The sequence below is a fragment of the Taudactylus pleione genome, unplaced genomic scaffold, assembly GCF_031769625.1.
Source record: "Taudactylus pleione unplaced genomic scaffold, aTauple2 ptg000041l, whole genome shotgun sequence".
Taxonomy (NCBI): Eukaryota; Metazoa; Chordata; class Amphibia; order Anura; family Myobatrachidae; genus Taudactylus; species Taudactylus pleione.
In genome coordinates, this window is record NW_028284443.1 from 62,454,617 (window position 1) to 62,526,705 (window position 72,089).

At 40.3% G+C, this 72,089-nt stretch overlaps 1 protein-coding gene across 1 annotated transcript; it reads right to left on the reverse strand.

The window, feature by feature from the left end:
* Positions 1-6,546: 6,546 nt before the first annotated feature.
* Positions 6,547-45,543, reverse strand: SLITRK6 (SLIT and NTRK like family member 6). The gene is made up of 2 exons (XM_088457169.1): positions 45,100-45,543; positions 6,547-10,568 (listed from the first exon to the last, which is right to left on the reverse strand). Exon 2 carries the CDS (start codon positions 10,544-10,546, stop codon positions 8,060-8,062), a length of 2,487 nt encoding a protein of 828 aa, XP_088313295.1. The 5' UTR covers positions 10,547-10,568; positions 45,100-45,543; the 3' UTR covers positions 6,547-8,059.
* Positions 45,544-72,089: the final 26,546 nt, after the last annotated feature.

A 72,089-nucleotide genomic window follows, 5' to 3' on the forward strand; every position in this document is an offset into this window, starting at 1 on the left:
GCTTCCATGCGGCTGTGCAATACTGTCTATCTCTGAATCAGGCTACATGTGCCTTACTTCAGTAGTAATTGTCTGGTTATAACCAGACCATGATTAAAACAGTATAAAAAATTATACTTGTTTTGCTACCATGTTTTTTCTATACATTGTAATTATTGAAAACCTACAAATAGAATCCTGTTTTTTATTATTTTGGAATGGTGGATTAATTCCAATGCAAGAACCACAGAGTATTTGTGATGTTTATAGAAAAACAAATGACATTTGCTTTTAATTCACTTTCTTGTAATTTCAGTAAAAGGCTCTTTGGTTAAGTTTTATTTGACATATTTGACATATTGTTGTTCTGATAATTCCAAGTTTTCTGATAAAAGCAAGGAACTGTATAATTGATGTGGGTACTGTATAGAACATGAATAATATTGGAATGTGATGAGTAGAAAAGGTAGAAAAATGGGATTAGCACAGTGGTGGGAAAACCCTCAGCAGTGAAGAGATTAAATGAACAGTGGTCCTCACTTTTGGTTTATATGTATGTACCAATGTGGGCAAATTTTTACCAATGTCTACCATGCTGTGTGTATAAATGCAGTTTTTCCTATACTTCTGTGTATACATACATTTTAATAATGTACAGTAGCAGATCACAAAACAAATGGAACCAAACACAACTGTCTCTAGTCTAAACAGTATTTTCTATAATGCTGTATAAACTGGCAATGAACTATCATCCATAAGTACTGTTTCTAAGATTCAATTTTCTGCATGAAACATGCTTATGACAACATACTCATTATGTCAGACTTTTCCATTTGATGCTGTCATAGTCTCCTACATATGGTAATAAAGAATTAAGGAAGCCACCTCAAGAAGCTCCATATTTACAAAATAGAGGTAAAAATATTCCCACTGGCCAACAGATATTACCTTCTTGACATCTCTTTTTCTGTTGATAATACAATAAACTATACCAGTGGTTCTCAAACTCAGTCCTCAGGACCCCACACAGTTCACATTTTCCAGGTCATCTTGCAGGTGCACTCATTACTCACTGACACATTTTAAAAGATCCACAGATGGAGCTAATTATTTCACTTGTGTTTCTGTGAGGAGACCTGGAAAACATGCACTGTTTGGTGTCCTGAGGACCGAGTTTGAGAACCTGTGATCTATACCAATCAAGCTCTGTGTTTAGGTGTTATTCTGGACTTTGAACTCTCCTATGCTCCTAATATCCAATCTGTTTCCAGATCCCAATACATACATACATACATACATACATACATAGATGCATACAGTACATACATACATACATACATACATACATACAGTACATACATACATACATACAAACATACATACATATTTACATATGAAACACTTCAAAAATATAAACATATTTAACATAAGACACTATAAAAACTTTAATTCATGCACCAATTTCATTTACTATTGCAATTGCCTCTATATTGATCTTCCCCTAAATAGACTTTCAACTTTTCAGTCTAAAAGAAGATTCTAAATTTAGTTTCATTGCACAATTATGCTGTACCCTACATTGGTTGCATGTATTTCACCAAACTCATTGCAAAATATTTCTGATAACATACAAGACTAGAAACAGAATTACACCAACATTCATTTCTTCACTTCTCTAAAAATATCTCCCAACTGGATTTGTGCCATTCACACTCACTACCTGCTTTCATTGCCATTTACAGGACTTTATTCAGGCTGCATCCAGTGCACAAAACTTTTTTCCAGCCTGAAATCTAAAAGCTTATTTCTTCAGGCAAGGTTATCAAATTTGAATTGATGTATGGTGGCACTCAATAGGTACTAAATGTGTATGTAGTACTCTAGCTGCTTAAACAATCAGAGTAGTCTAGCCACACAGAAATATTATAGTACAGATGTTAGAATGCTCCACGTACTATTAAATTTCATCCTGACAATGATCTATCTGTGTGTTTGGGGTACAATAGCTAGGTGTATAACATAGGATGTCAGAGCTATGGGTGATAACCAGCCTGTCAATAGGTGAAGGTGGTTTCCCACAAACTCTGCATGTATGGATTGGGTGTACCAATAGTCCAAATGGTAATCAATAATGCCATTACCAGCAATACCAAAAAATTTTCACTATATCCCTATTGATTGATTACCATAACCCGTCCTTCTAATAAACTCCAGATGCATGCACAAAAATGAAACAAAAATTAGGCAAAGAGTTTTATTGAAAATCATTTTGTAAAGTATTTTATGAGTAGTCTTTAGATAATTTCCTTTGACAATACGGTAGGTGTAAAAAAAACCTCTGTTTAGGTAGCTCATGTGTCTTCCTGCTCTCCCTTTAATTTTAGTCACCATCATCACTGGCTGATTATCATAGCTCAATGCTTCCTATGTATAGTTATAGACTTGGCACACAGACAGTTCATTGCCAGGTTGAAATGTTATAGTACAGTACCTGGAGAGCCTTATAATCTATACGTTATTATTAAATTCTTAAAACTATTAATTTCCCAATACTATTCTTCCCAAATACAACCTTTCTACAGGTTACAGAAAACTTACAAGTGTTCACTTGCTATATTCATATAACATTTTGACCCCAAACCATGTGTGACTAGGAGAGATGTACTAAGCTCTGAAAAGTGATAAAGTGGAGAGTGATAAACCACCAGCCAATCAGCTCCCAACTGTCATTTTTTAAACACAGCCTGTTGGGAGATGATTGGCTGGTGGTTCATCCCTCTCCAGTTTATCACTTTTCAGAGTTTTGTACATCTGGCCCTAGGTCATATTAGCCACCAAGCACTTTTATGCTAGCAATCTGTGTGGACAATATGCAGTACAGTATGTGACACTTACTCCCATATTTTTGTAAGTGTGAGAGCAGGACCATCATATGAGTGGGATATGAAATGTCAACATTCATTATAGCAACACCATAATATTGATAAGTTTCAGTGCTGAAATTCAAGATGATGACATATTTATAATATTGATATTTAACATGTTGACATTCACAATATTGACATTCACATAATGTCAACAATCAGGATGCCGACACCGTTATTTTAGCCCAACCCTAAACATAACTTAACTTAACCCCAAGCCTAACTATTATTTATCATGTTGTGAATATCAACAGTCAGAATGTCGACAGTTATTTTAGCCTAATCCCAATTACAGTTCCACCTTCACTCTACCATAAGCCTACCTCTAATTGCAGCCTAACTCTAACCCTAACTGTAGCCTAACCTTAACTGTGTAACCCTAACTGCAGCATAAGCCTAATTTTAATTTCATGTGTCAACATTAGAAATGTCAACATCAACATCAATAATGTTGACATTTTGACATTATGTCTGTGTTGATATTATGAATGCTGACATTCACAATGTTCACATGTTAAATATGGGTTAATAAATGGTCAGTTCAATGCACAAGGTGTTGCGGGCATGTTAATGTGGGCGCTATCATTACCAGACACAGCAGGTGTAGGAGGCCATGGTCAGACGGAGAAACTGCACCTGCCATAGGGCCGGGGCAAGTTTCAGTTATCCAGCTAATGGTGGCATGCAAGGATGCACCAATTGGTATTACAGTATGCACAGATGTTAAAAGTGGGCTTCTCAGTTCTCACACATTTGGCCAAACAGATGTACACAGGGAAGGATTTTGTAGCATTTGCATAAACTCTCAAATGGCCGATGGGCAATAGATGTTGCTGTGTGTGACTCAGAATCATCCCCAAAAAGTCTAAAAACATACACTCTGATGTAACTCTACTATACAAATGCTTATATAAATTCTGAATAATAGCATCAATCAGAAATTACTAAATCAAGTTCAGTACATCAAAATAAAAATAAATCAATAATGTGTAAATACTGTAGTATATTTGCCAGTAATGAGCAGGCATGGAGTAGCTCTAATCCATTATTTATTAGTAAGAACTGCAAGAATATACACAAAATTGTTATCAGCTGAGCTGTGCAATACTTATCTCAAATGAAATATTTTTATGACTCCCTTGAATACTGTACGTTCTTGAATTTATGAAGTCATGACTATACTGTAAAATTGGCCAAATGAAGCATAGTAGCCTCACGTGTTAACATGTAGATTATAGCCTTAGCTAGGTAATCTAGCTGGTCTCTCCATTCCCATATAGATAGTAATTTACACCCCACAACACAGTGGAGAGAGTATGTCCACAGCCAATTATTTATGTCTATCGTTACCTTAAAGGGAAGGGCATACCAGTCAACAAAGTGACAAAAAAGGTCACAGGTAAACCTTGCCCCTTATAAAATCAAGGGTCACATCGGCAATGTCCAACCAAACGGGAAGTAGTTAGCAGACCAGCGGCCAGGATGCCACCGGTCTGAATCCCAACCCTGGAAGTCTGACACAGGACTTCAGGTAGGCATTGAAATACCAACACCTCCCTTAATACCAATGCCAGAACACAGATGCCAGCCCAAACCAGGTAAGTCCGGGGTATCTTATCTCTTAGCCGCAGGGGCGAGGGTTAGGTTTACGTAGCACAGCAGGGTTAGCATTAGGTTTTAGGATGGAGGTTAGGGTTAGGCATAACTGGAGGGGTTAGGTTTGGGAATTAAGGGGGAGACTTAGGTTTAGGCACTAACAAGGAGGATTAGGGTGCAGGGTGGGGAGGGTTAGGGTTAGGCTACAAGAAGGGAGGGTTAGGGTGAGAAAGGGAAGGGTAAGTATACTTACCCGACCTCTGTAGGGATACCAACCATCAGGATGCTGCTGTCTGTATTTTGACAGGAACCATCCCAAATGCCGGCATTACTGTACATACTGATTCCCAACCATACATATACCTGACCTTGAGTTCAAGTGATAATTACAACTGGGGTGATAACATTACCATTTTATACCACAGCCTAGCCAGGTTCAGGAGTTCCCCCTTTAAATACACATACAATCCTACCTTTAAAGGGACAACCGTATAATCCCTTTTCCATTGACACACAGCAAAGATGCCCTTAAAATCTTAATGGACCACTGATCCTAACCATATCAAGTGTCTTCTCCATTACTTCATGAAATTGCATTATAAAAATATCCATTCCAACACCTAAGACATGTATCTAGTCACGCATGTATAGCCTGGTTGTGTGACATTCCAACTGCAAAAGTGTCTAACTAAAAACAAGTCCATCATGCCCATATGCTCCAACACATTTATTAACTTTTTTGAGGCTTCCATTTATTGCATTTAGTGTTCTTTTCTGACCTCCACTGTAGCAATTGCATAGTTTCAGGCCATGCCCATGCACTATCCATCCCATACATACAAATGTTAAGTGCTGATAAAACACATTTTATCAGTCCTATAACTTTCCACTAACTTGTATTACAATCATATCTGGGCATTTCACCACCTTCCAGACTCTTGACAATGACCACTTGTGTTCATTGCATGCCATTTAATGTACAGTAAGCCATTGTAGCTCTATTTGCTTGTAATCAATTCCAAATGTAATTCCAAACATCATTTCAAAGGCAGCTTTACCACTTTTATACTTGTCTAATGTATGTATGTAGGATCCATCTATTTCCATACTGTGATGGGGCCTGCAAATAAAATTCCACAATGAACATGTTATTTTATCTGTGCAGACACCTACCATTTATTTCTTTCAAAAAATCATACAGTAGAAAAATATGACCGATGATATGTGTAAATGGCTTTATGGCCTTTCTCTATTTTAGTCTTTAAAATCAATGTCAATATTTACACCACCATCTGCTTACACTGGGTTCACATTTCAGTACTACACTTGCCCCATAGAGGCTGCTGTTACCGCTGTGTGTTCTTCTGGAAAGAGGAGGGAGTGAGCATGCCATTCAGCTTTATACACAGCAATTTCACTGGGCATGACTCTGCTCACCTCCCTATATATTCATGTCATCATTAACTAGTCTAGAAGAGTATGTTGGAATTCTGTAGCCCAGTTGCCCTTGCTTTACCCTACAGGGGCAATGTTTTGTCTTTGATAACCCATTTATGTCCACAGAGCAACAGGGACCCATGCTATGCTTCCTACTGCAGTCATAACCCACCTGCTGGCTCCTTTCAGGTGCTTGGAAAACATGAACAGATTAAAGAGAGTACAAATTGTAACGTTTTGAAGTGCTACTGTACATTAAAACACCAAAGTATGGAAATATATTTTTAGACAAATATAGTAACATGGCAATGAGGTCACTCTTGAGGAACAACGACTTTGCAAAGATTCACTCTTGGTTTTATCAGAGTACTTTGATACAGTATAATTGTATATAATATAATATAAAGCCCCATGTAAGGAGTGAAAATACATTGGTGATCATACCTGCTCATCAGTAATGTTGCAATATCATCTCTATTGCACAGAAGTCCTGAAATAAAACTTTTACATTTAAATCCATCTTACATTTAACAAAAAAAAAATATATATATATATATATATATATATATATACTTATAAACAAATACAACATTGCCTTTATTATGTTGAGCTGATTTATTTGAATTTTCGTAAAGGCACTCAAAGCACAGAATGTATGTGAGAAAAAATAATATATGAAACAGACAATAAATAGTTTACACAAACCTAGCTAAGTTTAAATTCTGTTGTGAAATAAAGCTTTAGTGCATTACATTGCAAATCATTATGACAATGCTGCTGTTTTGTGACATCTTTCAGTAGTGGGTGAATCTACAACCAAAACTTTATTTTAAGGTGAAAATATAATATTCTGAAAACTGAATATTTATGTTGAGAGACTAATGTTACCACATATCTGTTACATTTAAATTGGACATTTATTATTTACAAATGTTAATATTTACCTGCACTAACTCACTAACAAAACAAAGGGATATTTTAATATAGATAACATATAACTGTAACCAGTATTAATTAGAAAGATTTAAAGTCTGTGAAGTGTGATCTTTAGAAATTATAGGTAAATAAAAATACATCTATCATTCTATTCATTAGTTTCACATCCACTTACTGTATTTACTGTATGTACAATTTTGAGAAATTCTAGTTCATAATAACAGTTATTCATGTACTTGACTGATGGTTTTCAGTGTGAATGTCATCACATCACAGGCTTTTCTTTTTATTAATTCTAAATATTATTTTGTCAGTGATTTTGCAGTTACCACTAGGGGTTAATAGACATTATTTATAAAACATCTGAAACTTACAGATTTCTAGATCTTTTATATAACTGTACACTTCCAAAGCTTAAATATGAATAATTTAGAAATTTTACAATGATTCAGGAACTCATAAACATATACATATATACAAAATACACTGACACACATTTGCAACTTGTGAAGTGAAATAGTACATGCATACTAGGTTGGACAGTTGGTGTTTAAATGATAAAATTACTCCTAAGACTACAAAAGGTATTTCAGTGTAAGTCACAAACATGATATAATCCAATATTTAAAAAATTGGTAATTTCCACCATAGTCAATTACAACTACAGGTGGAGCATGTTTATTGCAAACAAATGGCTTGACCAGACATTTGTCACAAGGACAGCACAATACTCCAAGCCTACTTATGAACACCCATACATAATATATAGAGGGTGTAAAGTTATTGTATGACAAACACATTTTCTCTAGGCCAACAGATGTCATGTTGCACAGTTCATATGAAATGACCTTATTGTATCTGTATATTATGCAAATGTATTCTGTTAATTAATTCAATGTCCAGTGTACTTTAATATTTTTCAATTGATTTGTCTTGTTACAAAATATAAATATTTTTTTTATTGCATTTTTATCAACATCTTATTTACAACATCCTTAAACCATCCAATATTTTTGTACACATATCTTCATAAATTTATATATCCCTGAGATTGTAAAAGATTATGAGTGTGCTTTGCTTGGTTTTTTATTAAGACAGTTTAGTGAGGCACTTTATATTACCACAGTAGATTATATATTTGATTTCTCAATTTAGTACTTTGTATTGTTTTTCTTAATAATGGCAGCTCATGTCTGTTGCTCTAGAACTTCCAAGTAGTCAGGTTCTGAATGAAGATTGGCTTTGAGCTCAAAATATTCATTTTTGGTTTGTTCAACCAGAACCTTCCTTGACCTACTATACATAAGGGTTTCCATCAATTTTACCTCTTCACGATTCCCAGGATAATGTACCTCGATACCTGGCTGTAAGTGAGCTATGTTTTTTCTCAAGTACTCAGCAATTCCAAGCTGTTGAATTTCTTGTTCCTTTTCAATGAGATTTCTATAAAGGTAACTTGCATCCTGAAAAGAAATAAATTCTGTAGATGGATCTTTAAATTTTGTGTTTGAAGTAGCTTGCAATGAATTATTATCCTTTTCTATGAATCCTCTACACATTTTCTTTGAATCATTGAGCTCTTTTTCTTCCTCCAGGTCGTGTTCTGAATGTTTTGGTGTAAATGGAGGGGTTTGGTAAACCTGAACAACTGGATTTGATAGCTGTTGTTCACACATAGCTGACCCTGGTCTCTCGGTTGTATGGTGTGTTGTTTTGTGACCATATATACTGTATTGAATATGAACAGGACTGTTTTCTCTTATTTGTCCATTTTCTTGTTTCTTTTTATATCTACGTCTCCTATGCAAAATAAGAACTATAATTCCAGCAGAACAGAGCACAGCTGTAATTAACACAATCAGAAGACCAAGAATTAAAACAGAAAGTGGTATGTAATCAGAAAGTGATTTTAATATAGTATCAACTTTATTTGTGGTTGTGAATGTAGGAGTAAGATTGTTGATATTTGACTGTGTCGCAAGCTCTTTATAATTTATTAGTTCAGGGCACAAATCTTCACTATCAAGGGACCTTAGTTCCATCTTTACCAGCTCTCTGGGAGAGTAGCAAAGAATATCCCCAACAACAACAGTTTTATGCTGTTGGATCCAGTGTTTAAGTCCAATAATACTGCATGTACAGTCCCAAGGATTATCCTGGATTTCAATTTGGGTCACCAAGTTCAATTCTTCTAAAACTGTTTTAATTGGAATATTTACAAACTGGTTAGTTTTAAGATTTATCTTTGTTAATGGAACTCCAGAAAATATATGTTCTGGTAATGTTTTTAAAAGGTTATTATTTAAATATAGAACTTTCAGGTTTGGCATTACAGAAAATGTTCCAGATGAAATGTCAATAATTGCATTGTATTCCAAGTACAAGTACTCAATATTTGCCATTCCAATAAATATGCCAGGGTTTAAACTTCTTAAATGATTTCCATTCAAATACAATTTCTGTAGTTTAGTCAAATTCCGGAAGGAATGTGCTTCAATTATCTCAATCTGATTGTTACCTAAATGAAGCATTTCTAGGCTTCCATATTCTGGAAAATCTGACTTATATATCTTATGAATAATATTTCCTGCCAAAATTAGTTTTCTTGGATTTAGAGGTGGAGGTTCCAGGTCAGACACGCTTTCAATGTTCCGCTCTTGACAGTGAATCAAGGTTCCAGAGAAACTGTAACTAGAACAATGGCATGGAACAGGACAATAAAATCCTGGAAGTAGAGTTGTTGCTTTTGTGAGAACATTTGTTTCCTTGGTTGGTATTTTTTGAAGTGATGTTATCTTTGTTGGTACTCTACCATCACTTATGGATGCAGTACCCAACAGTGATAGTGGTACTGAAGGTTCTTCAAGATCACTACTAGGAGTTGCAATACAGAACATTTCTTTTTTTAATTTTCGTAGAACAACACCTTTCAAGTCTGGTGGGTTAAAGCAAACAACATCACTTATTGTGGATTGCTGAGGCATATTTTCCAGCCAGATTTTCAGCTGTAACAAATCACAGTTGCAAACCCATTTATTATCTTCTAATTGAAGTTCTATTATTCTTCCAATGTGTTCTAAAAATCCAACATAAGAAAGAGTTTGCAATTGGTTTCCTCTTAAATCCAAGTGAGTAAGGGGTACAAAGCGAAAAATATTTGCAGGTATGAAATCAATTGCATTATCATTGAGTATAAGAACTTTCAATCTGTTAAGTTTACTAAATGTATTTGCTTCAATTGTAGTAATAAAATTATTGTCTGCTTGAAGAAACTCCAGCTTCTCCAATCCCAAAAAAGTGTTTTCTCTGAGTATTTCCAATGAGTTGTGATTAATATGAAGTTTCTTAAGCATACGTAGATCATTGAATGCTCCTGGTTCAATTTCCACAATGTTATTAAAACCAAGGTGTAAAGATATTACATTATTGAAGTCTAAAAAGTCATTCACATGTAGTTTATATAAGTCATTGCTCAAGAAATTAAGCTCTAAGTACTGAGATGGGGGTATTTCTATCTCTGATAATTTTGTGATACCCCTTTCCTCACAATTCACAAACAATGAACCATCCTTTTCCTCACACAAACACATATTTGTACATGATCCCAGCAATTCAGATGTTGCTTTACTTGATGATGTAAGAAATAGGTATAGTAGGACAATTAAGGCATTCATGTTGTCCAAAAATAGCTTCTTCCTGAAAAAGATAAGAAACAATTAAATCAAAATTCAGATAGTATATACAGTTTAAATTAAACAAAAAAATGTACTGTTACTGTATGTTACATCATACTTGCCTACTTTAGAAAAAAACATTTCAGGGAGATTGTGAAAGCAGCACCTATGAGCGCGGCAGTAAAGTGGACGTGTACTGCTACAGAGGCATGTCATAAAATTGATTTACATCCAAATGTAAACAATCCCCAAAAGCAGTTAGTAAGATATACTTGTTGATGAAAACACACTGATACTTATCAGAAAATGCATATAGCCATATGAATGATTGTGCCTTATAACCAATGCAGGGAAATTATACTAATCATAGCATTTGAATGTATATATATATATATATATATATATATATCTGTTTTTTTAATATAACAGCTTCATAATGGGAGTAAGGTGCAATCAGGGAGATTCCTAGGGGTAAATTTACTAAGATGGGAGTTCTGTTAATAAGTGATGTTGCCAGGGCCGGCGCTACCACTAGGCAAGCTTAGGCAGGTACCTTGGGGCGCTGACCACTAGAGGGCACTTCTGAATCCGCCTAACTATGGAAGGTGGAGGGGGTGCGGTTGCTATGAGGCCTGGCGGCTTAAGGGTCCCGCCGGCCCAGAGATCGCATGCCCTGCTCCCTCCATTTGCCAGTCGCCCGCTGAGATTGTGTTACAAGTGGGCACAAGGCCCCTTCTCCACCCCCTCCAGTGCCAGCGGCAGCTAGAGGTCGGAGCTCACTCCTGAGCTCCGGCTTCCGGGTCCCACAGTGCACTATGGGAGTGACATAATGACATCACTCCCATAGTTCCGAGTAGCGGGCGCCAAGGACGGACGGGTTTAAGGTAAGTATTTTTTTGTGTGTGTATGTGTGTGCATGGGGGGGTTACTACAGGGGGAATTACAGGGGCCTTACTACTGTGGGCATCATATGGAGGCACTATTGGTAGCACTACAACTGGGGGCACTACAGGGGCCCCTACTACTGGGGGCACTGCAGGGAGCATTACTACTGGGGGCACTTCAAGGGCATTACTACTGGGGGCACGGCAGGGAGCATTACTACTGGGGCACTGCAGGGAGCATTACTATTGGGGGAACTGCAGGGAGCATTAATACTGGGGGCACAACAATGGCATTACAACTTGGGGCTCTACAGGGGCCCTTCCTACTGGGGGCACTGTAGGGGAATCATCCCTTTAATTGGGTCATGTGAATATTATTAGGGTGCTGTGTATGTCTCTGTGAGCTGGGCGGAGGGTTTGGGGGAAAACAGGTTGGCATTGTGAACCTTTGCTTAGGGTGCCCTGAAACCTTGCACCAGCCCTGGATGTTACCCATAGCAACCAATAAGATTCTACTTCTCATTCATCTAGCACCTTCTAGAAGATAATACCTGGATTCTGATTGGTTGCTATGGGCAACATCACTTCTTAATATTACTCCCATCTTAGTAAATTTACTCCCTAGACTCTGCATGGAGTCAGGGAGATTGCTACTATTTCAGGGAGTCTCCCTGACAATCAGGGAGAGTTGATTTGCATGTATTATGAATGCATAATAAAATTAATTTATAGCTGTCAAACTATTCAAGCCATTGTGCACATAAATAATAGCTTAAAACATTCTGTCATTGTATTAGTACAATGTATAACTAAAGTCTAGGATTTGTGTTTGTGATTTCTTGATAATTATCAGTATTCTATAGCTAAATTGCTTCAGTGTACTGTCTACAGTACCTGTGATTTATTAAATCTGCAGACTGTAATAAGTGGATGCAAATTTTAAATCACTTTTTTTTCTAGAAACTGAATGGTTTTATTTATTGCACTGTCTTCACTGTAAATCAATATTGGAGCTGGCATTGCTGCTTGGATCTGTGGGATAAATAAAGCAACTTCACAAGAAACTGACCATAACTCATTTGATAAAATCCTGATGATTTAATTGGATAAAATTATAGTGGCTTCCTGGTAGTGTGAGTTTTATGGTAGCTGAGCAGGTATTGTCATAACTAGAGGAGTGTTCTTTTTTCCAGCAAGTGTAATAAGACCACTTCTTATAAGAGAAAATAACTTGAAAATACTGGAACTTCCTGGCTGCTATATGTAATTGTGTTGGCTACTATGTTATTATTTGGGTACTCTGCTCTAATGAGTATACATAATTAATTATGTTGCCATCTGTTGCTTGGCTGTTAATGTTAACTAATCATTCATGAACTTATACATAGTGGAAAATTTTAGAGATGAGTGTCGACTCTCTTGTTTTTGGTTTTCTCAAAACCACCCTCAAGTGTTTTGGTTCTTTTAAGTTTTCTTTAAATATTGCTAAAAACAGGTAAAATTATGTAACTTAGAACCTATTTTTGTTCCTATAGTATTAACATTTATAACATACATTTCCAGTAATTTCCAGTCAATTTTGACCACCTCACAACACCTGAAATCACAAGAGAGAGACATAAATGCAATCAAAACATGCAAGATCCATTTTTTAAATCCCAGTTCTGAATTGCGAGAAGACCCAAGTCGGGACTTGGTTTTACTTGGAACCCCAAAGTGATTCCGAACTGGGACTCGGTTCTCGGGACTCCAAAATTTGTGTGTGTTTGGTATTCTCATAAACCAAATGGCTCATCTCTAATAAATGTGTGGGTACCTATAATACATTTGCAATCATATAACACCTTTGGCTGATGTGGGCATCTCCGGTAGGTTAATGTTTTATGAAGGCTGACACAAAATAATGTTTTAGTGAGGTTAGAGATCAGAATATTTAGGCCAACAGCTTCTAATTTATCTAATACCCCAAATGTTTCTAATCTGATAACACAAGCCATTCATTTTTGCTGCAAAAAGCCATTTGTATGGTTCTGAATATCTTTTTCTGTTCGCATGGATAATTAGGCATTTCCAATTCTGAATGCTGAAGTTAATTATGTGTATTGTTAGTCTGTCTCTACAACTGTACACAATTTGTTTCTAATTGTATATTTATGACAGTGTTTAAATTATTTTAAAATGTTCATTAAATAGGGAATGTTCTTATATATGATATATGAGTTGAACCACAAGTGTGATTCCTTGTGTATTTATTTTAAGCAATTGTGGATAAACAAATACCATATGATTTTAATATTATAAAAAATACTTAACCCTCAATGTGTGGATCTGAAAAAATGCCTTGCCATACTAGTGATGTTGGACAGCACTGCCTTAAACTTTGATAAAATTAAATTTAGTGTGCAATAAATGCAGAATATATATACACCCATCAACCATTACATTAAAACCACCTGTCTAATATTTTGTGTGTCCCCATCATGTAGCCAAAACAGCTTTGACCCATCTAGGCATGGACTTTACAAGACCTTTGTGAAGTCCATGCCTAGTGGTATCTGGCACCAAGACGTTAACAGCAGATCCTTTAAGTCCTGTAGGTAGTGAGGTGGGACCTCCATGGCTCTGACTTTTTTTTCCAGGACATCTTACAGATGCTGCAGAATTTGGAGCCTAAGTCAACACCTTGAACTCTTTGTCATGTTCCTCAAACCATTCTCTTGCTGTTTAATATCCTAATATATCCCCTTGGCAGGTGTCATTGTAAAGAGATAATCAATGTTATTCACTTTACATGTCAGTGGTTTAAATGTTATGGCTGATTTTGTTAAGCAAAGGACTCGTGGAATCCTATTAGCCCTCCTAGAGTATTCAAAGCCTTTAATGTCCCACCAGATTTTGGTGTCTTTGATTAGAAGTTTTTTATTACCCCAAAGTAATGAATCTATATTGTCATCATGTTCAATTTGGTTCAAACTAGTTCTCTCATTAAAGATTTTTTGGCACAGGTCACACCTTATATTCCCCAGACCATGTGCCCGAAACATAATTAAAAGTGGTATACTGTAGGGGAAAAATGGTGGCTAATCCTGAAACGCCAGATTGTTAAATATATGTACATATATATATATATATATATATATATATATATATACTGATCCATATATACTGCTACAAAAGGATATTCAGGTACTCTGAAGACAAAAATTGTCTTCCTTATTGGACTGCTGTAACACATTGCATAATACAATTTTATTATTGTGCAAATTAATTTTTAGATTAATGTAATAGCAAAGAATGGAAAATAAAATAAACCATTCAATTCTCACATTTCTGGATCAATCTTCATTTTTAGCGATCAGTTAGTCTGCATAGATATAGGCTGCTATAGTCAGTTTTAGATTGAAAGTGATAGATAATAAGTGTAATTACAATTTGATAACTAAAACGAATTACGCCGGAGATCTTATTAGCCATATGCACACCATGCAAACACTGATGTGACCTCTCTTCCTCTGAATTGCAGGTAAATTGTCACTATTGTTCCAATCAGATGCTGTTATATTGATTGCAAAAGCACAGCTTTGAAAAAATATTTTAGGTAAATTGTCACTACTTTTATATTACAAGCAATTTCTATAACTTAAGTTAAGAATTTATTGTGAATCGCTGATAGTCTACTCCCCACAGTTTGTTTATATTAGAATTTATTGCATTTCAATCTAGTGTGTGTTAAGCACTGGGGAAGGGTCCCAATCAATAAGCACACAGATACATGTTTGTAGCTTTAATTATTAGTGATCAGTTAGGCTGCATAGACATAGGCTGCTATAGTCAGTCTTAGATTCAAAGTGTTAGATTATAAGTGTAATTAAAATTTTATAACTAAGACGGAGTTACGCCAGAGTTAAGCTGGAGGAAAACATCCTCAAAGCCAGAACACTTTCTGAACAACATCAAGCAACATACTTATGTGAATTACCTAATTCACCATCAGCTGCTATATACAGGAAACGCCTTACTGCACTCACTGCTTGGACATTGCAAGTACTTCCCTATCTGCGTGCTGCTCTTGTTGATTGATCTTGTTTAAAACACTTCTGGCTGGATCGACTCTGTACATTGTAATTTTGCCTTCATACTACTGAAAATCCTTTTTGTATTGCCTTTTTCCATTGCATCACATCTATTCACTTTAATCATTCTTTATTTTAACAACTAATTCCTGTACCCACTACTCACATATCTCTCTTTATATTTCCTCTTTGGAGCTGCGCTCATACATCAGCAGCACTGTTCTCTTACCTCTATTTTTGAACATTTAACAACTTTTATCCACACTGTACCTACATCACACAGCCTCCACTCCAGTTTTCATCTCGCTTATTACCTCATCCACAGCATGAACTCCCTTACTTCAAATCCCCCCTTATTCAGTGCCCACATAATCCTCTACTTTATCCATCCCAATCCTCTTCCTCTTGTCTCCTCCACTTTCTGTTCCCCCTTTTTTTCTCTCATCAGTCTCCCTTCCAACCCCCTGCTTCTTTACCCCACTTTTCCTGTTCCTCCACTCTCAACCACTTCCCTCCCACCACCGCCTTGCTACCCCACCACTAAGCCCCATTCCCTCCTGGATCTGCCTGTCACCTCCAGGGCTGCCAAGAGAAATTCTGGGCCTGGGCTGCCAAGAGAAATTCTGGGCCCAGGTACAGCAACATTCTGTGGGACCACAGCATGTTGGGCATGGCTGCACCCATTTGTGGGTGGCTTTAGCATGTGAGAAGCACCCACTCGCAGGATCATGGAATAGCACCCGGCAGCTGGGACTACAGTAATCACTATTAGGATGGCAGGACAATCCCACAATAGCTGCATTTTTAGAAGGATGTATTTAGATGCTAAAATGTAACAGACAAAAATTAAGTGCAACAACTTTATTTTGTACATTTCTCATGTAAATAACACAAACAAAATCTATTTTTTGTCATAGAGATAGATGAACAAAGGACTTAATTTTGACATAACATCAGGTCATCTTGTAACACACACATTCCGCTGCTTGTATCCTAACCCACTGCTCCATGCTCCTTCCTCACTATCTGCCCCATCTGTGTCACCCCTGTCTGTGTGCCCCTCCCTTTTAGAATGTAAGCTCTTGTGAGCAGGGACATCGTCCCTAATGTGTTTCTCATTCCCCTACTTATACTATCATGTACTCCTAACTCCCAAATTGGCACCTAACACTTGGTTGCTGACACCATGCTGCTTATGTTATGCAGCTATGTTTAGGAACCATGTTCTTGTCCTGCATTGTTTTGTACTGCTAATAACTGTTTCTCTTGTGTGCTCATGTATGTACTGTGGAACGTTTGTGGCACCATATAAATAAATGATAATAATAATAATAAACGCATATTCCTTATGAACATTATAAAATGTATAGAAGTAGAACATACTCAAAGGTTGACACAAAAATAAAATAGTTTCTGTCTGTGACACGCGGACAAGGGAGATTTCTAAGGATGAATGAGTCTGAGGATTCCATTTATCTTTAAATCCACATATGCAGAAGAGACAGTTTAATTATGCATTGCATAATTTGCTGATGTACTTTACTTCCAAGTTGATGGAAAATACGCCATAGTCATAAAATTTTGCCACTTGTTTTTACTATAAATTATATGATGAATATAACATTAAATCTCTCTCTCTCTCTCTCTCTCTCTCTCTCTCTCTCTCTCTCTCTCTCTCTATATATATATATAATACTGTGTAAACCATAGTTGCCATCTGCACCTAATTGTCATGGACAGTGTCAGTTTTAAGTGATTGATAGATTTATCCTAGAAAAGTTTTCTTTCTAGAAATTTCCTTTTTAAAATAGGCCAACTGTACTTTAAAATTCTTATTGCCCTTTCTTCTGAACATACTGTATATTCTTCTTTTATTGGATTTGCAAGTAGATATTTAGTGCAGAAGAGTAATTAAAAATCAAAAATATATATCATTTGTACAGTTGACTAATTATATATTGTTTAGTCCATATCTACATGTGAATGGCACGTTATGTTGGCTGCAAGACCAACTGGGCAGGCATACTGAAATGGGTTCTTCTGGCCAGACATATTGTGCTGTCGATTGGAAGGTGTGTATGCTTACTGTAATCGGTTGGTGGATCCGTCATCAAGGTGTGTACCTTAAAATACTCTCGTCTAGAGGACATGCCAAAATATATTAAGGTAAATAGCAAAGTATGTCTTGAAATAAAGGTTTATAGATTTCTAAAACTACTTATTTTAACAACACCAAGGGGTAAATTGTGAAAAAGTGTTAGTTTTGCAATTTCAGGGTGATTGTAGCATTATCAATACCCATACCCATCAATTTAATAACCTCAAAACCACAAAAAAGTTAATGCCATCCCGATTTCTCACCATAAAAAAGTGGCTGATTTTGAGACTACCGCAAAGCTGTCACCAAAAATGCCAAAAAATAAATGGTCTCTGAGATCTGGTTTGGGTAAAGCGCTACACAGACAAAGGACAAGAGGAATCTGTGTATAGCTATTGCTGCACCTGTCCTGTACCATCGCTCAAGTTGGAAATAATAATACTCAAAACATTATTCTGTAAATTTTTTACTAACGTGATAGAGCAGGGTATACAATGCTAGTTTATATGAAAGGATTATGGTGTAGTGCAGTCCATTCTGTTTCAAAAGTGCCTTTATGGGCAATGGGGCTGATTCAGACCCGCTCGCAAGCGCTATGCAGTGATTGATAGTCTGCTGCCATTTGAGCGTGGGGAGGGGGCGGCGATGGCCTCCATTTCCTGAAACAGAGGTGTGTCTCCGCCATTGGGGTGGAGGGAAGAAGCCAGGACTTCCGTCGCTGACGGAGATTTCCTGGGTTCTTCCTCTCATCTGCGGAGGCGACTGCGTGACCCGATGGCTCACCTTACCCGGTTGATGGTCCACAGAGTATACGATGCTGCGTTGGACAATGCAGCTCGGATACCTAATAGAGCAGGAGGTATCATGCTGCATTACCACATCAGCACAGACAGAATAGCTAAGATGCTTGCGAGCAGCTTTCAATTCCGTCTGAAGCTGAATCAGGCCCTAATTAAATGCTGTTGCTGGTAAACTGTCTTAGGCCCCTTACCCATTTAGGTAAAATAAAAAATTTAATACTACTACTACAAGTATTTAAACAGGTATGGTTATTAAATATATTGGTTAATAACTTAATATTAACCCTATTCCCACCTGCACGTGTCTGTGATTTGCAGTGGTAGCAGCACAGAGCCATTGTTTTGGACATGGCCTGTTTTATTTGTTTGCATTCACTGACACAATGCCACCACAAGACCAGACACATGTCACCAACATATATGAAACATGATTATGTTTGACATGATTTGCCAGCATCACAAGCATTTTGCTAGCACCAGTGGTCAACCGACCTTTAGTTGCTATTTGTTTCTTAAATGAATAGACAGTAATCAGATTTATTTTTATTAGTGGTACTTTACAAAAAAAATAGAATTACATTGTGGAAAAACTGTTATTAACCACAGAATACTTTTAATGAGATCAGACTTTTATATTTGGCCGCATTAGCGTTCCAGGAGCTGTACAGCTGTATTATACTTTTATATAATAACATACTGTAGCTCATCCTTTCTAACATTTTACGAATGGCTAGCTTTAGTGTGACATCTGAAATGGAGATCAAACATTTCAATATAGTCTATATAATGCCCTCCTGCTGTTTCCAAAGTAGCAACAGGGATGCTCACTTTTAAAAGTGACAGCAAAAGAGGACAGAATTTATCATTAGAAAGTATTATACATTTCATACAAGAGGTGAATAGGTCTTACCAGATCGTATTAACAAAATACTGCAACATAATTGAATTTTAGTAAATCTTAAACATTTTTTATCAAATAAAATTAAGTGTTAGATCTCGCTAGATTTGGTATGCATAATTTAACACCCCCATGGTATAAGTTCTAAAATAATTAACCATCTGATACTCCATTGTAGATTACTACAAAGAACTATATGAATTTTCAATATTACTGGCAGGAGAACGAAAAGTACATGACATTATTGAAAACAGTAAAAGATATCCTTTCAGGCACAATATGCATAAGTGCTGAAGTAAAAATAACTCTCAAATGATTTAGCTTTGTTTTGAAGAGCTGTGACTATAAATTCCATAACTAACTATTTGCACTTCTCAGCATACTTGTCTTCTATCCCAGGAGGTCCGTCCAGTCTCCTCAAGTAGGCAATTCAGCTGCTTCATACCTATTTCCCTAATGAACTGGGTGAAGCACGGCTTGATCATGTGAGTTGTAGCGAGGCATGTTCAGTGCTGTGAATGCTAGTGCAGCAGGGGTGCTGAGCCAGAATAATGTGAATCATGTCAACACTCTCCCCATATTTGCCAGTGCCACCTGGATGTCATCACCGGGACCTCCCAGATAGAAGTCTGTACAATAGGTAAGTTTGTCTCTTAGCCTATATAAGACACTCATTTCAGATGAAATTTGAGGCATACTGTTATTCTATAAGAATGAACTCCTGCCAAACATAACATTTTATACTGGTATTCAGTCATACACTGTTCATTCACTGCACTGATAGATTCACTTGCTTGGATGTTCAGTAACTGGTACCTTTCCTGAGACTCACAAATTTGCAGGACTTCTCTTGACTTCCAGGAAAAAAGTAAATTCTTCCACATCTTGCCCACTTCATCAAATAAATGGGCATGGTGTGGGGATGTTGATGATGCATTAGCTATGGATTGTGTCATAGCTAACATGTCATTAATGTCCCAAACCCATGCCCCCAATGATTCGGACCATTGCTTTGGCCTTGGAAGGACCATGATTGTATGCTTTGTAGCACTACATCCACACCCCTTTCACACCTTCTACTTTAACCTGACCCTCATTCACTGTCTCTGAGGACTGATGGGAAAAGTCGATAAGTATGACTCAACATTGTATGAAATGTTAGCTTCTATTTAACACTCTGACTGACTAATAAATATTTAAATAGACATCTCAGACATTGTATGAAATATTTTTGTACATATAGCTTGTATATATGTACAAGTGAGTAATGTTTAGTAAAATGTGTATTTGTGGCTGGTGTGCATAACATTGGGTAGTTTGATTTTAAATATGTAGGCTCCTTTGGCTGGTACTGTATTTAATCTTGTGGGTCTCTATGACAATTTATTATTCAGTGGGCACCTATACTGGTTTATAGTATATAAATAATTATATACTGTAGCCCCATTGTTAGTGCATGTAGTGGGTTCGGAACATGGAAACCTTCTGTGAAGAATTTTTTTTCCCAAAATCACCTGGCCATACTCTGATTTATCAGTACACAGCTCACAGACATCCAATTGCTAAAAATATTTCAACACCACCACAACCACATACCTTCAATAGTCTGAAAATGTACTTTTATGGTAATAGAGCTCCTGGGTATAAATCATCAGCATACGCATGGGGTGTGATGGGTATGTCATACACCCCTTAGGCAGCCCCATATTCTACCTAAAGCATGTCCTCTCTGTATCTCAGCTGGCTCCCACCACAGCCTCTTTATTAATATGGATAGAGAAGTTTTACATCAACCACCTTGGATTCAAAACAAGGCTGCCATTTCCCTGGGAGCTGGCTAAGAAGCAGAAAGGAGACAAAAGTAATGCCCATCAATGGGCCACCCCAGTAAGTTGTCTATGTCCTAGTGGAGTATGGGTAGTCTTTTACCTGGGGGATTTACTGTGGGTTGGTAATCTATGATCTGGGGGAATTGGTGTATAGACTAGACATAGACCAGCCTTCCAAGTAGGCAGAAGGCTGTATGTCTTGGTGGGAGTGACCAAAACTGTACTGTATATTCAAGATGTGGTCTAACTAATCCTTATTTATGGATCTTAGTATGCTATTTATGTACATCTTACTTAATAATCCTAGCTAGCTAAGCATCATCACCCACATTTGTAGGCTGTACAATCTGGAAGATTATTAGCAGACATACTATATGTAAAAGTCATAGTTTTTATGCAAAACATTTTATTGAAGCTAAAGTCAAATGTTACCATTTTTGATCAGCATTCTGCAAATGCCCCTCATACTGTACATTAGATATCATCCTCTACAGTATACTGTATGTACTACATAGTATCAAGTCTAACAGTGTTCCTCCTCTTCTTATTTCTTCTTATTCCTTCTACAACTTATGATTTCTGTCTAATGGGGGAATTCCATTGCCAACATCAACATGATGTGCCACTCTGGAACATCACATCACACCCGCTGGCATTGCAAATTTACCCTTGCAAACTCATAGAGGTGAGAGTGAAAACATGCAATGTCTGCACTACCGTAACTGGCAGAAAAATGCCCCTAAACGTAGGAATTACAACGCTAAACTATAGGGGGTAAATTTACTAAGAATCGAGTTTGATCGAGATGACAATCTCGGGTTAGTTAAGGCATGTTTTTCATCTCGCAAATTAACTAAAGACAAACCCTAGTGAGTACTTTTCATGAAAAAGATGCAACTCGGGAATTTACCTAGAATAGAGATCTCAATCTAGGGTAAGATTGAAGCAAACTGGCAGGGAAATTGAAGTTTCACACACACCACCTCCTGAGCTGCAAGTCTTGCAGAAACATCGATAAGTGTGATTTGTGTATGTTTCTGCATGTGTACCTAAAGCCTTTTTATATAAAAAAAAATATGTAGCCCCCCAAAAAAAGCATAACCAGCCCCAGACTGCTCAGCCAGTCCTGGTTCCTAAAATTACGGGAAACAAATCAAGTAGGGTTCCCCCATAATTTAGGAACCAGCCCATGGCTGCAGGGCCTTTGCTGGTTTTAAATACAGGTGGTAAAAAATGTGTAGGGGTCCCCCTATACTTAAAACCAGCACCAAACCGACTGGGCTATAGTGCCAAAGCCAGGAGACCCTATCACCGGGTCTCCTGGGCCAAAGCTTTAACACCCAAGCTGGTCAGCTCAAGCCAGGGATCTCAGGGGAGGTGGGGACCCCCCCAAGAAGAGGTCCCCCTTCTCCCGAAACCCCAGGCTTAGGCGGTGCGGTACGGGGGTAATAATGTGTCATATAGTTCTAAAGTATTGTCATTTACAGTGGAACTACAGGTGCCAGCATGCCTACCATTTGAAACTTGTGGAACTACAAGTGCCAGCAGGCAGCCGGCACCTATACCTCCATTGTAAAATAAATAGCTAAAAAAAGACACTACACACACACCGTCTAAAGTAAAACTTAATTACACACTTACCTACCTCACTCATACATACTTACCTGTGCCAGCTGGTCGGTCTACTTCTTCCATGTAGAATCCATTTGGGGTACCTGGAATAAAGATCCTATACTCACCTCCATCCACACGCTGCTCTCCGTAGCATCTGGGGGTCTTGGTAACATAACAAACCGAGTAACCGAACCCATACAGACAAGTATTGGTATGTGTTCGCACATATGCCAACACTTCGTGAATGCCAGCTGACGGGCCTTCTCAGGAAATCCCATGGCCCGTCAGCCAATCAGAGGCCGCTTTACATATAGCAGCCACTCATTGGCTGGTTACGCGTGGGTCCCAGCCAATGAGCGGCCGCTACATGTAAAGGCCTTGCCACTTCCAAAAAATGGGCCCGACATGCCCGTTTCTGGGAATGCTGGCCACCTCCATTCCGCCCCATAAATGCCTCTGCCTGTCAATCAGGCAGAGGCATAGTAGGGGCTGCGTGCAGGCCTGTCAAGAGCAGCACCGGGCCCAGGTAAAAAGGGGGCGTGGCCTAATCTTGGGAGGCATGGCCACACCCCCTTAGGCCAAAAAAACAAAAACAAAAGCCCTCTCAGCCCAGTGCATAACCAGTGGGAGGTGCGATCAACTTGATCGCTCCCTCCACAGGCATAGGAGACTGCTGTAGTTGCTTCTTAGCAGCCGCAAGCAGTCTCCCAGTGCAGCCCAGCACACAGCAGCATGTGCTGGGCTGCTGTGATGTAAGAGGGGGGGACCTGGGCCTCCGCCAGGCCCCTCCAGCAAGCCTGGACCTGGGTAATTTGTACCCGCTCCCCCCCTCTCGGCGCCCCTGCGATCACACAGAGCCCATTATGCACATGAGCAGAATAGGTCCTGTGCACTTGCGTATAATGCTGAATTAACCCAAGGGTCACAACGAAGTAATAAAAGCTTAAATATAAATTAAATGGAGCAATGTTTTAATGATGCAACAAAAGCTTATATCAGGGTGAAAGTGACCTTTGAATTATAAAAATAAATCTGAGTTTCTCAGAATTCTATTTTTGGGCACATGTAGAATAAGCTCACACTACCATATTTGGCCTGAGCAGTGTCACAAAATAAAACATTACAGATTAAAGAAATTAATGGTGTTTACATAGTGTTTAAAAAACAGTACAGGTCATAAATGATCAGACACAAACCTGTGTTTTTCAGATGATAGTGCATACTCCTTGGTGCCAAGTGTTTATCATAATCCTATTGATTTTCCTGTGAGGTATACGCACATCTTGCATTCTGCCTCTATTTTATATGTGGTTCATTTTATTTTTCCACAAGTAATGTTTTTTTGACTTTCACCTTAAAACCAGTTCTTACTCTTCCCATCTGCTCCATTGTGTTGATTTGGAAGTGATAGCCTAGCCTCTTTGGTAACTTGTACAACCACCATATGTGCATAATATATAAAATAAACTATTGAGGTAAATTTTGATGGAATGTCTTATTTATATTCTTGTTTAAACTCTAAATTGCTAATTAGTGTTAATTTTCATTTTGTCCATTTACATGTCATATTATAAATAGTCAAACAAGACTGCCACCTTAGGTATGCATGATTGTATAACCTACACAATAATGTTGCAAGTATGCACTTAAATATTTTGGCTGGGACAGCTTACATAGTATAAACCTCCAAAATTACCAAGGGATTAAAGAAAAGTGCCAGGGTTATTTTAGGAGAGGAGGGGGCCCATGTGCAGCCTCCATTTGTGCCACCTCCTCTCCATTAGCGCAGTAGATTCTGGCTTAATGCCAGAATCTACTGCACATGCGCGGGTCTCCGGGGGCATCTTTTCTGCGCATGCATGAGTCATCGGGAAAATGGTCACCGCCATTTGCCCTGTGATTATTTGCTGCTCTGCAGAGCAGCACCCCGGAGTATATGGAAAGGTAAGTATAACTAAATATGGGTACAGGGTGTGCCGTGTGTGCCCCCTTGGAACCAAGGCCCCCTGTTAACCGCACACCCTGCACCCATTATAAATATGCCCTTGGAAAGTGCTAATAAGTTAATTGGGGCTTACAAATTTGTTTTACACTTTTAGTGGATCTAGAATATAGTTGTCTAGAGGGGATATGTTTATGAAACTTTAAGAATGCAGAAATAAGGATACAAAAGACCAAGATGTTACACAGGTGACTGGAGAGTGAAAAGTAATAAGAACTTTTTACATTATTTATTTCCTGTATAAATCATGTTTTAAGGTTCAACTTAGTTATTGCCTAGATAATGATGCACTCTTGGCTGCTTTAAGATATTAGTGGGCCTAGAGTAAAGGTCATCCATTTGCAAACTATGAATGGAAATTTTCATCTTTAAAACATACATTATAGTGAGTTTTCTTGTGAGCAAAAATACTTCCACTGGTACAAATTAGTCTGTGCTAGCATTTATTAAATTTTTAGAACTGAAACCAAGTTTATGGATAGACTTTGATTTGGACTTGAGTTAGATCTAGGATTAAAATGTTGTCAGTAGATGCAGATTGGTCTCATGTTAGGATAATGTCATACTTGCCATCTTCTGCAAAGGGGTGCTGTCTTCGGCTCAGTAGTGTGGGGGAAGGGGGTGTGGTGCACAGCTGAGGGGCAGTGCTGTGGTCAGTTCACAACTAAGTGGGTGGTGTGGGGGTGTGATACTGTGATCACATCATCATGGCCCCACCCCTGCTATACCATGTTCACTGGCATTGTAAACCTGGAAGCAAGGCCACAATGATTTCACCCGCTTCAACAAGCCACCTTGAATAATATTATGTGTATAGTCATCCATATGCAGAGATGTACATAGTAAAATATAACCATCCCCTCTCTGTATACTTGGTTTGCTACATTTGTCGTTGTCGTCATCATCATCATCACTGTACACTTCATTGAACACTATAAAAGGTGCATAAGATGTGCCGGGAAATAGGCCTATTTATGCTTACTTCTAGTTCTGCAAAGCCTTCATTTGCATCAACATATCCTTAGCCTACGTGAGGATAATGTGCATACAGAGCGGCTCACAAGTCCCTTAAATTGACATCACATATGTGATGCTAAAGGTGCAGTTGCTCTGTTTGCAATATGCATTCAGAAGCAGCGGAATTTGACATCACATATGTGACGCTTAAGGTGCAGCTGCTCTGTATGAATATGCATTCAGAAGCAGCGGAATTTGACATCACATATGTGACGCTTAAGGTGCAGCTGCTCTGGTTGCAATATGCATTCAGAAGCAGCGGAATTTGACATCACATATGTGACGCTTAAGGTGCAGCTGCTCTGTTTGCAATATGCATTCAGAAGCAGCGGAATTTGACATCACATATGTGACGCTTAAGGTGCAGCTGCTCTGGTTGCAATATGCATTCAGAAGCAGCGGAATTTGACATCACATATGTGACGCTTAAGGTGCAGCTGCTCTGTTTGCAATATGCATTCTGAAGCAGCTTGGGTTCCATTTGAAACCCACGGAAGTGATCAGGAGCACACCACAAAAGGTAAGTACTTGGGGGCTCTGTCACCATGTGTGGCATATTGAGTGCATAATATTAATAATAGAGGGCACACTGTTTTGCATAATATTTTTTACTGGTGGCACTGTGGGGCATAATATTAACACTGGGGGCATTGTGTTGTATTTTGGACATAATATTTAATACAGGAGCATTGGGGACTTAATAAAGAATCTGGATGGGCCACTGTGGGGCATAATATTAATATCGGGGCACTGTGTGTACAGTTTTCATACTGGGGCAATATGTGGCATAGTGGGGGCACTGTGGGCATATTATTAATATTGGGAACATTGTGTGGCATTGTGGGGGCACTGTGGGGCATAATATTAATATTGGGGCATTGTATGGCATAATAGTAATACTGGGTGTATTGTGTTGCAAACTGTGGGCCTGATTCAGACCCAGACGCTAAGCTGCGATCGCGCGCCATGAGCGATTGTTGCCTGTCTGCGCATGCGTTTGTATCGCAGTGCACGTGCGCGAGCCAGTCACTGCAATCGGGAATCGTGCGCTCGCAGCGCAAAGACTGAACGCTACCTTGAGTGACAGATAGCGCCATTTGTGGGTGGTAACAGGGGAATGGTGGTGCGAATGCAGGTGTATCTGGCCATCAAAACGGCGTTTAAAGGGCATGCATAATTAGCATGGTGGCATCATTGTACACGTCACCTGGTTTTTCATTCAGTACTGATTGCAGTGCTTGCGGCGGGGTAGGGTCTACCTCAAGGGCTGCGCGCAGCTTCGATGACTCTCGATGTTACCGATTAATCATACACTTCCTGGAGATGATGTGTGTTAAGAAAGGAAAGTGGGCGTCTTTATACACCAGCGTTCGCTCTGCCGTCGCTCTCTAAGACATAGAGGGCGTCCATACGCCACACAGTGCGATCGGGGAATTTGCATACCCGGCCCCTTTTGGCTTAGTGGCCGGGTCTGAGTCAGGTCTTGTGGCCACTTTATGACATACTGGGTGCACTGTATGGCATAATGTATTTACTGGGGCACTGTGGCATAATGTGCATAATGGGGGCACTGTATGTCATAATGTCATTTTATTGGTAGGGGTCCTCACAAATTAGTTGCTCCCAGAAACCTTAATCCAGCCCTAGACAACAGGTGTATATGCGACTTTACATTAACTCTTTTATTACCAGAATGGCCTGTTCCACCACAAAGCTCAATTTGTGTGAAGTGCACTTTCCCTTTTTTTATTCTAATTGTAAAGAATAGTCACAATATATTTATACAGAATTCTTGTGACTGTTTGTTTTTATACTTATCTGTCAAACAGTTTTCTAAGTTCATGTGTACAACATTTTTTTTAAAAACTGAACTACGTAGGTACACATTGCTTTTTAGTCAACACAGTTCCAGGTAAGAACAAAAAAACCCTCCAGTCATTCCCTTTCAACAGGTGTTATATGGCACTGAAACTGTCACCTGTAATAACACTTCAAAAAAGCAGGCCCTTACTGCAAAGTGATCTGTGACTGTAATTACAGTATTTGGCTATGGATTAGTACTATTGTGAAATGATCATATTATGCAATACAGTAATCTACGCAGCATAGAAAATTTAAATGTCAAAGTCAGGTGTTTTATTTTATGTGCTCCTCTGAATGGTGTACTGTAGTTCTCTAAAACTAGGTACAGACAATACAATTATTCGGGTGATGTGCCAATAATCAGGTGACCAGCCTGTTATTTTATGTAGTGTGTAGGCATGAGCTTTATGGGCAAGCACTGATAAAATGGTCCAAAAATAGCTAAAAATACTCGGTTTCAATTATCAGATCCATCAGACAGGCCAGAAGATATTGGCAAAAATATTGGACACTCACAATAAACAGACCATATTTGCTACAATATATGTTTACCCCATCATAGTTGTAGGTGGACATTTGCAAATTATCGATCCATGAGCCAACTCATCATCAGATTTCTCCTTTAAATTGTATAGTGTATGCTGCCGATATCGGGACCTCCCACTGGCAGAAAAATATGGCGATTGCTGGTTTGACCAAAAAATTGTATAGTGTGTAGCTAGCTCAGAGGTGGTTCTCAGGTTTCAAGGTTTCCCAACAGGTCACGCATTGAGAATTTCTGCATGTGGAAGCAGGTTGAATAACTACTAAACTAGCCAAATAAGTTAACTCACCTTTGCATGAGGAAAGAAATCCACAACACATGACTTGTCAGTGGAACTTGAGGAATGGAGCTGAGAACCCCTGCTGTAAGTCAAACTAGTAAAATAATTAATTTATAACACCTAAAAACAAATTATGTTGCAAATTATTGCATTAAGCCAGTGCTTCTCAATTCCAGTCCTCAGGACACATCAACAGTGCATGTTTTCCAGGTCAACTTACAGAAGTGAAATAATTAGGACCGCCTGTGGCTCTTTTAAAACGTGCCAGTCTGTAATGAATACACTTGTGTTCCAGGTATGGAAAACATGCATTGTTAGTGTGTCCTGAGGACTGGATTTGAGAAGCACTGTATTAAGCTTAGTCTGGTTTTAAAGTATTTTGAAGCTTAAAAAAACTAATGCAAACACCAAAATCAGTCTTGAGTTTCATTGCTTGTGAGTGGTTCCCAAAAGTATTGTTGGGCTACAAATGTTTTTATTTTCATTATTTTGTGTTTTTCACAAGCTCTACTTCCTTACCTCACTCTATTTTACTTCAATACATATTGCAAAATGTCAACACCCAAGTTCTATTAGAGACTTTGGGCTCTATTTATTAACATTATTTTGACTAAAATAAAGTGAAAAAAGGTGTTTTCACACCCTTTTCACATTATTTTAATACCACCTATAGTTATTACAGGGCAATTGGAGTAGAATTCGTAAAATTCTACTCCAACCCCTAAGTATCACTTATTTTTAGTAAAGCAGATCGCATTTCCCATAACTGTAATGGGAAATGTGATCCGACCAGAGATACTAAAAATAAAATGTGAAAAAAATAACAGGTAAAGCCCTAGAGGTGGCGTTATCCAGGGTCTCACCGGTCCCTGGAGTCAGGTAAGTTAATTTTTTTTTTACAATTTTTTTTTTCACAGTAATCAGCTTGCGGTCTGTTTAGACCACATAGCTGATCACTGGGACTGACTCACGGCTCTGCTCTCCCTGTTAGAGCAGGTCAGGAGTCTGGTAACCGGGGGAGACCCTGGATAACGCCACCTCCAGGTGGCATTATTATCGCAGGGCTTTCCTCAGTATGTTTTCACATTTTATTTATAGTAACTTTGGCCACATCACATTTCCCATTACAATTATGGGAAATGCAATCTGCTTACTAAAAATAAGTGATACTTAGGGGTTGGAGTAGAATTTTACGAATTCTACTCCAATTGCCCTGTATTAACTATAGGTGATGCTAAACACCCTTTTTCACTTTATTTTAATAAAAATAATGTTAATAAATAGAGCCCTAGCTCACAAAGATACTAGATTGTTCATTCAAGTCTGACAGTCATCTAAAGCAGACAATTTTAACTTAGATTTGCATACAACAATGAACTACAGCCCGTTTGGATTGTATTAGTCTCATTGCAGTAAATACAGAGCAGAGACAAACATCCCTTATTAATCCTATTACGTCAGACGGGATCGGTATGAATGACCTATGCCCAGCGGTTCAAATCCCGACGTTGCAACACCGACATGAGTGAAAATCCCAATCGGCAAGTATTCTAACTAGACCTAACCCTCTCCCCCCCTAAACCTAACCCTCTGTTAGGAGTGCCTAACTGTAACCTCCCCCCTAGTGCCTAACCCTAACCCCTCCAGTAAGTGCCTAAACCTAAACCCCCCTTCCATGCAGCCTATACCTAAGTCTCCCGGGGGGTGCCTAACCCTAACCTCACCCCAGGGGTGCCTAACCCTAACCCCCCTTTCCCTTGCCTAACCCTGACCCTCCTGGGGGGGTGCCTAACCCTAAGACCCCCCCCCGGGAGCCCTGAACCCTAACCCTCCCCCCCGCGGCTGTCTGCGCCTGTCGCCCGGCTTACCTATGTTCGGCATGCCGGGCATCAGGCTCCCAGCGTAGGGATAATGATAGGCATCGGGATTTCGATGGCTATCATTAGACCCCTGCCGGGATCAGACAGTTGGGAAGCCAGCGGTCGGCATTAGCCCGTCGGCTTCCTGACTGCATCCCTAATAGACTAGGGATGTGCGGTTTGGTTATTCCACCTGAATTTCATGAATCTGACAGATCCAAGTCGTGGTTCTTATTTCCTGAGGAAAACCAGACAAATCTGATATTGCGGTTCTGATCTTCCCGTTGTTCATAATTCGGATTTTAAATCCAAATTTCAGGTTTTGAATTGCAAAAATGACATGATTTTAGCTGTTTCTAAAAACTCTGTCAATTATTTAAAAAAGAACCCAGATCCAAAAGCAAAACACTTGAGGGTAAATTTGCAAAACCAAAACACAAAGATTAATCCTGATCCAAAACCAAATGCAAAACACAGGGGTCAGCGCACATGTCTACTTCAGACTGCATTCCTCACTGCATACTTGCCAACTCTCCCTGATTGTCAGGGAGAATCCCTGAAATAGTAGTAATCTCCCTGACTCCCTGAAGAGTCTAGAAATCTCCCTGATTGCACCTTACCTACATTATGTAGCTGTTATATACTTGGGGGCGAAAAAAAAAATCTGAAATATTTACTTTCAAATGGTATAATCAGTGACCTTTCCCTGCATTAGTTATAAGGCACAATGATCCGTATGGCTACATGCATTTTCATAAATGTTTTCTCGTTGCCACATATATGGAACCACTTGCAAAACACATTACATGAGCAAACTCTGAAAAGTATTAGTGTGCTTTCATCAACATGTAGATCTTACTAACTGCTTTGGAGATCGTTTACATTTGGATGTAAATACATTTTATGGTATACCTCTCAGATGTAACATTACACGTCCACACTCATAGGTGTTGCTTTGACAATCAACCTGAAATGCTTTTTAAAATGTAGGCTAGTGTGCCATACTGTTACAAAGCATAATTATTATTAATTGTAAATACAGTATTAACCTTCATGTATTAAGACCTAAAACATAGTTAGCTGCCCTCCTGATTACTGGGGGAGACTTCTGGGTCACTATGGAGTTTCGCACGCTGCCCCACAAAGTTAAATAAATCCCCCGGATTCCCCAGTCACAACTGCCCCATCAGGAATCTGGACTGCACATGTGCGCATCTGGATGGGACAGGGGCAGGGGCTGGCGCACTAACAGCCAGCAGGAGGAAAAAGGGAGAAGAGTGTCCCAGCCAGAAGTACTCACAAACTTGTATTGCATCAGTACAATAAGCATAGCAGGGCGGGTGACCCCGCCAGCAGGGGCGTATCTACACATTGGCCAGGATGGCAGCCGAGGGGGGGCGCCACCCAGCGGTGCCATCCTTGGCCAGGTAGTAGATACGCGCTGGGTCTTCTCTTAAAAAAAATCCCTTCATCTCCCGGCGACAGCAGGCATGCACTTCGGGAAGCTGCACAAGCCCGGGGAGGGCTCGCAGCAGCAGCCTCATCCTCGCAACTTCCTGTAGTGCGCGGCTACGCACCTGCCGGCACCGTGAGATGAGGTTTTTTTTGTGTGTGGAGAGAAGACCCGGCGCTCGTGACCAGTACTAAAGAGAGTACAGACAGAGGAGCCGCGGCCCGTGAGACCACTGCAACAACAAGATAAGTGGGTATTGGGGGCATGGCATGGGACCTGCTGGGGCTGGCTGGGGAGTGGGGACTTTAGAATGGGGGCTGGCTGGGGAGTGGGGACTTTAGAATGGGGGCTGGCTGGGGAGTGGGGACTTTAAAATGGGGACTGGCTAGGGAGTGGGGACTTAGAAGGGGGGCTGGCTGGAGATCGGGGTCACAGAAGGTGACCTGCTAGGGCTGGCTGGGGAGTGGTGTCTTAGAAGGGTGGCAGGCTGTTTCTTTTCCATGTGGAAGTAAAAGTGTGTATTTTTACTATTAAAATAGTAAAAGCTGTGTGAGGGGACGGGGCTGTGAGGGGGAAGAGCTGGGGGAAAGGGGGGGCACCAGTCAATTATTTTGCCAGGGGCGCTCTGACCCTTAGATACACCCCTAGCCCGCCAGTGACAACTCCTCCCCCGGGTGCCAGTGCGGGACCAGCTTCCTGTCTTCAGATCATCCTCGGTACATTAAGCCCCAGTGCAGCTGACAGTGCTGCTGCTCGCCTCTCACCAGCCAGCAGCTCCACTCCCAGACACACATTCAACTCCGGCTCCATGCCTTCAACATAGAACTGGAGCCAGACACACCCCACTGGCCGTGGCTCTCCTTCTTTCAGTGCTAGCAGGGCAGAAAGAGAGAGAGGTGATTTGGGAAGACGCAGGGCTGTGGTGTATGTGTGACAGGGAGGTGGCTGGGGTATACATGTGTAAGAGGTAGGTGAATGGGGCAGGGCTGGGGTATATATGTGAGAATGAAGTGGCTGAGGCAGGAGCATATATGTGTGAGGGGTAGGTTGCTGGGGCAGGGCAGGGGTTAATTTGTGTGAGCAGGAGGAGGCTAGGGCAGGGCTGGGGTACATATGTGAGAGGGAGGTGGCTGGGACAGGGCTGGGGTATATATGTGAGAGTGAGGTAGCTGGGGTATATATGTGAGAGTGAGGTGGCTGAGGTATATAGTGTGAGATGGAGGTGGCTAGAGTATTTATGTGAGTGTGAGGTGGCTGGGGTATATATGTGAGAGTGAGGTGGCTGAGGTATATAGTGTAAGAGTGAGGTGGCTGGGATATGTATGTGAGAGTGAGGTGGCTGGGGTACATATGTGAGAGTGAGGTGGCTGAGGTATATAGTGTAAGAGTGAGGTAGCTGGGGTATGTATGTGAGAGTGAGGTGGCTGGGGTATATATGTGAGAGTGAGGTGGCTGAGGTATATAGTGTGAGAGGGAGGTGGCTAGAGTATTTATGTGAGTGTGAGGTGGCTGGGGTATATATGTGAGAGTGAGGTGGCTGAGGTATATAGTGTAAGAGTGAGGTGGCTGGGATATGTATGTGAGAGTGAGGTGGCTGGGGTACATATGTGAGAGTGGGGTGGCTGAGGTATATAGAGTAAGAGTGAGGTAGCTGGGGTATGTATGTGAGAGTGAGGTGGCTGGGGTATATATGTGAGAGTGAGGTGGCTGCAGCAGGCCTGGGGTATATATGTGAATGGGAAGTGGCTAGGGCAGGAGCATATATGTGTGAGAGGTGGGTGAATGGGCAGGGCTGGGGTAAATATGTGAGAGTGAGGTGGCTGGGGTATATATGTGAGAATGAGGTGGCTGGGGCAGAAGCATATATGTGTGAGGGGTAGGTGGCTGGGGCAGGGCAACGGTTAATGTGTGTGAGAGGGAGGTGGCTGGGGGGTGGGATGCAGACATGACTGTGATCCAGTCCTAGCAGGTGGAGCAGCAAGTCAGGCAGCAGCTTTCCGGACTGGTGGACCTGCTTGCCCCGGTGCACTGAGGACGAGTTACCAGGGCCCTGCACGTGGAACTAGACCTGCTAGAGAGCAGCTACATGGCCTGGCTGTGGGTGGCTTTGACTTGATTGTTACAGAGAGCAGCTCTGGTACGGAGAGTGATAGCGAGAGGGTGGCTTGGAGCAGGAGTGCCTGGTCTCAGGGTGAGTGTCTGTGGTTCTACCGGCAGCAGCTCTATAAGCTGTCACTGCCCCCTGGGTGTTTAGGCTGAATTTGTCCCCTGTGCGTTTAGGCTGACACTGCCCTCTGTGTGCCCAAACAGGGAAGGTTTTAAAAATATTTTGTAAGAGGATTCATTTTGGTTGAGTCAATCAGTGTCACATACTGGGGCTGATTAAGGCAGCATGCCACACTTAGGGCTCTATTTACTACAATCTGCATATTGAATGCAGATTGTGGTGTGATATTATCGACTGAATTCGCATTGCAATGAAACAGGGATTTACTTCAAATCCCTTGCAGGGACAGAGCTTGCAATAAAGCTCTGTCCCTGCGAATCTCCTCCGCACACTAGTCACAGTATTTTTGCAAAAAATACTGTGACAAAGTGCCCGCGCATGCGCCGACCGGCCACTGCTGCTACCCTCCCGGCACCCCTGGCAATCGTGGAACCCCCGCGACTTCCCCTTTCCCTTAATTACACTTACCTGAATGATCTGGGCCTCCGGTGATGTCCTCCAAGCCTCCGATCAGGTGATCTCCCATACTGCACTGGACCCGATCACCTGATGACCGGGCTGCAATGCACTATGGGAGACAAGCTGACCGGAGTGGAGACATCACCGGAGGTCCAATCACCGGTCCCTGGAGTCAGGTAAGTAAAAAAAAATGTTTACAATTTTATTTCTTTTTTTTACAGTAATCAGCTTGCGTTCTGTTTAGACCACACTGATTCCTGGGACTGACTCCCGTCTCTGCTCTCCCCGTTAGAGCAGAGTAGGAGGCCGGTAACCAGGGGAGACCCTGGATAATGCCACATCCAGGTGGCTTTATTATCACAGGGCTTTCCCCGATATTTTTTTACAATTTATTTTTAGTAACTTTGGCCAGATCACATTTCCCATTACAGTTATGGGAAATGCAATCTGATTACTAAAAATAAGTGATACTTAGGGGTTGGAGTAGAATTTTATGAATTCTATTCCAATTGCCCTGTAATAACTATAGGTGATACTAAAATAATGTGAAAAGGGTGTGAAAACACCCTTTTTCACTTTATTTTAGTAAATATAATGTTAATAAATAGAGCCCTTAGTACTATAGTTTTCACCTTCTGCTGTAGGACACACCCCTGAGTGGTGGTAGATATACCCATATGTGGATCTAGACATGCCCTTTGGGTGGAGCATGACACATAACCTCAATGGCTTGCCATGCGGTGCCATGAGCTGTAGTGTCTCCCTGAAACCAGTTTTCAAAATTAAGCAAGTATGACCTAAAATAGTCTCATAGGAGGAGAGATGACATATTTAGCACACACTTGGATTTGTGGTTAAGACAAGTGTTCAATCCTTAGATGTCTTAAAGATAATTATGCATAGCCTGCTGGAACTTACAATAACAAATGTTTGGATTGTTCTGAAAGAATTAGAACTACTGGCCCTGACATAATGAATAATACATTAGTTCTGAGAAGCAAATCATACAAGATGTGTCACCTCTAAGAGTTCAGATTCAGGTTAATCGGACAAACTGAGTTTTATACATCCAACTTGAGCCTCAAATTGACTCAGATATGCCTGTATCTGAAAACACAGCAAGATGGGATTTTCAAGTTATTGGTTCTTGTGAGATTTGGTTGCAGCTTACCTAGGCTTGTGACTTCCTGGAAGTGTAGTGCTGCACGCATCTCTGCATTATGTTATATCAGAACCACAAATACAAGATTCAGTGCACATGGTATCATACTGGACAAATTGGTGACCAGTAAACTATAAAGACAGATGTTGTCACTTGAGTTTAGAGATGTACAGGAACCCTGCCCAGCAGCAGAGACTCTCATGTTGCAGCAAGCCCAGCATTTCAAGTCTGTACAGTGGATAGAAGGTAAGATGAAGACTAAAACTAGTTATCTCACCTAGTACAAATGAGACAGAATCCCAGAATCTGTGTAAATTATCTGTAACTTGATCATATTTGCATACTGGCTCGAATTGTCCATGAGCCTTCTGTATTTTTGGAGAGTCCCATTGATTTCTCATTCATTTCTGGAATACTAGATTACCCTCCTGCACCCCTTCCCACTTTCTAGTGAAATGGATGGGACAAGGGGCATGATGATGCAATTCTCAGTGAATTGTGCTAGCATAGCAACTCTGCAAGTATATGTGTCATTTGTAACATGGGGTGGGCCAAAATTACATGATCTCCCTCAATGCACACATGCATGCATGCACTTACACACACACACACACACACACACATACAGTGGCCACCTACATTTCCTCTCTGGGAACTGTACTATACAGTCTAGAAAAATATAGTTAGGCATGCCCTTGTTATAGGGATTAGGGGGCATATTAACTAAAGTGTGGGTTTTTAGAAGTGGATTTGTTGCCCATAGCAACCAATCAGATTCTAGCTATTATCTTCTTGAACTGGCAGGATCGTGTCCCATACTCTAAGATTCCTTGTTGGACTAAGATGAACAGCACGGAGTGTTTGCTGAGGAGGGGCCAGTTGAGATGGTATGGACAGCTAGTGCGCATGAATGACTCGAGGGTGCCAAAGTCAGTTTTCTACTATGAGCTTTCAAGTGGGAAGCACAAGACCGGGGGGTCACTAACTGCGGTACAAGGATATCCTGAAGCATCACCAGGCATCAAGCAGCCTGTCTTATGACATCTGGGAGGAACTTGCACTGGGTAGAATGGAGTAGCGAAATGCTGTCAAAAATGGAACGTTGAACATTTGCGCTTAGAAGATCAAAGCAGCAATGCGCACTAGGGTGCTATGAGCCCATCAGCCAGGCACAAATCCAGGGGGGCACAAAGCACAATGAGTGTGATCGCCCCCCCTCACAGGCAGAGTAGTGGAAACTGCTGCTGCTTCTCAGTAGCAGCACTCTCCCACTACAGCCCAGCACACAGTAGCATGTGCTGGGCTGCTGACAAGTAAGAGGGAGGGGAGGGTGGCATCAGACCCAGGCCCCTCCAACAAACTTGGGCCCTGGTAATTAGAACCAGCCCGCTCATACCCTCTCTGCATCCCTGTCACTGATCACCAGGTCCCTGAGTGCAGGTAAGTTATAATGGAGAGGGGGGGGTCATGTGGGAGTAGGAGGTGGTCACACTCTCAGGGGAGAGATGTACAGGGACAGAGCTTTCTCACAAGCTCTGTCCCTGCTGCAATATTTGATACATCCTTGATCAAGTATCGCATTGCAATTCTGGGCAAAATTTACCACATCTCATCCACATCTGAGATGTGGATTGTTATACATTTGCCCTTAATTAACCCTCATATAAAATGCCCCACAGTCCACAACTTCCAGCACTGCACAATTAACCATGCAGAGTGTGTGTAACAAACAAAAAAAATTAGACAATCCTTGCACTGAACAAGTGCAAATATCACCACTTCCCTATGTCAAGATGCGGCCTGGGATTGGCCACTACTCACTGCTGTACCGGCGTCCTTGGGTTTAGATGTTCAGTCGCCGGGAGTGGAGGTGAGTGGTGGCTGAGTATTCTCCCCGAGGTCTGCTAGGGCTTCCGTGCATGTGTCCTGGTTCCTGTGGTGGCGGGCATGGGTGCAGCCATGTTGGTCCATATCACCTGACTAGTCTCTCCCAATGGTACTCCTGTGGTCACTCAGCTGATCTTCTGATTCAATTACCTACTACCTAAGGGTATTTAGTGTGATTCCAGCAAAATTAAGTTGCTGTTCAACTTTGCTTTCCCAGTGACTTTGATGTCAGTATTTGTTCCAGGCTTTTGGTTACTTTCATAGCGTATCCCTCTGCATCTGGCTGTTTACTACTATTGGAGCGAGCTCGCATCTCCATCACCTGTGCCATCCCGAGCATATTTGCATCTGGTTTCCTAGTGACTTTCGTTTCACCTCAAGTTTTGCTTCAGTTAATGCTCTTGTGTTTTCCCATCTTTGGCTCATTTACCAGTTTCCTGTGTCTCCTCCTGTACCATTCACAAGCACTAGTTTCAGTAGCTTTCCCTGCATCTGGATTCATGCAGCATACTCCGTTACCCCCATGACTGGATCTACAGTGTATCAAGTTCACTAACCTGCGTCTGAGTTCCCTGCACAATTATCTGTATTCCGTGACTGGATCTACAGTGCATCAAATTCAATAACCTGTGTCTGAGTTCCCTGCACAGTTATTTCCATTCCACGACTGGATCTACAGAGTGTCTATACACTACCCTGCGCCTGGGTTCACTGTACACCCGGTGTCTCTGTGTGTCTGGATTACTGAGCTTTCATTACACTATCCTGCGTCCAGGTCTTCCGAGTTACCCAAGGCATCCGGTATCTGATCTTCCCATACTAATTTTGTAATAGTACGTGCTTGAATCCCCTGTGCCACTTCCTGGTGTATCCTACCTCTGAATCACCTGCAATGTTTCTTAGAGCATACCAGCGCATCATTCCATTCATAGTATTAGTGTCCTCGTCACTCCCAGGTACCTAACCAGAGGGCCACGATCTGCTCACTTGGTGTGGCGAAACCCAAATCCCAATAGGAGGGGTCACTGGTGAAGACCACCGAGTGGTAGACTTCGCACCTCTGGTTAGGTCTAGCCAACATCTGGGTTTGAACTTTATTGAGGACACTAGTACTGTCACTCCTCTAGCTATCTCCTTGCCATCCTTACCCCCTGGCTCCCTGTCCTCCCCAGGGGAATTCCTTGTACCGGATCGTGACACCCTACATGCATGGCTTTGAAACCCCTCTCTCCTTCCCCCTTCATACAAGTGCTAAACATTTATCATAGCTACCAAGTATAAAATAAATTTTCAACACATCCAGTATTTTTTATAGTGATCTTTTGTAGTATAATAAATATCTTCTATTTTACAAATCATCCTTATCTTTTTATCATATTTCATCTGACTCTTCATAACATTTTTGTTAATTATTTATAGTATTAATAAAAAAATGTTCTGATATTCCTATTTGTAGCAGAGATTTCTGTAACTCCAATACATGCTTTTTAGTTGACAGTGGAACCCATTGTACACCATGATGTACAATATTTTTATTAATGACCATCATAGGTGTGAAAATAGACATCCAAAGAAAGATAACATGAAATGGTCTATTTTCATTTACAACACACAAAACTTCCAGAAATTCACTTTTATCTTTTGTAGAGCTGGCGGATATGAGTCTTTTTGTTTTAATGGGATAAATTATACACCTTCCAGTTACATCTTTCTAGGTGCATGTGCGCTTTGGTCAATGTAATAAAAATGATTTATGATTTTTGAGTGCTCAACACTGATTAGATAAAAATTAACTTTGATAACCAGTAATCATTCTTTGTTTCCAAAATAACATCCGGTAGTCTCCCACGTACAATGCGTGCAGTGTAAACACATACACGAAGAGTAATGTTTGAGCTTTTAAATTACAACTCTACTGTTCAGTGCATCATGACCATGTGGAAGAATTATAGGATTATAGCTTCCTTTACTTACTGTTCAGAAGTTGCAGAAGTAAATCTTACTTTTCATACAACTTCTGTTGGGGGTTGTCTGGTGTTAATGCTGAGTTCTCTTTTTCTTTGGGAGAGGCTTAGAGATTAGTAACTATGCTGAAGTTCTTTATTTGTTCATTACCACTGATTTATTTTCTGAAATTTTACTTTAACGACTAAATAAATAACTGAAGAATCTGTATGAGTTCTTTAAAAGTGTATTTTTTGTTGGTAGCAGTTAAATAATTACAGCTATTCTTGATTTTTTTTCATATTAATTTATCTTTCCTTGATAATAACGTACATAACTGGACCTGTTTACCCTAAGTGATAATTATCCTTACCATCTATAACAATAGACTGTGTCTATGTAATTTTCATCAATTATCTGTTCTTGACATAGATCATGATTACATATAAGACCAGCAGCATCACTGCTTGGAGGTGTTTGTGATTGCCTGCAGAGGACAGCAGTTTGTTTCTGTGATGACCCATATTTTCCTGCTCCATACAGCTTAACGGCTGCTCTAACACAAATATTATAGATTGCTGGGGGAATTAAATTCTTGGAGTTCTGCAGCTGCCATGTTTGGCTGCGCATATCCCTGAGAATTCCAGATATTACAGATATTCAACATCGTTAATTTTTTAAGGGACTCTGGGCGTCATTCAGACCCTGTCGTTAGTGCCGATGCACTCGGACCAGGTCGATGGCCCCCCACAGAGCATGCGCACGATGGCGCGATGCGCACGACGGCACCGGCGCCATCGTGCGCATGTGTGAGACCCGCTACGACCGACAGTGCCGGTCGCAGCGGGTATCGATCCAAAGGGGGTGAGCTGTCGATGTTTGGAAGGCGGGCCGGGGGGGGGTGGCAGCCCAAACGGGGGCATTCCCATGGGAACGCCTACCATTTGGGGGCGGCCCCACTGACATCACTAGTGATGTCAGTGGAGAACTTCCGGCTCAGACAGAGTCGAAAGCTCTCTTGGGCTTACAACAAGGAAGACCCTACCCTAGGGTCTCGTCATAAGCCCCAATGGTCGCGATGGTCTTGACCATCGTGATCATCACCTTAGGCGGTCGTAAGGCTGTGGGTGTTAACCAACAGCCTTACCACCGCAAAGGAGGACATCTTGAAAATTCAAGAGGTCCTCCCCTCATTCAGACCGACCGCACGCTCTGTGCGACCGGCTCTGAATGAGGTCCTCTATGTCTGCAAAGTGCTGGCTTTCCGATGGCTCACATGGCATGCTGATATTTCTTTGCGGATATCACCATTAATTGAATTTTCCCCAAAATGTTGCCTATGCCAAAATCATCCCTGCTAATAAGCTTGGTTACCTCATTAAAGAGATGTAGCAGATTGAAATGTGTCCTCCAATATAATTGTCCCTGCCTTTGGTGAAAAAACTGTATATCCTACATATTTTGGATTTATCAGAACATTTAATGGATTTTCTCCTATTGCAATCATTCAGGCATAATAAATGTAGAACTTCAAGTAGCTGATCTCATGATGATATTGTGGCATATTTGTATGTCTTTGTAACTTAAGGACATTTCTTGTACAATATGTATCTGTTACCATGGACATTCAGCTTCCATAACATTCTATTACTTTACATTTCTTGATAAGACTCTTTGTTATTATATTAAGCACTGGTATAAATGAGGGATGTGAGAAATTTTCCTGGACTGCAAGGCAACAAGATACTATTGTCAGATATTACATTTCCAAATTTTCTTGAAGGCAACCAAAAATAATTTTCTTGTTTTCATGACAGCATTTTGTCTTCTGGCAATTTGAATTACCATACGCTGTTGCTGATGGTGAGGAGCTTGTGGCTTGACTTTATTTTGGACATTGAAGAATTAACAATTGAACATTGGTGACCCATATCATAGTTACTAGACCACAATTGTATTGAGAGTAACCATGAGTATAAACTGCCCTATGTTGACTACAATATCAACACATAAAGCTGATATAGCTTTCTTTAAAAAATAATATTGACTTGCCACTTCTGCTCAGCACAAAAAAAAGTTGTTTATTAAAATTATTAAGATTTAGTGAACTTGAAAATAACTTTTGCATTTAGAAAGAGCACTCTATGATGCATCCTACTATATGTTTTATCTTTGTCTAATACATCAGTTATGGTGTCTGGTTTGGGATTTTCCTGTAAAATAATTATAAACATGATTTTACAATGTCTGCAATTGTAGATGAATAATGCTTGTCCTGTCAACTGGTTTTCAGGTGTGGTGCTGTTTATCCAAAACAGACTATAATGTCTTTCTCTGCATTGGGTAGAACCCAGCACTCTTGTATTCCGTCAATTCCTTTGGGTGATGAATGTAGGCAATGAATAACTGGCAGCCATTGCTCTTTCTGGCATTGCATTTGACTGTGTAATAAATGTAATTTCCTGTGATTGTATAATTACTTTTTTGGAGGTGGGGCTTCTTGGATTCTCTTTGTAGTGAATGCAAATATTTTGATGCCTCTAATGTGTCTGCTGAGATGAGATGATGAGGATAGATCACTGACTTTTATTCTTCATTGCTTCATTAAATTCACATTTTTTAAATTAATTTACTACTAGCCTTACTTTTCTGTTGTACAATGTATTTAGCATTTTAGGGTTTTCTGAGCACATTTACCAGTTTTTTTGTCCCTATCATACTAATCCTCACTGTCACTTAATTGCAATATGATGTACTTTTCTTTTTACCACTGCTAGGACCTGACACCTTTATTTCTTCATGCAAGCCATCATTCTCTATTGAATAACTGACAGTAAATATACATAGAAGTGAAAAGTTATCTGAGCTGGTTATTTCAAACTCAGATATGTTGTACCTGGCTGGATTTACAGTAGGTAGAATATTGCATGTGATCCCACAGAAAAAGATCATTGTTAGATACAGGTAATTCTAGATACATTTTGATAGAGAGTGTAACCTTCAGTAAAATTTAAGCTGGTATTCATACAGTAGACCCTTTGCAAGTGTTATTTATATTTTTTAATAAAGTCTCCACTTATGTCATCTTACCCTTTAACAATGTTTGTGTTCTATCATATAGTTTACAATTATTTCCACCTATAGAATTGGGTCGGGTATCAAATCCCAACCCTGGAAGCCTGATTATTGAAGATCCCGATGGAGGCTGATAAGTACCCTATTCCTCCTGTCTCCCCCCAACCCTCCCTTAGTGGTGCCTAACCCTAACCTCCCCAGGGGGTGCCTAACCCTAACCTCCCCCACTGGTGCCTAACCCTATCCCCCCTTCATGCACCCTAAACCTAACCCTTCAGGGGGGTGCCTATTCCTAACCTCCCCCCAGTGGTCCTTAACCCTGACCCCCCCTTAGCCTAACCCTAACTCTCTGTGGGGGGTGCCTAAACCTAACCCTCTCTGGGGGGTGCCTAACCCTAATTTCTGCCCCTGGGGTCCCTAAACCTATCACCCCATATTCGGCTAATGCGCGGATACTTACCCGGAACCTTCGTTCGGGATTCCAGCGGTTGCAATGCCGATGCCGATATCCTGATCTCCTTCGTCATATTGGCTTCAGCATTTTTCCGGCGTCGGGATTCCGGCACCGGTATGTCGACAGCCGACATCCCGTCCGCCGGCATATAAACTACATCCATGTCAATAAGAATCCCAAATAGCTTTGTCATTGAGCTCAACTTCCTCAATATACAGTATTTATATCTGTTTTAGTTGAATGTACTTTACCGCTGTATAGCACTAAGCTATATGTAGTGAGTTTTCTTTAGATTGTGCCACAGTAACAATAGTAATCAAAGGTCATTTCTTGATATCCATTGCAAACACGCAGTCTATTGCACTGATGACCCTCATTTGCTTGCTTCATTACACTATTCTTTTATTATAAGAGGATTAATCCAGCACTGTCTCAAACATCCATTTAAGTATTAGTAGAGCAATTTTCTGTCTTATTAGAAGGTGGTACTCAAATATGTAACATAATGATTGGTCAATGTTTAGACCTATGAGAAAATGTATTTCATAATTTATTATAAATTTTCCTACTAAAAATTACATTCTTGCTATACAGTACTAAGCAAAACAATCATTTTCTTTTGATTTGGCTACATTATTAAACTGTATAAATAATATTCAGTAAGGATGCAAAATAACAATCACCATATAGAATCCCATAAAAGCACAGCATGAATTCCAAATGATGCATATTACAAAATTGCAGACATATTGTGCTTATTAACTTTTTTTAATTTGCCATTAACAACACATTTTTGGCTCAGAGCTCTCCCATATGTAGGAGATGTATACACAGCTATTTAGAATTCATGTTCTTAATCAGTCTTCAGTTTAAACGTCTACCAAACCATGGCATAATGTATAATACTTTTTAAATCCTAAATCTTCTGCACTTTGGATGTTTACTTTAAATTAAAGCTTTGTAAACCATGCGAAGAAGACAAGACTATTAAGTCAAAATTAGTCAGAGTATAGTTATAAAATCATAACAGCTGCCAGGAATTAAAAGAGATTTTTCACTGTACTAATTATTAACAGTACATCTTGGGAGGTTGTAACAAAAGTGGTTTATACAATTGGGAAAAAAAAATTATGTATGCTTTTATTATGTTACTCATTATTACAATGGACTTTTTTATTTATAAAAAACCTCTGATTTTAATTAAAGTCCAGCAGATGTTTTGTTACAAGAGAAAAACAATAAACAAATGTAATAAATCAAACATTACAAAACTTTACCCAGTGCTTACAGTATGTATACATAGGATATAGTATGTATAAACACTCTAAATGTATTCGGAACAGCAGTAGTGTTGAAATTTTGGTTGCAGCACATTAATGTCATATTTTTAGTAAAATGCATGTATTAATAAAGACCATGTAAAAATAATAGTATCATTATATTAATCTAGAACACAATTAGCATCATTCAATAATTGCAAAGTTAGTTTTCTTTGAAGCCTACACTCCATATGTTAAATAGTGCAACAACAAGCTAAAGACATCCTGTGACTACCATTTGATGCAAAAGCCACTATAGTATTACAGTAACTGTGTGTGGCTACTACAGTGTACACAACAATATAAATCAATATTTACATTTTGCATGGTACATGTACTCTGTAAACCATTAATATGTATGGAAACAAGTTATAAACAGACTTTATTAAGGCATAAAAATCTATACTGTATATCTACAACAAAATCTACCTTAAATACATAGTTCCTACTTTAATCATAACTACAGTCACTGGTTCCAATCTATTGCATTGACAATTCTAGCTGCATTAGGAAAAGGTTATTCTAACTGGAACACACAACTACTGTACTAACCTATTCAGATGTTACATGCAGAAAGCATACATAGTGTACAACATAGCAATGCTGTCAAAATGTACAGAAACCAAAATACAGTAATGCATTTCATAAAAGTTAGATGCTGTATACAGTATGTTAGGATAGATCATTTTTTAATTAGTAGAACACACTATGTACAGTCTACAAAACAAAGCACCATATAAGTGATTCTTGTACATCTGCAAATATAAACCATGCTATTAAACACTTATCACTATAATCAAATACAGTCTTACCTGTGAAGAGCTAAAATGAGCAAGATCAGATGTTATACAAGTCCCAACAATCTGACTGGTTTTCGTCTTTTTTAAAAGCAACCCCTTTCACAAGGATAAACATTGACATCTCAAAATTAAGTTCGGTGCAAGCTCCAACACATCCACAGCGATCCCTGCTATCAGCTGAAGCTCCCACTAGAGATCCCTCTGTATACTTTGCTGCTTCTGGTATACAGTAGCTTTTCCAGTACCCATGTATCCTTTTTGTTAGTTAAAATTCTGAGCAGATACCCAGACTATCCTGACCATTACTTGGAGTTTAACTCTCGCCCAGCTGCTTTGCAGCAAAATAAAACTGTTAGTGACACTTGCACTGAGCTGCAGATGTAGCCTGTGTCAGTTTCTCTATTCTCATTCCACTCTTTCTAGTCTTTCTTGTTAGCTCAGATTACTATTAGTCAGATTGCTAGAAGCAGGCAAATGGGCGTAAGAAGGAGATTTCTTGGCTTTTGACTCAGCCTTCAAGCCCTTCCCAGTAAGAGAGGGTTTAATGTGTAAGTGTCATTTTACATACAACTCCACCTTGTTATCTCTGCAATGCCCCTACCCACCCACCTCTGCTTCCACTGCACAATTCCATTATGCACACATGCACCGGAGTTATGTACCTTCTACTGTATGATACATTTCAGCACAGATCCTTGTTGGTGAATTTAAAGAACATTTAGCATAAAATGAACATGTATGAAATACTGTATGGAAGAAAATGTTTTGTATTTTTATTACACTATGTAAGCTGCCCCAATGTACTACAAAAAAAATGACACTTGTTTTATTTTAGAGGATTTTTTTGAGGATTTGCTTTTACCATTTTTTTTTTTTTTGCTATTTGGCAACAGCAAAATCTGCAGAAGATTAAGCTGCTGTTATGATGTACACACAGTTGCCACAGGAGAATATTCAATAGTCTTACGTTGCTTTAAGTTTCTTTTAATCATATACACTTAGGGCTTGATTCAGAGATTTTTGCAATTCTGATATTGATAGAGGTTGAGCGTTTGTTTGAAATTGCGCATACGCAAAAGCTACACTGCGCATGTGCAGCAATTGCATTGCGATTATGTTTGTACAGAAGAACCACTCGCAAAGTGAGTGACAGGCAGTCAGCGTTGGGGTTGGTAACGGGAGGGTGGTTAGAATAACGCAGGCATGTCTGAATGTGTTAGTACCGTTCCATGGGCGTGCATAAATTAGCCACTGCGATCTCCTTCACAGCATGAGAGCTCTCTGCATGCCAGGAGAGCTGCAGTGTTTGTGGCTGGTCAGACTTACATGCTGCATGGCTGCCCGATCTGCATTGATGTTACCGATGTTTATGATGTTGAACGTCATCGGGCGGATATGATATAAGCTTTGGAAGGCATTAGCATATTTTAGCAACTGTGATCCGTGAGAGAATGCAGTTGTGAGCGCATTAGTGTACATCTCTTAATCTGGCCCTCAATTCACTTATTAACAAATACACTTACTGGCATTAATTAAAGGGTAAATATTCTGTCATTTTTTTTTATTAAAGTGTGTAGCTATATATTCAGGTATAAATGGAAAAATCACATAAGTGATAATTAATATGCTAGAAATAAAATGCTTTTAGGCATATCGCTTACAATATGATTAATAAGCTGCATTTGTTTGGTGTCCTTATATTTTATTTTATAGCAGTATATTGTTGTATATAGTATGTACATGATCCTTGAAATAAAACCTTTTCTTTTTCTAAAGTAATATATATATATATATATATATATATAAAATAAAGAAAGAAGGAGTCAGCACATCCATATCAATCCATAGAAAATGTATTAATCCAGTAAAGAACAAATGTCGAGGTTATTTGAGGGGCTTGTGAGCAAAGTCATAGCAATAGTTCATCATGGCACAAACAGCAGGCAATCATGAAAATACTCATCACAAGTCCTCCCTCCAGAGTGTAGCGCCCGACAGCCGTTTCGGTGTCAATCCGACACCTTCATCAAGGGCATATCATACAAACCACAACCCCTGCCTACATATACACCCAACAATCAAAGTAAAGCATACTCACCTGTACATAGACGCACAGCGGCGGGTCATGAGACCATAGCTCAGACACACGCCGGGTATGCCGGAAGTGACGCTCCTGGACCGGAACTGGTCACAAGTAACCAAGACAACCTAACAACAACGCGAGCACCGGAAGTGACGATCCGAAAAACGGATCGAGTCACTAGTAACCAGGGCAACGCAACTCTATGAGCAGTGTAAACTAAATTAATAATAAATAACTCCTTAGGTAATAGCTCAAATAAACACTGTCTACAAAGAGAGCACCAGTATAAAAGCGCCATGTACTCCAAAAGGTTGGTTACTCCAGCATATTGGTACGTAATGTAACGTAGCGAGCATGATCCACATCATTGGTGGGTGTATAATAGACAAAAAGATTTTTACAAAAGAAACCCAAAGAAAAAAAGGTAGAAAACCATAATACAAAAACAATACAATGAAAAAAACAACAACAACATTTCCATTACAGCGAAACCACCAATATAGAGAGACTAAATAAAGTATACAAAAAACTATAAAAAACAACTCAATGACAGCCCCTCATTAAGTCTGTGCGGGGTCACAGTGTTAAGTCGACTAATCCAGAAACATTCACGTTGTAAAAGCAATTTATTACGATCTCCTCCTCTCCTTAATGGAGCAACATGGTCAATAGGAAAAAATAAAAAATCTTTCATAGTGTGACCATATGCTGCAAAGTGTCTCGCTACCGGAGGTGTATTGGCATCAACAGCCCATAAAGCCTTCTTAATGGACGACCGGTGTAAGTCAATCCTCTCCTTAAGGAGCCTTATGGTTTTACCAACATAGAGCAATAGACAGGGGCACCTGATGAGATAGATAACGAAACGGCTGTCACAGTTCAGATGGTATCCAATATCATATGAAATGTTGGTACTTGGATTAATGAATTGTGCTCCAGTCTGAAGAAACGGGCAGTTCACACAACCATGACATTTGAAAACTCCATTCTTTTGTCGCAACCACGTATTGAGCTTCGTGGCTCCAATGTCGGTTTTAGCCACTGCATCTTTAACATTACTGCTACGTTTGTAGCAGAATAGAGGTTTTTCTTTACAGAGATGCCCTATGGTATCATCAGCTTGAATGATATGCCAATGCTGTAACACAGCTTCTCGTATACGCTTAGACGCAATGGAATAGGTGGAAGTGAACATCATACGTGAAATCTGATCACCACGGTTGCTGCTGACCAATGCTTCGTCCTGCGTCAGAGTTGCACAATATGAAATGGCCTCTTGAATCTCACTAATAGGGTAACCCCTGTCTATAAACCTCTTGCCCATCTGTTGTAGTGCTAAGGGAACCTCAGTAATGTCCGAAGTAATCCGAACAACTCTCAGTAGTTGTGATAGAGGAAGTCCTTTTTTAAGTGATAGAGGATGAAAGCTATCAGCCTGTAACAACGTGTTTTTGTCTGTGGATTTCCTGAATAATCTAGTTGACAATCTGCCCCCCGATTTATAGACACAGACATCCAAATAACAAATGGTGGTTTCACTGTAAGATAAAGTAAATCTGATACTGGTATCCAATGTATTGAGTGAGTGGAGTTGGGGGTCTTGTCCAGGGGCCTTTCTTTTGTTAGGACCTTTAGACAGGATTCCTTTAAATTTGGGGTTGAGCTATATCGTTTCCACAGATTGCTTAAATTGAAAGATTTTTTCTGTAAGCATCCTTTACCCATCGATGCTGGTGGCAACTTCAGACCCAAGAGTACATTTGACCCTCCAGGGACAAATCCCTCAATTGAAACCTTTATTCATTTAGTTAAACGCGATACTTTATCTTTTATGGATAATCAAAGGATTTCTTACTGTAATCTCTCTAAGGAAGAAAATATAGCTATTAATACACTTAGGGACAATTCTGATATAGTGATCCGCCCCTCCGATAAGGGGGGTGGTATTGTATTGTTGAATAGGGATGAGTATGTGTCAGAAATTATGCGGCAGTTGAATGATACTAACTGCTATAAAAAACTTACATATGATCCTACTTATGTTTATAAAAAGGAGATTGATGCAGTGATTACATTAGGCCTTTCTAATGATTATATTGATGAACCTACCGCTCATTTCCTTACACAAACGCATCCCAGGATACCCTTCATCTATGTATTGCCCAAGGTGCATAAAACCCTTGTTAAGCCTCCAGGGAGGCCTATAATTTCATCGTGTGGGTCTTTGTGCCAACCCTTGTCACAATACATTGATTTTTGGCTTCAACCAGTTGTACAACATACTAAATATTATATTAGAGATACCACGGACTTTATTAATAAACTCAGAGCATTGGGTTCGCTCCCTGACTCCAGTTTACTTGTAACTCTTGACATTACTAGCCTCTATACTAACATTGGACACAGAGATGGTTTAGATGCAGTGAGGGGCCTCATTACTGGCAGTCCACATTATGGAGGTCCTAATATCAAATTTTTGCTATTACTTATGGAAATAGTTTTACGAAAGAACTATTTCCTTTTCGAGAACTCTTTCTTTTTGCAGTTAACGGGAACTGCGATGGGGTCGAATATGGCCCCGGCATTTGCGAATCTGTACATGCATATGTACGAGAATCAACATATTTTTGCACATGAAGAGTTTTCTCAATATATACATTTTTTTGTACGCTATATTGATGACCTCTTTTTTGTGTGGACTGGCAGTGTGAGCCTACTCACCGATTTTATTGATTCACTCAATACATTGGATACCAGTATCAGATTTACTTTATCTTACAGTGAAACCACCATTTGTTATTTGGATGTCTGTGTCTATAAATCGGGGGGCAGATTGTCAACTAGATTATTCAGGAAATCCACAGACAAAAACACGTTGTTACAGGCTGATAGCTTTCATCCTCTATCACTTAAAAAAGGACTTCCTCTATCACAACTACTGAGAGTTGTTCGGATTACTTCGGACATTACTGAGGTTCCCTTAGCACTACAACAGATGGGCAAGAGGTTTATAGACAGGGGTTACCCTATTAGTGAGATTCAAGAGGCCATTTCATATTGTGCAACTCTGACGCAGGACGAAGCATTGGTCAGCAGCAACCGTGGTGATCAGATTTCACGTATGATGTTCACTTCCACCTATTCCATTGCGTCTAAGCGTATACGAGAAGCTGTGTTACAGCATTGGCATATCATTCAAGCTGATGATACCATAGGGCATCTCTGTAAAGAAAAACCTCTATTCTGCTACAAACGTAGCATTAATGTTAAAAATGCAGTGGCTAAAACCGACATTGGAGCCACGAAGCTCAATACGTGGTTGCGACAAAAGAATGGAGTTTTCAAATGTCATGGTTGTGTGAACTGCCCATTTCTTCAGACTGGAGCACAATTCATTAATCCAAGTACCAACATTTCATATGATATTGGATACCATCTGAACTGTGACAGCCGTTTCGTTATCTATCTCATCAGGTGCCCCTGTCTATTGCTCTATGTTGGTAAAACCATAAGGCTCCTTAAGGAGAGGATTGCCTTACACCGGTCGTCCATTAAGAAGGCTTTACGGGCTGTTGATGCCAATACACCTCCGGTAGCGAGACACTTTGCAGCATATGGTCACACTATGAAAGATTTTTTATTTTTTCCTATTGACCATGTTGCTCCATTAAGGAGAGGAGGAGATCGTAATAAATTGCTTTTACAACGTGAATGTTTCTGGATTAGTCGACTTAACACTGTGACCCCGCACAGACTTAATGAGGGGCTGTCATTGAGTTGTTTTTTATAGTTTTTTGTATACTTTATTTAGTCTCTCTATATTGGTGGTTTCGCTGTAATGGAAATGTTGTTGTTGTTTTTTTCATTGTATTGTTTTTGTATTATGGTTTTCTACCTTTTTTTCTTTGGGTTTCTTTTGTAAAAATCTTTTTGTCTATTATACACCCACCAATGATGTGGATCATGCTCGCTACGTTACATTACGTACCAATATGCTGGAGTAACCAACCTTTTGGAGTACATGGCGCTTTTATACTGGTGCTCTCTTTGTAGACAGTGTTTATTTGAGCTATTACCTAAGGAGTTATTTATTATTAATTTAGTTTACACTGCTCATAGAGTTGCGTTGCCCTGGTTACTAGTGACTCGATCCGTTTTTCGGATCGTCACTTCCGGTGCTCGCGTTGTTGTTAGGTTGTCTTGGTTACTTGTGACCAGTTCCGGTCCTGGAGCGTCACTTCCGGCATACCCGGCGTGTGTCTGAGCTATGGTCTCATGACCCGCCGCTGTGCGTCTATGTACAGGTGAGTATGCTTTACTTTGATTGTTGGGTGTATATGTAGGCAGGGGTTGTGGTTTGTATGATATGCCCTTGATGAAGGTGTCGGATTGACACCGAAACGGCTGTCGGGCGCTACACTCTGGAGGGAGGACTTGTGATGAGTATTTTCATGATTGCCTGCTGTATGTGCCATGATGAACTATTGCTATGACTTTGCTCACAAGCCCCTCAAATAACCTCGACATTTGTTCTTTACTGGATTAATACATTTTCTATGGATTGATATGGATGTGCTGACTCCTTCTTTCTTTATTACATATCATATTATGTGTTTGCACTCCTCATTGTTGCTGCTACCAAGAGTGTGCTGCTGGTCTCATTTGCACTACTATATATATATATATATATATATTATAATACCTCCCACATCACTGACCCTTGTAACACCCCAGTACCACCAACTTCATCCCGTTCCCATTTAGATGTAAGCTCTTGCAAGCAGGGCCCTCCCTCCTAATGTTTCTTTCCACCCTCCATATCCACTATATAGCCATCTGTTTTGGGTCACTGGTATTTATTAAACGCTGGCATTATGCCCACCATTGTTAAGTGTCATTATTATTCCACAGTTCTAACTATGTGGTTGTGTTTGTATTATTTCTATATATTACGTGTCAGTTTTTTGCTCCTATTTGTTTCTGTGTGTATTTGTATATCCTATTACTCAGTTTTATCTATTTTGTATTTTTTCTCTGTATGATGCTGCAAAAATGTGTTGCACCTTATAAATACAAGATCATAATAATACTAATAATAATAATAAATCATTAATCTCAGTTATAATTTAGAATAATACACCATCTGTATATGGTGAGGCTTCAAATGGGATACCACCGCCTGACTATTACTGTGCAGTGAATAAGTACAAGGATTTTTTTTTATCCCTGCTGACTAAAAATATACATTAAGGAGTCAATCCAATTAGCCGTGATGATCTCATGGGTGCGAGTCATCATAAAAACAGCTGCACTGTACGGCAGCCCAAACTTGCACAAAAGTGCTCTCAGCCCATAGGGCTCGAAACAAAATTGTGCAAATTCGGGTTCGGAGCGGGCTGCGAGGGGTGCCATATGTGGTGCTGTTGCTGACATTTTAACGCTGTGGCAATGGCAACTCGCTCCCTTCATGGCTAATTGGATTAAGCCCTATGAATTATTTTTCATATTGGGTAACAAATTTATTTTGTACATTTTTTTTTTTAGCTTGAATTAGTAATTACATTTATTTGAATTAATTTATGGAAAATTGGACCCATATTGTGAATCATTTGCAAATAAAACTATTGGACTCAGGAGTGCACTGTAACTAGAACTTTGTTGACCTCATTACAACATGTTAAGGGATCCACTAAGGTTTCCAGGACACCCTCTCCTTTCCTCCACTCTCATCAGCTGTTTTCACTTACCTTGCCAGTTGTTTACCTTTTCCTTGTTACGTGCTGTCATTGGTAAGCAAGGCAATGGAGCAACACATGCAGTATGACAGCTACACAGGACCCAGCAGCTGACCTGAAGAATCTTCTATCACACTCTGTGCTTGTTACCCCTGCTGCTGGGTCTCTCACCGCTCCTGAGGTCAGCCAGCTCGTTCCCTGAACTCGGGTCATGCGTCCACTGTCATCACAGTAAGACACAGGCTTCACTGTTTCTGGCCTGCTAGGCCACATCTCACATCCAGCCAGCCCCATAGTACTGCTGTCCCAATCACATGACCTATCCAGCCAAACTCTATCCAGTCAGAGTTAGCCGGGACCATCTGACGGTGCTCATCCAATCCTGGCTAACTCCAGGGTATATATTCCAGCTGCAGGCTCTCAGTCATTGCCAGTAAAATGTCTGGCTCAGTCTTCACTGAGTGAAGCATAACTGTGCTCCATTTACAGTCATATTGTTATCCTGCTGGTGCAGCTCTGTTAGCTGCACTAACTCTCCATGCTATTCAACTCCTTTATAATCAACATTTCAAGTTGCACAGCTAATCCCAGCTTGTTCCAGTATACTGTATCTGTGCTATGCCTGTGCAAAGCACCCACCTGTCTGCTCAGGTATATTGCCGTTCCTGCTTCCCAGGTTCAGTTCCAGATTATTCCACAGCTACCATCCATTCAGTTGTTCAGTCTGTATTTGGTCCTGTCTTTATTAGAGTGCTCATAGACTACAAAGAAAACCCAGTCCAAGCCTGATAAATCCTTCTGCCAATATCTGCCACTCAAGTGTCCTGGACTACAGAACCAAGTAAGAAGAGTACTTTATTATTATCAAGTTACAACCCAGTTCAGCCTGGTTAATTTACTGCTACACTCTTCTTTGCTACATACATCACACCATCTTGAACACCGATGTCCCTGGTGGTCTAGTGGGTATGATCCGGCATCTCTCCGCCAAGTCCCGGGTTCGATTCCCGGTCAGGCAAGCATCTAACTACAGTACATGTCAAGAGGTCTCCTCAGCCTGCCAGCTTTGCATATACACCTTCCCCTTCTAACACAGGCATCTACCCGACCCTCGTTCCACAAACATATACAAGCGTGACAGCTTTTACCCCTGTTTTCTCTCTTGTTAGTCAGGTTTCTCTTACTTGTAGAGTTAAACTTACTTTTTTGTCTGTTACTCTGCAAATGATCAAAGCCAATATAGGTAATTGCAGTATTTTGGTGGGTTTAGGGTTTGTTTTGTTCCATAGTCTGTCCATGTCTTTAACTGAAAGAAAACCCAAATCCTATTTTGAATACAACTTTAATATGAAGACTGGGATTGACCAGGTTTCTGTCATATCCTGAATATTAGCAGGTGCAGGATAATATTGGTTGGATCGTAAATTCTGAGATAATTAGGTTGCTTATATTAATTAAAAATACATTTTGGGTGAAGGCTGAAATGTCAGTCTAGTGTTGGTAGTATTGGTTTTCATTTATTGTCTAAGAATTTACAGAAGTCATATTAAGGACAGATCTGTTTGTAAATCATTATTGTAAATTTCCCAGGCCTGACTACTGTCTCAGGTCTAATTAAGTGACCTCTTCTGCAAAGACAACTTTAACTAATGTCCCTTGTGCCCTAGGCCCCTATTTACTGCAATACACATTTCAAATACAGTTGTGGTGTGGAATTTTTGCCTAAATTTGCATTTTGAATTTAGGAAATATCACAGAAATGAATCAAAAATAATTTGCAGGGACAGAGCTTTATCGCAAGCAAATCCCCTCCACACACTTATCACCATATTTTTCCCAAAAACTACAATGATAAGGTGTCCGGGCATTCGCTGCCCCCACCTCAACGGTGATTGCACCCTGCAGTGGCCCCTCACTTCTTCCACTATCCCTATCCACCTGTTCAGTTTACACTTACCTGCCTTCAAACTGAGCTACTGGCATAGAGCAGCTACCCATTGTCACAGTGCAGGAGCCCAAAGACCAGCCAACTGGAGCCCTAGAGGATCTTACTGGAGCAACGATCACCGGTCCCTGGATGCAGGCGTTTATTTTTAACAATTTTGTTTAAAAGATCAGCTTGTGGTCTATTTAGACCACAATTCTAATCATAGGGCATGCCTTCCGGCTCCGCTTTGCCTGTCAGAGCAGTGCAGGAGTCGGGAAACTTGTGGAAAGCTCTGATAATGCCATCTGAAGATGACATTATTATCACAGGGCTTTCTGACTTAGTAGTTTTACAATTTATTTTTAGTAAATTTCAGGCACACAGCATTTCCCATTACAAGCATGGGAAATGTGATCTGCATACTAAAAATATGCAAATTGAAGGGATTGGAGGAGTTTTTCATGAAAACTACTCCAATTGCCTTTTAATAAATTTATGTGATAGTCATGCGCAGTACGCAACAATCGGCCATCTGCATGCATAATTGCAATAGCGATCTGTAATTAATCAGGCCCTAGATCCCTTATAGGCTAATAAAGCCTTTAACTGATGGGAAATGTCAGGTGACTACTCTGTCCAATTACTCAAATAATGTAAATGGGAAGGCATATACTTACCTATACTCCATGGATGTACTTCCAGGTATATACACTGACTAATAAGTACTGTATTTTGTATAATTTAGTTTGAAATATACCATAAAGAAGCAAGATGTTATGTTTGTCCTTAAAAGGTATAAGCATGGATTCCCATGACTTGGGACAAGGTGACAGAGATTATAATATTACACTTTTATAGAAGTACAGTATTGTTGGGCTTAGCATAGTGTCAAATTCAACAAGATAGTACTGAAAGTGTTAAATGTGCAGTGCAATTTTCAGACACAAAGGCGAAAATTAATAGGGAAGACCTTGTAGTAAGCAGTGAGTAATAACTACTAATTGCCCAGAGAGACTGGGATGTAGAGGTGTAATCAAGGACACAGCCAGATAAGACAGAAATAATGAACATGGATGAGGAATTATAGGAGTTACCAGAAGGTGAGTGCAGGCAGGCAGGCAGGCAGGCAGGCAGGCAGGCAAATAGTTCAAAAGTCTGCAACAAGAGACAAACACATGACGTGTCAGCTAGGTCAGAAAACAGAACCAGGATAGCAATCGTGGATAATAATAAGATTTAAGGAAACACTGAGTTAGCATGCCAGACAAATGCAAAATAACAAACTCTAAAACTTGTTAGAAGAAAAATCAGATGTTCCAGTTATTAGTCAAGACATGCACTTTTGCTGAAAGCAGCTGCATTTCCTAAGTGTCCTAAGATGCATAGATGCCACCACTAAGATAGTCAAGGATGACAAGACATGGGGTATGAAACGTGGGATGATATATAAACGGTAATGCTGGCCATGCACCTGCACGACCAGCATACGTTCTGATTCAGCATCCGACTCCCCGAAGCTCCCTGGCAGTCCCGGCAGCATATTTGTTGTTTTTCTTAGCACAGGATCTGTTGTATGATCGATCCTGTGCCTCACGTGCTCATTAGGGAAACAGTCATTGAACTCACTGGAATTGGATCGCATGATCAAAATAAATGGCACGATCTGCACACGATAAGATGGAACATATGGGCTGCACATCTGATCATAGGATCCGATTATAGGAGCTGCGGGAGCATGCATTGGATCATATCTTACTAAAAAAATACATGATTTTCACAAGATCAAGGTCAAGATCAAGATCAAGACCAATATGACTTGTCGAAAATCGGGCAATCGGCCCGAAATCGTGCAGGTGTATGGCCAGCATGAGAGTAAACAGATGATTTAAGCATTAACAGCATGTTGCATCCAAAGTTACAGAGCAAGGTAACAGGATAACACACACAGGTTAGAAAAGGCCAAACAATGGAGGTCTTTCACGTACTATGCTGTTCTTTTAAACATGATTCTTCTTCATTGTTCCCTATTTTGGATCATTTATTCCAAATTGAAGTTAGCAATATGACACTTTTGAAGATGCTGTTACTGTCTTTGAAGCACTATTTGTATTCCTTAGTCAAGCTGTCGCTCTATAACTGGCCATCTGTTTTGGATTATGTATCAATACCAGAATGAGATAGTTTACGTTTCTTATTTCATGATAATTGTATTGATATTGTCAATATTTTTCACCTCTAATACTGATGTTTGTTCTATACAGCAGTCCTACCTTATATCCCTGCCAAAGGCACTTCTGATGGTAAATTTCTAGTGATCTGACATGTCTGAAGTATATTGTCTAGATCTCGCTGCTACAGTATATGGAAAAGGTGTGAGGATTAAAGTCATAACAAAGCAGATTTTGCTTTTATTTGAATTTTTTGATCCGCAAATGCTGTCTGCTTTTTCTTTTTTGCAAAATCCCCACTAGCACTGTATCACTATACCTATTCATGTCAGCAGCAGGTAACAATTTACTACAATACTGTACCAGACATTATTCACATTTTCAATCCTAATGTCATTATTAAAGGAAGAAGTGAATGCAGTAATGAATCAACTTTCCTTAAAGAAGTTTGCTAAAATCCTATTCAGGATGTTTTTTTTTCCTAATAAACATCTGAGTGTCATCTTGCTTCTCCCTGAAGAAGGGTGTCTTACCAATATCTTCTTTCATCAGAAGCCGAGGAATGTGAGTAGCTTTATATATCTCAAAGCAGTAATTTCATAGATGAAGGGCATGTAGGCGAGAGTGAAGTGTAGCATTGTGGGGCTGTTAGATGCATGAGAGACACCTGCGTTTCCAGAGAATGGAACACAGAATGGAAGAACTAGTTTTATTTTATTTTTTATTGAGTTCTTCCTAATGTATAACTATTACTTTACTGCTTGCTCTTCAACAGGATGTGCTATTATTAAAGCCATTCCGGCAGTAGTCACTTGAAAAGTACCATGCTAAAATAAGTTCTTATTGGCCCAATATATGGCAATAAGGAATAAGTATTTTGGGAAATGTTATAATGATAACAAATCAGCTATTTACAGTTGGATGTAAATAGCTGATTTGTTAATATTATGACATTTGGATGTAAGCTGAGTACAGATAGGGGAAACAATATTACAGATTTTGAGTTGGTTACATATAGTGATTCATTCTGCTATTTTACTTACGTACATTTGAAGTTTAAATGCATACACCTTCTTTTGTTTGCATCTATTGCGCAAGGTTTTACACCATGATGCATGGATTTGCACCGCAAGATCATATATTTTATCAAGGGTTAATATTTGTTTTTTGAAGTTGGTACATGTTGCTATAATTTTAAACTATTTGTTCACTTTAAATGACCGATGAATAACAATTTAACATAATGAGATCAAGGGCAAAATTTAATCTGTCAGAACCTGGACACATCAGATATTTTTTGCTGACTGCAAGCTAATCACACATTGGGCTTGATGCTGTGTTAGGAGCAAATCCAAAAAATTACCAAACTAGGAGCAGTTTGCTCCTGGAACAAGTCATGTGTCGATGCAAGGGGTGCAAATACATGTATTGTTTTGCATGCATGGAAAATAGTGACTACTTTTGCATGTAGTAAACAAATGCTGACCAGCTTTTTTTTTACACTACAATAAAGAATTAAGATATAAGACACCCGCTTCCCAACTGTAAATCTCACTGCACATTTTAAGTTTGCCTATGACTGGTATTGCACTTCCATGATATTTCATTTATTGGGGTGCAATTTTTTAATGAGTTCAAAGGGATGGATATGATTCCTTTTTGGTGCAGTCCCTATACTACAGCATATGAATGGAAGCGTAAGATATCATAGGAGGTGACAGATCGGGTCCCTAGACTATACTTTAAACCAGGGATGGGGAACCTCAGGCCCAGGGGCCATATAAGGCCCCCGGAGTAATTTGGTCTGGCCCTCTGAGCTTTTTTATGCTAGCCTAACCTGGCTAGCAGGGTGCCTAGAATGGTGCAGCAGTGCCGTAGGGAGAGTCCTTAGGATGCTTCAGATGGTTACACCGCTGCCCTTACAGCTCCCCATAGCATCCTAAGGATGCTCCGGGCATTGCTGTAATCACCGGCAATTGTGGCCCCGTTCCTGTGTGACATACATGGAGGGGGCGTGGCCTGCACCGGGCCCGCGAGTAATGTTATATATATCAAAATGGCCCTCGGCAGAAAAAAGGTTCCCCACCCCTGCTTTAAACCAATGTGTTTTACACTTTACAGGCATACTTTACTGTACAATATATAAAAAAGTTAATGACTCATGTAACAAAGACAGGCCTGATGTCCTTCGCTCTCCAGTTGTCTCCTCATTCTCTGTGTTTACACAAGGTACAGTACATTGAAACACTTGTATTAATTGAAATGCAGTAATGGTTAGATAATTGACGGGACAAGACTGCACTTCAGTCTTCTCTTGCTTTGAAGCAGATTTTCAGTAAGTTGCAAACTGAACAGCATTTATTACTGCATTCATGATATTTAAAATAAGTTACTAGCCCAGGCATTATTTGTAAAGGAAATAGAGGAATACACAGGTGCTGGATTGAACTGCTTTACTAAGCAGCTGCTTAAAAAGAGGGTTTGTCAGGCCCAGTAACAAGATATACATAAAAAAGCAGCGCTAGATGATCGACCCATACAATGTTGGTAAAAATAAACAAATTTATTACAATATTATAAAATATCTAATGAATCATTGACATGAATTATAACAATAAAAACAGGTTAAATCATATGAATTTAAAGCAAGAGAGGCTATATGTTTTATATGATTTAACCTGTTTTTATTGTTATAAATTTGTTTATTTTTACCAACATTGTATGGGTCTATCATCTAGCGCTGCTTTTTTATGTATATATTATTTGTAAAGGAATATTTGAAACAACTTGGATCTCTAGACATTGTCAATGTAATATTTTTTCCCATGCCGCTAATAAAATTTGCATTGTATTGATATTTATGTAGTGGCTCTTTTATTTATTCTTTTGTTATTATTGGACTAAATGCAGTTCTGAATTTCTCTGGAAACACATATAGCCCATTTCATTCATATATATATATATATATATATATATATATATATATATATATATACAGTATGACACAAATGCAAGTAATGTACAATTTCACAATATGCTATATTCATAACAAAGCAGAATACAATTTGTTGTTATACAGTATTGTTTTAAAATATGTTCCTACTACATGAAGCACTGCACAAGATATACTTAGATTTTTTTATGCTATTCTTAAATATAACCTTTCCTCCTTGTTTTGTATGTTGTGCGTGTCTGAACAGGAGTTCTGTGTGCCACTTTTTCTTGAGAATGTTGGATTACAGAGGCAAATAATAGAAACCTCAGTTTTGCTTATAAGGTAACAAAACATACAAACAAAACACTTTTGTGCAAACAAGTGTTTGCTTATGCAGTAAGAGCCTTAAGAGTACAATAAAACAAAGTATTTGCTTACATTTTTGGAAAAATTCCCGGAGATTAGTTGCAAGGATAGCGTTTAGACAAAGCAGTAAGGAGGTCATTTATTTGAGAAAATGACGGTGTAATAAATGATGTATAGAACTGGTTTGTATTGTTGGAGGTGCACTCTGCATTGCCCCTGTTGTGAACTACACAGCCGCTGGATACTAGGACTCAGAGCATCTGTTGCAGGAGTTGCAACCTCTGACCTGTACCTTCTGAGTATGAGCAGCTCACCACTGTGTCTTTCTCCTTCATCTTGTTAACAAACGTACATGCCCCTGAGAGTGCCTCACATAACGGAGACTGTGCAAACCCATAGAGACTCCATAGATCCACTGTGCCACCACTCTAGTACATTATATAAACACTGCTATCAGCACTGCATGTTCCTATAGTGAGAGAATGCACTGGCGCACCACAATGCCCAGCATAACCCTACAAATGCTCCTGGCTGCAATTGGGATTTCTCTTCATCCAGTACCTGCTGCTATTAACCCTCTTTAAATTTTCCTGTTTCTACCTGGTTCATAAACCTTCTCCTGGTTAAGTTATCAGACATATGGACTAACCTCCATTTGCACACTGCTGCTACCTACCACTGTTGTGCCTGCCGGTAGGCTATTGGGCCAGGTCATCAGCGTGATACCAAGAATACAGCTGCTGCAACATGGAATTATTACTATTATTGTAATTTATTTATATGGCGCCACAAGTGTTCCACAGTGCCTTACAAAGTACATAAACAAATAGGTCACCAGTGATTACAGTAGAATACAATACAATATAATGCAGGTCAAGGACATGGATATAATACATTGCTACATTAGCCACCATAACACCCACATAAGCAGCAGAGCATAAACAACCAAGTGTTAGGTGCCCTAGTGGGGAGTAAGAAGTAGATGAAAGTAAAGTAGGGAGAAGCACAAGAGGGTAGAGAGTCCTGCTCATAAGAGCTTACATTCTAAAAGGGAGGGGCAGTCAAACAGGTGTCACACAGATGGGGAATATGGGGAGGAAGGAACATGCAGTAGCAAGTTAGGATGAGAGCTGGAAGGCTTTAATGAAGTTTGTCTTGAGAGCCCATTTGAATGATTTTAGAGAGGTGGAGAGTCTGATGGGGAGAGGGAGAGAGTTTAAAAGGAGTGGGAGCAGCACAGGCAAAATCTTGAAGGTGGGAGTGGAAGGAAGTAATCAGTTGGCATTAGTTGAGCAAAGAGGACGGACAGGAGAGTGAAGGGAGATGAGATCAGATATGTAAATGAGAGAAGATTGGGTGAGGGCTATGTAAGTGAGTATGAGAACCTTGAATTTAGTTCTGAAAGGTAATGGGAGCCAGTGGAGGGTTTGTAGTAGAGGGGAGGCAGATGTAGAGTGTTTGGAGAGGAAGATGACCCACGCAGCAGCATTGAGGTCAGACTGGAGAGGAGAGAGATGGGATTTGGGGAGGCCAGATACAGTTGGGGGAGGTGAATGTATGAGCGTTTTGGTAGCATCCTGGGTGATATATGCTCTGATCTTGGAAATTTTTTTGAGATGGAAACGACAGGACTGCAAGAGGTTGTGGATATGTGGTTTGAAGGAGAGGGATGAGTCCAGGATAACTATGGGGATAGCTGAGATAGTTGTACCATGAATTGATAAATAAATAGTGAGAAGTGAGGTTATGTGGGAGCATTGGAAGACAATCTGCTCAGTCTTGGACATATTAAGCTTGATGTGCAGCATGGACATTCGGGCATTACATCCCCACCTGCCCATCAGGAGTCTAATGCCCTGGAACGCTCGTGATGTTTTAAAGTGTTTGAGAGGTGCATCGGTTTTTAGTGAGATATTTGTTTATGTAATGCTCTCTTTTTTATACCTTATATTTTCGAATTTTGGGAAATACATTTATTGTTATATACAACCTGGAAGCTGTGTTCAGCCATATGAAGGATTATAAAGAAACCTTGATTTGCATTCGTGACAGTAATAGAATGTAAATGTATTTCCTAAAGGGTACCTTTCATATGGTGTAGGCTGTTTTAAAGAAACATTTACATGCACTCCAGCCAGAACATAAATGTAAGTTTGGTTCTGGTTGTCTGGGAAAGAAGATAACAGAGATAAATAACCTTCATTTCTGAAAGGAATAATTTGGGTTGATTTTATATTCACTCCGTTTTTATTGTTATAAATTTGTCAAATGTAGAGGTTTGGTGTCTTCTAAAAGGAGTCTTACAAGCTGCTGACATTTTGTGAAACTAAGGTACAGAGTTAAAATACTTTCTTATAATTGTATGGCTGGATGAGAAAGTTGTGCCATCAATTGATAAAGAAATAGTGAGAAGTGAGGTTATGTGGGAGCGTGGGAAAATGATCAGCTCAGTCTTGGACATATTAAGTTTAAGAAATTGCTGGGTCCAGGAAGAGATAGCAGAGAGACAGTTGGAGATATGAGTCATTAGAGAGGGGGAGAGATCAGGGGAGAAAAGGTAGATTTGAGTATCAGGGGAGAAAAGGTAGATTTGCGTATCATCAGCATAGAGATGATAATGGAGGTCAAAAGAGCTGCTGAGTTCACCTAGAGAAGACATATAAAGGGAGATTAGGAGAGGTCCAAGAACAGAACCTTAGAAAACAACTAATGTAAGAGGCTGTGGGGGATAAGAGTCATGAGAAAGATTTGTCAGAGAGGTAGGAGGACAGCCTGGAGATGGCAGTTTCACGTAGACCAAGGGAGTGAAGGATTTGCAGCAGTAGAGGGTATCAAAAGCAAAAGAGATGTCAAGGAGAATAAGCAGAGAGTAGTGGCCCTTGGATTTGGCAGCAAGGAGGTCATTGCTAACTTCTTGAGAACAGATTCAGTGGAGTGGAGAGAACAGAAGCCAGACTGAAAAGGATCAAGGTGGGAGTGAGAGAAAAGAAAGGCAGTAAGGCAGTTGTAAACAATATGGTGAAGGAGTTTGGAGGCAACAGGGAGGAGAGAGATGGGTTGGTAGTTAGAGAGAATGTTAGGATCAAGTGTAGGTTTTTTAGGAATGGGGGAGACAAGGGCATGCTTAAATGCAGAAGAGACAGTGCCTGATAAGAGGGTGATTAAGGAGGTGGGCAAGATGGGAGCAAGCAGAAGGAGAGAGGTAGCAGAGGAGGCAGGAGAAAATAGGGTCAAGGGGGAAATGGAAAGGGGAGAGGACCAGATGAGGGCCATGACATCCTCTCCAGATACAGGGGAGAATAATGTCAGAGTCTGTAAAGTGGATGGGGAGGGGTGATCTGGGAAAGGAGGAGGTGGAGAGCTTGGGGACGGTTTGGATATACTGTCCTGGCATATGTAATCAATTTTAGATGTAAAGTAGGCAGCAAAGTCAAGGGCAGAGAGCGATTAGGGAAGATGAGGAGGGAGTAGGCAGTTGAAGGTGGTGAAGAGATGCTGGGTATTTGAGGACTGGGAGGAGATGAGGTTCTTGAAATATGACTGTATCTAGAGGGAAAGGGCAGCACTGTATGATGAGAGCATAAAGTCTTAATGGAGAAAATATGCCTTAGAGTGTGATCCTCTCCACTGTCACTTGGTGGTTCATGAACATTTTTGCAGGTATCTGGTGCATTTGGAATGCCAGGAATGAGCTGTGGATCTGCAAGGGTGAGTAGTGATCGCCAGAGCAACAAAGTCAAGAGAAGAAGTAAGGGAGGCATTGTATAGGGGAGCAGCTTGTTCAGGGCAGGAGAGAGGATTAGGGAGAGAAGTGAGTCAAGAAGGGAAGAAAAGGAAATGGTGTTGATAGCCTCAATGTTACGCTTAGTGATGGTGGCTTTAGGTGGTAGCAGAGGGGTAGGAGAGAGGGATAGTTTAAAAGAAAGAAGGTGATGGCCATAGAGGGGGAATGGGGAATTGGAGTAATCAGAAATATCACAATGGTGAGTGAAGACCAGATCAAGCAAATGCCCACTCACATGGGAGGGTGAGGAGGTCCATTGGGAGAGGTTAAATGAAGATGTGAAGGTGAGTAGTTTGGAGGCAGAGGATTCTGTGGGGATATCAATTAGAATATTGAAGTCACCTAGGATAATAGAGGGAAGGTTTGAGGAGAGACATTGAGGGAGTTAGGAAGTAAAGTTGTCAATAAACTTGGAGGGAGGGCAAGGGAGACGGTAAATGACAGCTACTTAGAGGTGTACTGTTTGGAAGAGGTATATAGCAACTTCAAACATAGAGAATGTAAGGGATGGTTATGAGGGTATGAGTTGGTATGAGTAACCAGGGGATAGAAGGACTCCAACACCACCACCATGGCGACTCCCAGGCCAGGGCGTGTTGGTGTAGGTGAGACCCCCAGAAGAGAGAGCTGAAGGAGAAGTGGTGTATTGATACTTTGTAGCTCTGCTATATTTGTGCTATTCCAGCAGTCTTATGTATAAACCTTTAACCTCATTATCTTTCACACTTTTATATATATATATATTTATATATATTTTTTTCTTTCTGTAGTTTTACCTCATTAGGATGCATCCTGCTATACTTTTTCCCTTTTGCCTAATCCATCTCGGTAGTGATCATTGACAGTGATAGCTGTGGCTTGTTTAAAAAAAATTAAAAACATTTAATGACTGACTAAATACCTGCCGTTTGTTCTTCTTTACAATTTTCATTAGGAGAAGCTTCAGTCCCAATGCATGTAAATAAGTGTGTGTCTCATCTCTACCAGCAAGGAAAACAATTGATGTATAATCAACATGTTCATTTTTTTTTAAGTTACTGGCATCTGGTTTGTCAGGTCCTCCTTGTTTGTTCCAACAAAACTATGATGGCTTTTCATATGTTTGTACTAAAAATTGCCCTGCAGTGGTACAAAGTGAAAGGGGAAAAAAATTGCAACCTCACAAGAGAGTAAACAGAAAGGGAAATTATTACCGCACTGGTACACACATACAGTCAATATAAATTAAATGAAAATAATTTAATAATAAACACAAAATATTAAATACCATAGAAATATTGGAATCACAAAGAATCAATAATAAGCAACAATAAAAATTTATAGCAATAATAATGATATTTAAACTAAAACCTGGTATAATAAATGATGGTTCTTGATGAAATTAGAATGTTTACAATAAAAATCAGAAAATACTGTGTCCCAGATATATAATAATAATATCTTGCTAAATAGATAAAAAAGTACACATGTGATCGTTGTATCCATAAAATGAAAAATATACTTGCAAGTATGTAACAGTGTATCCACTGCTTCCTGATAAATGTGTCTGTGCTGCTCGCCGAGAACTGCAAACAATGGGAGTGAATTGTATATCCATGTGGACATGAGCCGCTGAATATCACTGCGGCAATATATTTCTCCACTGGGCTCCACAAGGCTGGATCAATGTAAAATACTTCAGTGGCTAAATAACAAGCATCTGGCTATAATATGGCTAGAAGGTTCTCTGTCCGGCTCCACAATTAAGTGGCTGCAGCACTGAATGTCTTGGCTCTTGCAACCCGGCACCGGAACAATCCAGCAATCCCAGGCCCAAGTAATTAGTACCTGCCCCCCCCCCCCTCCTCTCTCAGCGCCCCTGTGTGCAAGTGACTGTAACACATGCGCATTACACAGCAGCATTTCCCTGGCAGTGGTAGGCTGCCAGCAACATACTGGAGTATGCTGCTGAGGGGGAGGACATTACTGGACCTCATCAGAAAAGTGAGTTACGTTAAATAGTATAAATACCTGCAGCTTTTTCATTAGTATCACTGTAATACTAAACAAAATATGCTACAGGTAATAAGTATCAGTGTTAAATGGAATCCTTACTATTTTGAAACATTTCTTCAGGCATGTTTAAGCCTCCTGACAGCAGATAGACACTCAAGCCATCCATTCCAGCAGGCATGGTGCCCTGTATTTTGTGTGTATCCAACACATTTCAGCTGTGAAGCCTTCTTCATGGAACTCCATGAAGAAGGTTTCACAGCCAAAATGCATCAGTGACACTCAAAATACTCTACACTTTCCTAAACTTCATTACCACCCACCGCTGACTGACTGGGAACCAGGCCCAACTTACGAGCACTGCCGAGGGTTCACTCACCTACTTAAAGCCGCCGGAAGTAACCCAGAAATGAGGTTCTGAATATTCTCAAACTCTTGAACTTCACCTGCACTGCGAACCTCCTGTAACTTGACCAGAGGACAATCTTTACCTACTGTGCGCCTACTTGCAACCAGCAGCTGAGAGCAGTTCCATCAAATGGCTTGTTTAAACCCCATGGGCCCGTGGGGTCACAGCATTTAAAATCCCCCAGCAGACCATCCGTGGCAGGATGAGGAAAGGATTATCTGGGAAGGCGACTACTGCACAGGCAGACCCTGACACCCTTCCAGTGCTCCTACCGGTAGGTAGGCATATACCTTCTGACACAGTGTGGGACACCGCTAATTTCAGGACCCCTTCAGGGTACAGACATTGACTCTTATCCCCAACTGCTCAGTCCATAAGACTGTAGACCATAAGTCTAGCAGGGGAAATGTGCCAGTCAAGGACCACATGTTTACGGGTCCCCCAAAACGTTTAATGAACTTCCTCACTAGCCAGTGACACACCACCTACAAAAATAGGAGTCAGTGATTTCCACTGGCTCAACAAAATTTTGTCCATTTACTATTATCCGAGCACCATCACTGCCAATCCAGAGAAGCACCGTGCCTTCTCAATAAACGGTTTTGGCCATATCAATACTGTGGTCTGACTTCATTTGTTTTATCATTGTAGTCACACTATAACACCTGTGTGACCTATCTCACAGCCACCCATACTTTTAACACAACCATCTATCACTTGGGTTAAACACATCACATAATTCCCTCTTACTTTGTCCCCCTGTACACTATGAATCAATAACACCAATCCCTCTCAACTCCCCTTTACCATCAGAGATGATTGTGCACCTACCCATATACTACTTGTCAATAACACCCACTACATTCCCTTGCATTTCCCCTTCATTTACACCTTAAGAGAGTACACTTTTTTTTACACAACACCCCCTACATGGTGTCACTGATGCTCTCTGCATCAAATGCTGGTTGTGAATGCTCTCTGAATTATACTGTGGTCACTGATGCTCTCTGTATTATACGGTGATCACTGATGCGCTCTTTATTATAAAGTGGCCACTGCGATGTTCTCTGCATTAAATGGTGGTCACTCTATGCTAGATGAGGGAATGTTGTATAAGCAGTGATATTTTGAGTCTTGGGACAGTGGAGGCTGCATGCTCCATTGGAAAGTGCAGCCACCTCAGAACCACAAATGTGGATAAATGTAGCAGGCATGTGCACCTTCACATAACAGGACTAAATATGGGTATTGCCCTCACTCTATAAACATTTCAGTCTTTATAATGTTGACCTCTGTAATAAAGCAAGCTGAGAGTGATTACTCTCTACTGAGGATGAGGGGTGGTCAAGGAGCTGAGGGTCTGATTCATATATGTACACAATGCCAATATTTACACAGTCAACTGATTATTGGCCAACTGCGCATGTGTGATGGTCGCACTAGGCATGCACCAAGGTACCATAGTGATGCAGTGAGGATTTCATTGCAAAGTGATTGACATTCATGGACCATTGGGAGGCAGTTATGGGGAGTGGCAGCAAAAACGCAGGCATGTTGTGACCATTTTTGGAGTGTGTCTCAGCCTATGACTGCGGTCCCACAGATAATGTGACTCCAACATCTCAGGTAAGGTGGCCATTCTGCAAGAGCATAGGGATATTTAGATGGCTGATTATCAAATGATCTGAAACTTCAGCTGCATGTGTATACACAGTTGCTTGGATTTGCGATGGCCCCAGTGGGTCTCTCAATACATATCCCGGCATCCTGCACATATGCATAATTTCACACAGCAGCTGTGGGCCGGATCGCAGCTGCGATTGCATTAGCAGACATATCTAAATTATGCACTGATTCTTTTTCCCAGTTGACAGCAAGTCTAGCTTTACCCCTCTGTAATATTATAATGTTTCAGTATGACACTGGTATTAGTATACAAACAAGGGGTATCCTAACAATCAATATGTGTCTGGAGGTTGCTAATTGTATGTAAGTTTGTGTGAGGAGTGTGAACAACTGGTATGTGTTTCCTATGTTTAATTGGGTGAGTAGGCTGTGATTTCAAAGTGGATATTGTATGTTTAATCACAAGGTGTGACAACTTGGTATAAATCAGATGAATGTGTAATGAATGCTCAGATGATAAGTATCCTAATGGTGATAGGTGGTAGCAGGTATAAACACTGTCCTAGTTTATTGATGGCGCAGTATTCTCTTGTTTTGTGAAATAGGCTGATTGCCAAGTGTTTATTTGAGGGGTACTCCAGAAGGGGTTGGTTATGGGAATGCTGGCGCTCAGGATCCTTGTGGTCAGAATCCTGATGTTGGCAGGGTTAGGATACTAACACTTATCAGTCAGTATCCTGACCCTCCCCCTCTCCCTACCCTAACCCTGGTACCTGAACCTAACCACGCCCCCAGGGCCTAACCCTAACTCTCCCCCTACTGCCTAACCCGTAACCTTAACCCTAACCCTCCCCATAACCCCAGTACGTAGCATTTGGATTCTGGCAGTCGGGATGTCGGCACCAGGATTTTGACAGATGATGGAATTCTGGCACCGGCATTCTAAGCTTCGGCTTCCCGACTGTCGGGATATTGACTGGATACCCTCCAGTAGGTACTATGTCTATATTGTTCTTTGTAACCAAGTATTCCATTTTAGTGAGGCTGGATGGAGCCTTAGCTTAAAGGTGTGTAGGTGTCTTTCAGCACTATATTGAATCAGGAATCATATTGGTTAGTCTGGGTGTCTATGGCACTGGTGTTATAATGCAATTTTTAAGGCTCCAGGTCAGTGGTACCTCAGAGATACCTCATAAGGACAATAGTTGTGAATTATTCACTGCTAAAATACATCAGTTGCCTTTCTAATGTCCAAATATAAAACTCTGGCCCTGATTCAGAGCCGGACGCTCTGAAAGAGCGCTCGCTCTGAATCAGGGTGTTTTATATTTTTTTGTGCGGCCTCCTGGCCGCTCGCATTGCTGTGGGTTGCCACCCACAGCTAATGCGAGTGGCCAGGATGATGGTCGCAATGGTCAAAACCATCGCGACCATCGGGCTTGTGACAAGACCCTTGTGGTAGGGTCTCGTGGCCGCTAGCCCCAGAGAGCTTTCGGTTCAAACAGAGCTGAAAGCTCTCCCACTACCCCCAAAGGTAGGCGTTCTCATGGGAACACCTGCGTCTGGGCAGCTACCCCCCTGACCTGCCCACCAAAGGGGGCGTGCAGTCACTCAACATCAACAGCACGCCCCCTTTGGTGCGAGACCCGGAGCGACGGATTACCCATCGCTATCCGGGTCTCACGCATGCGCACAATGGAGCCGGCTCCGCGTGTGCATGTGCTCTGGGCCACCATTGACCCAGTTGCGAGGGCTCAGCGCTTGCGACCGGGTCTGTATCAGGCCCTCTGTAACAAATCAGCCAAGCTCAAAAAAAGAAACTATTTTCTTTGGACATTGTTCTATAAAGCAAAGTATCTTCCTGATTTCTGTCATTGTGTTGACATTTAGAATGTCGACATGTTCAAATGTTGACAGTGAAAATGTCAACATGGACATAATATTGACATTGTGAATGTTGATAGTGCATGTTAGTGTTAGGTTTAGGGTTATACTTAAGGCTATGGTTAGACTATGTTTTGTGATAGGGTAGGGTTAGAGCTCAAATACCCTAAATATCCAAATCCTTAGAAATGTCCTGTCGACATAATAATGTCAATAGTTAGACCATGTTGACATTCTGGTGCCAGCATTCTAAATATCAACAGATTGTACCACACCCGCTGGAAGTCAACATAGCGATTAAAATAGGAGCACAAAACCCCCGGCAAATATATTATGTTCACTGCAATCTGTTCAACATCACAGAGAATAGGAAAGAAAACTTTATATATGAAGTTCATGCTGTTGATTGAAGCAAGTGAGAGATACAGTAGCTATGAGATCAGACTCTATTACTCTTAATTTAAATAAACTTGAAAAGAAAGCAAATTGAAAATGTGATGTAATTACAGGTTGAGATTACGTTGATTAGTGACATTTGCATGGCATCAACATGTACAATTATTATGCAATAGTATTTGAAATGTAGTACAAAAATGTATATACAGTATTATATTCATACTCCAATGAACCTTCTATTAGAATAAAGCTGGCCATCCACTATACAATTTTCTATCAGATATCTGTCCAATCTGGCTGGTAGGAATGAAAACCTGGTAATGTATGGGAGCAAATGACAATCGTCCATTTGCTCACAAACACTGGAAAATAGCCAAAAATGGTTGTTCAGACAAATTGGTTAAAATACACAAATTTAACAATTTGAACAATTTTTTTGTCCTTTTTTCAGTGTTTAAATCCATATGATCGACTGTCATTTGCTCCCATACATTACCAGGTTTTCATTCCAACCAGCCAGATTGGACAGATATCTGACAGAAAATTGTATAGTAGATGGCCATCTTTAATCCACTGATGATTGTCACAATTGTGAACCAATTCTAATGTATCCATCCACCTGGAATTGCTTCATGAATGTAATTCATACTGCAGATTTAATTTGTTTTTCTGTCTCTATTTAATTGTATTTCAATGGTAAATCTGGCTTTCACTTTTTTAATATCTGATTATTTGTGGCAGCAATATTTCTAACTAAATATATTATATATTATTATTATTATTATTATTAGTAGTAGTATCATTTATTTATAAGGCGCCACAAGTGTTCTGCAGTGCCTTACTAAGTACATAAACAAATAAATAACATATAAGTAACATATATAGAAGATTAATCGTTTAGGAGATTTTTCTTTTACTTTACTGCAGGAAACAACACAACCGGGCTGCCTGCTAGCAAGCTCACTCGCTCGTCCGACAGCCAGCCAATCAGCCAGCAGGCTGTCAGTATTTATCTGCAAGATCAGCCCAGCTCTGCCATTCTGCTTCATGGGCTAGGCTCAGGGGCATATCTATAATGGGTACTGGGTGCACATGAGTCCCTGGATCCAGGGGGGGGCAACACCGCACACCCTGCACCCATATTGTACTTTTTTACCTCTCAGAAGTCCCACATCATCTGGAGAGGCGCTACACAAAAGCCTGAAAAAAGGCCACCATAGCCATTTTTACCAGCATTCTGCTCACCAAGAAAATGTCTGCCATGCCATTTTCCCAGTGACCTGGGCATGCACAGTAGATTCTGGAACAGACTAGTGCCCGGAGTCTACTGAGGCTGTCAGTGTGTGGTGGCCATCGGAGAGAGAGGAGTGTGCCCTAGACAGGGAGTGAACATGGGCCCCCATCTCTCTTAATATGCCCCTGGCTTGGCTTGATCATGGATTCGCTTCCTGCACAATTGTGACACTGTGCACAGTGAAGAGAAGCCCAACAGCTACTGTGTGGATGTTAAGAGAGCCTGGTGGTGCTGAGGGAAAACACGGACCAGGCTCCCAGCCAGCAGGTGCCGTTCACAGTGAGGGACTGCAGTCTGGACTTCCAGCTAGGGAGGCCACCATAAGGACCCGGCGCCATGGTCCAAATGCCAAGCAAGCTACGCCACGAGGAGGAAGACACCAGAGGAGTCAGGGCATTTATGC

Coding starts and splice junctions, on each gene's coding strand:
- SLITRK6 (XM_088457169.1), bottom strand. CDS start 10,546: ATGAATGCCTTAATTGTCCTACTATACCTATTTCTTACATCATCAAGT.